The sequence below is a fragment of the Xenia sp. Carnegie-2017 genome, unplaced genomic scaffold (assembly GCF_021976095.1).
Source record: "Xenia sp. Carnegie-2017 unplaced genomic scaffold, XeniaSp_v1 HiC_scaffold_4, whole genome shotgun sequence".
Lineage (NCBI taxonomy): Eukaryota > Metazoa > Cnidaria > Anthozoa > Malacalcyonacea > Xeniidae > Xenia > Xenia sp. Carnegie-2017.
Genome location: NW_025813504.1, coordinates 2,196,155 through 2,261,241, shown reverse-complemented (window position 1 = coordinate 2,261,241; position 65,087 = coordinate 2,196,155). Strand labels below are relative to the sequence as shown.

The window sequence follows — 65,087 nt, the reverse complement described above, 5'->3', positions numbered from 1 at the left end:
ACTTCATTCATACAATCGATGTTCGAAGCAACTTAACATTTTACAGGCTCATTAAACTTTATGTTTTATCTTTTGGAGCCGGCAGTTTAATATTTCATAAGGCAGTTGTTGCAATGATCATATCATCCAGATCTCCCCAATTTTTTTTATAGATTAGCTCGACGAAATTAATGTCTTCACATCTTCAAACATGTGTATGCTGATTGATTGAAAATATGCAAATAATATCCCAAGCATAAAGGTAAGAAACATGATAATTCCAACAAACAAATCGAAGTACATTAATAAATTAAGAATAACACATAACTGTTCTACACCGCATACTTTCTCAGCTGTTTTTAGTTCTTTAGCGCTTATATTTGCTCATATCCTTCAAAGTCCAACTCGTGGAGAAATCATTGTCCCAAAGAGCCTTATTTTATTCCTTAATCTTTGTGTGCAAAGAATACAGCTGTCAAAGAAATCTGAAAATTTCAACATTTCCAATACAACTCCTTCCCAACCGGAAAATCATCTGGATATGCCTTGATAAAGTTTTGCACTTCTGTTGAAAACCTTCACTGTTTAAGGTCATTAAAAAACTTATTCTGTGCTCAAGTTAGTCATAAGCATTTATCCTGTTTGCAAGCTCTACATGGTGCTTATCAAGAACTGGAAGGAATCTTTGCAGTTCTTGACAATCTTGTGTTCGATAATTTTTTTTGGTTTCCTCGTATCTATTGTTTGATCCCTTTTTAAATTTAATGTTCCTTTATCAATGCAGTAGTTTCATATTTACTATATCAATAAGACTACTGTGTTCTTGTTCTCCCATAGAAAGATCATCAATCTTTTACAATGGTGCTCGTTCAGAAGATGTATTAAGAAAAGATATCAACAGCAGTTTAACGATCATTATCAGGACTGTCTAATTGGTTCTGTTGTGGAAGCGACGTTGCTGTAGTTTGGCACGTTGGAAGAGATATTACCTGTGATTTTACTCGCATTACCAGCACAATCATGAGTGGCCTTAAAATATGAGGTTATAGTTAACGTTTTTGCCATCGCAGCTACATTAGCATCTTGATCTTCTCCCCCTCACCTTTTTGTTTTAGATATCTACATATAATACATATAATACTTTAAGGAAATAACGAAGGAAAAATTTTAATTTGAGAGAAATTCAGCAAACAGATTAACAAAAGGGTTTTTAATGTAAAATTAATGGTTGTTTCAACTCTTTACATATCCCTATAACAAGCATGCCTATATTAAAATAAGATAGGCAGATCTTTATTTTTTGAGTTTAGAAGAACACACGGCAATATGGTTGCCTATTACACTCAGAGGAAGATATATATTGATAAACAGTCATAAAAGGCAATTGTGGCTCACACATTAGCGATTTACACTTTTGTGCACATAAAACGTTTTTTAATGTAAAATTAATGGTTGTTTCAACTCTTTACATATCCTATAACAAGCATGCCTATATTAAAATGAGATTGGCAGATCTTTCAGCTATCTTTATACTCCTATCGATATTTTTTCAGTTCAGAAGAACACATGGACATCTGGTTGCCTATTATACTCAGAGGAAGATATTGTATCTTGGTAAACAGTATTAAAAGGCAATTGTGGCTCACACATTAGCGGTTTACATTTTTGTGCACAGTTATCCTTATCCTTTTTCTTAATAATATATTTTCTGTTGATTTTCTTCTCAGTAAAAAACATACAACAGTTTGTTAATGGTCATGTGTATTGCCTGACTCTTCACTGATGTTTTATATTATCAAAAAATAAATTTACATATGTCGGTCACTATAAAGGAGGAGAAAGAGAAGCCTATTTGAGAAATCTAGCATGATATATGGTTAGAACGATAAAACGCGTAGTGTTCATTTTGCTAAATTAGTTGTCAGCTTAAAGTCATACCGAAATAAGAATTTTTTTCTAAGACTTAAATTACCTGCTGAAGAAACTTCTGTTTCTGGAACTAACGTTTACTTGTCCCGCGGAGAAATAAGCTGTTCGTGCTAATTTTCTTTGGCAATATTATCCTATATGTCGATGACATGGACAATTTAAGAGAGGACAATTTATCTTAAGAAACTGCAGTGTTTTTTACAACTTAATGCAAAATATAAATATCGTAGCTGGATAAAACGAATCAAAAATTATCGAGTTCGACTTTATTCCTTTTATACGATCAATTTTAACAGGTTTCCTCGGACATGTAAAAATTACTCAAAATATTGACTTTAAAGCAATAGACCCAATTGTATATCTACAGTGTATTGTAAATTTTCTTCATAACTCAACAGAACAAAACTGCATGCATGTATGTAAATTTGCGGTGTTGCTTTTGGCCGATTGCCTGATTTATAAGACCCATGTTCTTTATTAACAATAATAGCTTAACATAATAAAGCAGATGCAAGCGAGAGACACTGGAGAAATTTTTCTGTTTTACCATCAAAGACAAAAGCTTTTTATACGATATGTCAACCAGAAACGTCTTTAACACACACAGAAGTATAGCATGTCAATATTTCTTTTATTTCTCGTTTACGGTGAATACATAATAACTAATAAGCTATTTAGCAAATATTTTTTTAATTAAGTGCGTTCTTTACTCTTGCACGAATAGCATTTAGAAAATTTACATTTAACACATCCTCGCTTTGTGTTTGTACGATGTTTTCCGACTTCCTCTTTTTCGTCGTTATTAGATTCAATTGCTTTTTCCATGAATTCATCATTCACCAAGAGCCACTTTGGTTTTGCCCAACATGACGACAACACACACATCATAAAGATGCAAAAAACGACTTTTGAAAATATTTTCATTGTTTCCACCAAAACAGTATCTCTTATTGTTATCTTTGATAAATGAATTTGTCTTGCAATACAGGTCTACTTATGGCAAAAAAGGAATAAATTATCAATTACTCGAGAATAAGTGGCATAATGTGGGCCAATGACACAGCGTTACGCAGTCCTTGTTTTGATAAGACTTGTCATGAACAAACTTCAATAATGAAGGAGGCAGTGGCAGCTTGCGAAGCAGAAGATTTTTATGTTGAACATGCACATATTGGTACTCTAGAGGACTAAAGGGAATTTTCGATAGCTAGAGAAGTTCTAATCGTTTTTAGCAAACATATAAGTAAAAATGTGACTCTAAATAAACCAGACAAGCGATCTGGTAGAGTAATTCCTCATAACACTGTGATTGATAACTGTAAGTTTAAGGGAACATAAAAAACGTTTCTTGATAAGAAGCATTGAGAAAAATAAACAAACAAGCAAGCAAACGAACGATCAGCAAACACGTCTTCGTGAATTTAGCCTTAATTAAAACTGAGCTATTCAAAAATTCAGCTAGAAAGTTCACTGATCCAATTGTTGTCAATTGGTGTCGAGCTATCTTTTATTAGCTTAAGATAAATATAACTAAACTAAAAATTATTATTAGTCAATCAACTACCACTCCAAACTCTAAGCTTACAACTGCAAGCTTATGATTAAGAAATCAATTGTAAAAAATTAAAAGGCAGAAATAACTAGACAGCAACTGTTTCAAATCACCATATGATACACGATAACCACTAAATAGCGTTATACTCACAATAAACACAAATTACAGGATTTCTCAATTCTGTATCCTTTTACAAAAAGAGGCAATTCAAAAACGAGGCAATTCAGTTTGCCAAGCTTTATATAGAGTTTCTAGACTCCTTCTCAAGATGCTTACGGAACTTTGAACATGCCATTTATCTTATCTTGTTTGAATGGCAGAGAAGAACGGAAGGAGAAAATGTAATAATTTTTGAGTTTGTCAAAGTATTAGCTATCGATTAAGGATAAAAGCCTCATGAATGTCGAAATGCATACATGCCCGGTTAATGAAATCTATTACACGATAAGCAAGTGCTGTGTGAGACACACATATTAATTGGCCAACAGTAGCGTAGACAGCTTGCAAATTTGGTCCTGAGATGCTAATTTTTTGTGTTCACTCACAGTAAAAACAATAGGCTTCTAAAAAAATAAATAATGATGATGTAAAATTTACATAGCAGAAGCAACTTGCGGGATGGCTACGCCACTGGTGGTAAGAGTTTTTAGTATCATACGTAGCTATAGGCTATCTGGAAGGCTGCATATTCAGTAGGGCCCGATTAGTTTCTTTAGAAAGCCAAATCACATTTAATAGGAGTCTGTCTGGCAAAACGGAATAAACACCCCCACCCCAAAAATTGACGTTCTAGTTGCAGCCGTAAGATTATTGATACTAAGGACGTCGATTTTGAACAAGCACTGTGTGGGAAAAACGTGACTAAGCAAATTGTTATCCTATTATTAGAGTTTTGCATGATTAAAAGTGACACCTGTGTCACATTATACGCAGTAGCATAGTCAACCTGCACCTTTCCACTCACGCGCGTGAAAAATTATCATTATTCATTTCTTATGAAATCTACTGTTGCACAGTAACTGAACACAAAAATGAAATTAAATTTGAAATAGGCTATGTGTGTTCACTTATTAAATACAAACCATGAACACATAAGTTTTTAGCTACGTAAAACCGAAAACTGTCTTATAGCGATGGTTGTTTTGATACTGCGCATAGACAGCAGAGTTGATCGATAGCAAAGCCTAAGTAAAACTTAAATCAAACAAAAGAAAGAATTTCTCCTTTATCAATTAAATATAAGGCTAAGAATTTACTTGACTAGTCCTGTGAATAAAATATTTACTATCATTTTCCATCATTTTTTCGTGCTATTTCATTTCAGAGCTGAGAAAGACATGATAAGGAATGCAATATACTGGAAATATAAGATAAAACATCAAAAGATGGCTTGTAGAAGAAACATGAAAACTGAACTTGATAAATTAACTTTAAATTTTAAGTAGTAATATATTTTTTTCATAAGCTGGACCTGTTGTATCAAAGTCATTTAAGTCAAAATATAAGTCTGTTTTACTTTTCTTTATAGATATTTTTCAGTGCACAAATCCAAATATTATAACTAACACATCTTATTTTGAAAAAAATTTAAAAATTTTTGGCTTTAATTAAGAAAATTGCTTCAAAAAAAAGAAACATACATAGGAAAAGCAGTTCTTATATTAAGAAAAAAGATCTTAATGTTTCTTAAGAAAAGTTTTCTTATAATTAGTCAATTTTTTGCTATGTAACAAAGTGATTATATAAGGTCGCTATACGATGTAATGTATAAGATATTTTTTAAACATACAAACGTAATTTTTAATGTTAATAATTGTTGATAAAATTTTTCTGGAGAGAATAAGCAACTACAAAGCAGCAATTGCTGATATACTAAGATAGAAACACATAATATTCAGTAATTTAAAACAATGTTTAGAAAAAAAAATAGAAATGAAAATAAAAGAAATCGAAAGAACTTTAATGTTCTGCCATTTAGGTACAGGTGAACATGCCTCGTAGAGGAATAACAAGCACAAGAATTTCTTCAACATAAAATTACTGAGTTTGTACATATTATTTGTATTTTATTTTAGTAAGTTGACAAACAGAAATTGTGTCATTTGAAAATTACTTCTCAAATTACACAATTTCATAGTTTTAAATACTTAGTTTGACTAACGAAAATTTTTTTGATTTTTATTTGTCTTTTAAATACCTTTTATGACCTATTCTTGTTTTGGAAATTTTTGGCTTGATCATCTTAAATTCATATAGTCATCATTCACCGAAATCAAAAGTGATTTGGCTCATCAAAACGAAAATACACAAAAGAGAAAGAGAAGTAAGGATAAGTTTTGTAAACATGCTTCCAGTTCAGTAAACAGCATAATATGAAAGGTTTTTACGGCAAGCTTTAAGGATAACATTACACTTGCACTGTGCATTTACAATAGTCGACGGTTTTTTTTTTGAAAATTGATATGTTTCGACATCTCATGATGCCATCGTCAGTATGAATGAATAAATATATAAATGGTGCAGAGCTTATAAAAGTGATATGATACAGGAACAGAAGGATAAATATATAAATATAGGTAAATTATTACAATAATCAAGAAATGAAATAAATTAATAGGGAGCGTTTTACAAACTAAATATTGTGTCAAATCTAAAAACTTGAACATTGAGGTCAGGCCCGAGTTAGTTTTGTTAATGTGCAGTGTTTCCTGGATTTTAAGTGAGAATGAGGTGTCTGCGGTTCAGGGGCGGATCCAGCAATTTTCGTGACTGATGCACCACTGCGAGCGCCAAAGGCGCTAGCTCTGTAGGGGGTCTGGGAGGATGCCCACCGGAAAATATGGTATTTTAGACAATCTGAAATGCGATTTACTGCTTTACTTAGTTTGTAAACTTTTCGCAAATTTCAATGATATAAAATCTAAAATTTTTTGAAATTTGAATGTAAGCATGGTAATGCCAGTGCTATACTTTCCCACCAAATTCATGAGACCAGCTTTCAAGAGGAGTATAAGTACGTACCTAACAGCTAATACTATGTGCCCTCCTAGCTTTAATCAAAGTGCAATGGTGAGGACTCCTATACATAAAGATCAGGATGCACATATGCACATATGCAAAAATAAAATATGGTGATGTAATATACAATGTAATATGTAAAAGTATTACAATATAGAACTGTTGCTTTAAAATCTTTATGTATAGTGGATAATTTTGAGATCATAATAATAATGTAAAGACCATACAGTAACATCATATCTATGTAAATGAAATGCTTTGCTGTGTACCCACCCTTTTGTGATCATAATGTTTTAGGGTAAATTTTATTTAGAAATTTGGCACACTGTGCATGATTGAGCACACACTCAAAAAAACATCATCTTGTAAACTCAAGATTCCAGTTATAACAGCAACAGAGAAGATTCAAAGCAATATTTCAACTTCATATGAAAGTCATTATCAAGCTAGGTGTGGAAGAAATAATAAGGAATTGTTGTGGCTGAAATAATATGTAATTACAGTTTGCTTTGCTAAATTTCAGGGAATTGACAATATTAGGCATGCAATATGAAAATGAAAAACTCTAATGAATAACATGGTTGGTCCAGCATAGCTCTTACATTCAACACATTGCATAGCTCAGAAAGTTAGTATTTATAAACAACCAAAAAATGTATGAAAAATGTGCCCTCTCTGTCACATTGAGCACATATTACAACATATTACATGGAATATTTATATATCTATGAAATATCCTGAAGTTATGCAATATAAATTATTAGCTCTTATATTTTTATGTATATTAAGTAACTTTGAAATCACAATATCCATGTGAACACAATTAGAGTGGAGATTTCTCCAGGAAGTATGTAGAGACTTCTACCAGTGACTTTAATCCGAAGAAATCTTCACTACAAATATGCAGGATTACCCAAATTCAAACATATAGTTGTGAATAAAATGTTTTGTGATCTTATGTTATATGACACTTTATAAACTTGGCACAGCAACATGCATAATTATGTGCACACTAGTTATGGCATAAATCCAAAGCATTGCATTATACTACTGGCTAAATTTCATTGAGCCAACAATATTGGACATGGAGTTTGAAAATTGACATTGTAAAATAGAATACAGTAAATTTCGATTTAATAGGTTAATGCAGGTCAGGATGCTTTGAAATTTAAATAAATTCAACAGGGAATAAACACCCCATGTGCCCCTTCCCATCATATTCCTAACAATATAAAGAGTAAGCCATAAGCATTACATAAATACAAGTATAGACCTATAGCTATGCATTACAATGACAAGCATAGTAAGCAGTAAGCACTTCAAGCTACTTAGTTTAAAGGCCGCCAATTATCTCCCATATGCTTAGGGATAAGCAACTCTGCGTTAAGATCTCTTGCCAGCTTTCCTTTTCGAAACAGGTCTGTTTTAGTCGGAAATGGCAGCAGAGACTTTTGCTTCATAATCCTTTCTTACAGAAGAAATCTCGCTGGTTTTACTGTCTTGAATCAATGAGCCAAGATCGTATATATGCCTACTTTCAGCCATGATGACTTCAAGATATAAATAAGCCAAATGCCATAGTCATGTAATTATAATTTTGAAGGTTTGAAGATTTATAACGCTGGCTCAAGTGCACCAGTCAGAATGAAATTGTGGTGTTCGTGGGCTTAAGTGCAACAGTCAGCAGCGATTTCCCACCGTGACGTAGCCTAAAAAACAATGAAATTCGTGACGTTTAGGTGGTTCACTCGGCCAAAGAGACTAGGGACTGTTGCACCAACTGGTGCACTTTTTCCCCACCGTGACGTAGTGATTCACTATCTAGCCACCGTGACGTAGTAATACAAATTCAGCTCAGTGTAGCTGGATGATGAAACAAATTTTCGCTAAAAATTTCGACACATAAAAACGCCATATTTAGCGACGCATTTTTTAATAATGCGGCTGTTATCAAAATGATACTCACTTGTAAACAATCTACGAAGGCTTTTAACAATATTTCTCAATCATTAATGTACATCTGTTGTCAATATATTGTCAGTGTTAAGGTATTTAAAGCATTTAGAAACTATAAACGTTCCAATCTGATATATTTCTTGCATTTTGCTCGTATTGATTGTAAGTTATAATGTTGTGAAACATTAACTATTCAATTTTATGACTGATGCACTTGCATCAGTTGCACCAGCCTGGATCCGCCCCTGCTGCGGCTTCGATGATTTTGAAGCATTAGGGTGAATATTTGGTTTTACAGAAATGAGATTTAAGAAATCGATAGATAGGAGAGTTTTTGTATGTTGTGGTATTTTCCCTGATTCTGGTGGATAAATGGAACGACGTTTCGCCAATGTATCGGGAATTACATCCCACTCAATTGAATTTATATACCACCATGGATTTCATTAAGTCTTTCAGTTCAGCAATGAATCATTAAGTAGTTTAAAGCAGATGGGCAAAGTTTAGTATCTATTAACGCAATACAGGTTTTGTTTCGAACGACTTCTGTTGTGAAAGACGTTTACAAAGTAATTTAAAAACTGTGCATCATGTACTTAATTTTCAGTTAAAATAATTCCCTGTGTGGAAGGACAACTCTTAATAAAAACTTTGAAGTACTCGTTTCTATTAATACGAAATTCAAAGAGGTTATTTGTTATGGGTTTAATTTAAATATAGCTTGGGAATTTCTAAAAAATGAGCTGTTAACTTATTACTTGTAAACACATGTACACTTACCTTATGCATGATATTTTCATAATTTTGTAGCAGCACGATTAAAAGCGTTTACTTTTTGCATGTATTTAGAACTTTCTGATAAAGTCCATGCATGAGTTTACAAAGAATCTTTTATTGAATGAGAGCTTGTTACAATCAAGTAAGTAACTATCTATAATTGCTTTATCAAACCAATGCAAAAAGATATACCTGGTGATAGGTAAATTTGATAAGGAATTTCGCCGAGTAGTTCTTCATAAGAAAAAATTAATGAGAATTGTTAAAAAATTTTTTTCGATATTTCTATCAGCATTGATCAAGAAAGCAAAATGCATTTAGGCGATTGAAAACAGATAACAAACATAGCTTGTGTTTCAAGAATCAAGGACAGTTTGAGCACGTAAAGGATTGTATCGAAAAGATTACAAAGCACATAGATTAATAAACTCCAACTCAATCAATGACAATTTTTGCCTCAAGACACAGTTTTGTTTAAGAACTGATGATGACAAGTAAAAAAAGATTTCGACGAATGTTCTCAAAGAATTCTTATTTACTGCCACCGGAATACCTGGATTTGAACTTTGAATGTTTGATGATCAGTTTCATGAAAATAATGTTTTAAGGAGATTTTCTTCAGAGCATTTTAACTATGATTTTGAGTTTCAAATAAGTGCATGTATGACAAGAATAGCAACAACATTATTTTTCAGATACTTACAGGACATAGTCATTGCAGACAAGATAATATAGCTGCACTGTACGCACAAACAGTTATTTTATTTTTTTCTATTTACTAGTTTTCTACTTACATGAATGATCACTCTCAAATAGGATGTATAACTATTTACAGTGTTCTTCGTTATTGCAAAAATAAACGAATGAGTATGGACAATAAGTGCACTTTTTCGTTTTTGACTCTTCTTCACCAACTTGCTTCATCTTATCTATTTTTCTTTCCATTGCTTCATTCATAACAGCATCATTCAGCAAGAGCCACTTTCGTTTGGCCAAGCAAGAATAAAATGCACAAATCAGCAAGACAAAAATTACAGCTTTTGAAGAACGTCTCATGCTTTCCACCAGCAAAAGATAATAAGTACACCAAAATTCTTCTCAGTCGACTAGCTTCAATGATGGAATTTATCTGGTACTTTAGGTCTATTTATACAAGCTGAAGAAATAAATTATTAAATATTTTAAAACAGATGGTTCATCAAATACTATCCACGCAGCGGTACCACATGAGGGCAATTTGGAAAGACGCTATATTTAAATAACGCTAATAGTCAAATAAACAGCTTTTATATGTCATACCTTATTCGAAAGCCATCATCAGAGAATACATATAATATATTAATCCTAACACGGTTTTTTTAATATGCACATGAAAAACATGTGACTTGGACGAGATTTGAATTCGCACCTTCGGGATACTAGTCCGCCGCTCTACCTGTTGAGCTACCAAGCCCACAGTCAAATCTGTTAAAACTGCGTATGGGCGAGAGAAATACGTCGTTTATACGTCGTTCGTACGTCTCTCGTTCATACGCAGTTTTAAGAGATTTGACTCGTCTCCAATCCCTGTGGGCGTGGTAGCTCAACAGGTAAACGCGAATATCCCGAAGGTGATTCCCTCTCGTCAAGTCTGATCATAAAAAACCGTGTTAGGATTTATATATTATATGTATTCTCTGATGATGACCATTGGCGTAGCTAGCGGTCATCATAAGAGATATACATTATTTCACGAACAATTTGTAATATTATGTTTTATTCGTTCAAATTTACGCTTTTATTAGGTGGTTCGTAATCGTAATACAGCAAAATCTCAAGATTTGTTATGTAACCTAGGAACCGCCTTTTCTCGCACATTGCATACTCGCGCGATTCTCCACGTATTCCGCCCATCTTCGGAGTGTGGAACAATGGTATATAAGAAGTTTTGAATTCTGGTTGGCTAAGGGACTTGACGCATGCTCAAATCTGCTGTTTTTATAGTCGAACTCCCGCTATTTTAAATTGGCGGAGGTTGTAATTATTCGACCTTTTAATACGAGTACAGCGATTAGTGATTATCAAATTACGTGTCATTGTCGGTATTAATTTTCCTTTGTGTTTACTCTCAAATTGCTATAATTCTATATAAGAAGTTTTGAATTCTGGTTGGCTAAGGGACTTGACGCATGCTCAAATCTGCTGTTTTTATAGTCGAACTCCCGCTATTTTAAATTGGCGGAGGTTGTAATTATTCGACCTTTTAATACATACAGCGATTAGTGATTATCAAATTACGTGTCATTGTCGGTATTAATTTTCCATTGTGTTTACTCTCAAATTGCTATTTTGTATTTGTGTATGACACAATGGCTTCAAGTGCGACTGCGATTTGCTCAACTGATGTTGATTTAGTAAATAGCTTATTAGCTAAACCGTTCAATTTTGAAAGTGACTTGGGTTTCAAAAGAATTCAGTTAAGCGCAACCGATTGTTTGAATATATACCGTTCCACCAATTGATAATCTATTTACGCCTTTGATTATGTTTTGAAAAAGTAAACAGCCACTTTATCAAAAGGTATTAGGAGAGAATGTTTCATTTACAGATGTTAAAGTCCCAAATTATTTCACACTTTTTCAAGACATTTTGTGTGATTACCTGCTTCAAATGAGCAAGATGTAAAATTCAACATCTTCCCAGAAAATTATCGACTCTGTTAAAAAACAGACAGAGTCTTTTAGAACTTTGAACATGACTCAAGTCGTCGCTTCTACATTATAATAGGTAGTGGTCGATAAACTTAATTTGAACTAATTTAGAAGTTAGAACTGGTTATTACATATATCATAAAAAATCTGTAAACGTAAAAATAAGTAAAGATGCACATACAATCATTGAGTAACTATACGAACGTGCATCATTAAGGCATTACAAATATAATGAAGTGAACTTGTTTACATCTCAATACTTTTTTCCAAAAACTATAAAATATAAAAACTTCTTTGTTGGATTATAATAAAAGTTTCTGATTTATTTGATGTTACTTAAGAAAATAAAAATTCTGAAGCCTTTGAACAATACATTAAAGAAAATGAGGAAACAGTCATGTTTCAAGTACTTCTATGCATTTTAGCATTGTGATGGTCGCACATCAAACAATAAATATGTGGAAATAAATATAAATTAGTTTGATGACCTTTAAAATGGTGTTTTATGACATATAACGCAAGGAGTATAAGCGTCCTTAGCATACTAATAAAAATATGCTTAGTTAATGCTACTCGAAATGTTTGTCTTTAACAGGTACTGTGCTGAACAAATAAAGTATTATTCGTTAGTATTTAAAAACATGTGCGTAAGATTGACGAATTTTATGGTATTTACATTAAACAATTAAATATACATGGTATACATGGTTAAGAGAGGAAAGTGTTTTTAATATATACATTAAAATGTTTAAGTTGTGTTGATGTCAATTAACTCCAAGTTTTCTTTCCTTTTTATATTCATCGCACAAATTTTTGAATTGGGAATTTAAACTTTGTAAGCTTTGACTTAAATCTCCTTTTATCATTTTTTTTCTCTCAAAGGTTAGAAGTGTTATGCTTTTTGGTAGCTCCCACATCTGTAGTTACAGCACAGCTATTTTGCAATCAAAATGACATTTTGTAATAATTATAAGAATGTAAGTAAATTTCATGAACAAAATTTAGGTCTTTGAAATAAGTCATGTGAATGACTGAATGTTAACTCTAAGCAGTGACGCTATTTAGGAAGTTTGGCTATTTTATTCCTAAATATATTTATTGTTACTGAATAATGATCTGCACAAGCTGTTGTTGGCTTTGTGTTGTTGAATCTGTCTTTTAATTTGAATAAAAAACGCTCTTGAAACGTGTTATTACTGTTCATTCATCATTATACTCTGCGTCTAATTCAAAGTACCTATTTTCCAGGTTTTTTAATACTTCGTATTTCTCACTTTTTCTTTTCTTAGTTTTTCTTAAGTAACAGTTTGATTTGCTCCCTTTGATACGCTATTCATTTCTTTTTCTGCTTTTACATCTGCAGTTGATTAGCATGAACTCTATTAGATGGTCAAGTGAACCGCACAATTTTAAGATTTCGATCATGCATTATATTGGAAGATTGTTTCTTCTTTAGCTAGTTTCTTTAGGTATATTTTCCTATACGTTACTTCAGTGATTCTCATTATCCAGGCATGCCCCCCATTATGTGCAAAGCAAAATGGGTTAGACAAAACCATGGCCACCACGTCTTGAACAAAAAGAAAATTTTTTACATCTTTTTGCAATTTTCATGTTAAAATGTTTTTATTTGCCATGAAACGAATGTATATTCACATGTTAAAGAGCAGTCTTTCGGTGACACTCTCCACTATCCTTGGATGTCTGGATTTTAAATTGACACTAGATTTCCAAAATGAAATAAAGGATATTTCTTTGAGGCTTTTAGAAATATAACATTTTGAATAATTCCAATATGATATTCTAGCGTATACAACTTCCCTATTTTCAACTAATTTTTCTTTTAGTCAAAAAACAAAAAATTGATTGTAATGAATAATGCTTTAGTTGACATTTTTAATGCAAAAAAACAAATATAATTTTCTTGATTGATTTAATCTCATCCTACTGCGTTCTCCGGATTGTTTTGTCGTGCTCTGAATCCGCCACTGTGTAGTGCATATCTCAAACAACTTTTTGGGCCTTCAAGTTTAGCCACTGTACTCCCACATTCATATATTCAGCTCTTTCATGCTGACTTCTTCTGTTTGCGATTTTAATTTCAAAAGAAATCATCAGGGCAGAGCTGAATATATGAATATTTACCCCCTCTCCCCTAATTAGCGTTCTGGTTTCACTCTGGATTTGTCGTGTAACAATAAAAATGAATACAACTGTTTAGTAGCTATGTTTAAAAGCAACTGATCATATCTTGTTTAGTTTTAAATCACAAAATATTTAATGTTAAAATAAAGTTGCATTACGTCAAAATTTTGGAAAATCTTTTATTGACAAGACAGAAAAATTTTGTTATGATGCTCACATTGAGTTTCGCTGCAATCGTGACGCTTTCACAGCTGTCGGTGTAGTTCAAGGTGGTCGAAAACAGCCAGTCTTTTCAAAGGATTTTGGGTGATTACTTTGTCTTGGTTACAATGTCTAACATATGTTCGCGTGAAACTATAAAAAATGATATTAGTTCAAATGATTATCTTTTGTGTATATTAGTTAGTAAAATATCAAATATTACAATGAACTTCTAGAGAAGAACAATGGAATAAAAATGATATGTTTTAAAAGAAATAGTTAAGCATCCAGATAAAATTTTGTATGGTACGATCTGTTTGCATTTTTATAGAGGCCAGTTCTTACATGGAAAGTTCGTGCTACTATAGTACGTACTCTAGTTAAATGAAAGGAATTTTCAATAGCTAGAGAATTTTTAATCGTTTTGGCAAATATATAAGTAAAGATATGACTCTACATAAGCCAGATAAGCGATCAGGTAAAGTAATTTCACATAACACTGTGATCGATAACTGTATGTTTAAGGGAACATAGAAAACATTTCTTCATAAGAAACACTGGGAAAAATAAGCGAACAAACAAATAAACGAACGACTGCAAAATTAACACATCTGCGTGATTTTAGCCTTAAATCTTAGCTATTCAAAAATTCAGCGAGAAAGTTTATTGATCCAATTGGTTCGGAGCTAGCTTCTATCAGTGTAAGATAAATACCTATCACTAAACTTCAAGATATCATTAGTCAATTGACTACCAATCTAAAATTTTAATATTTAGGTTTTCACAAATAAATCTATAAAACAGCGTTATTGAAATCATAGAGCTTATTTAACATTGTGAGATGCGTTACTGAAATCATTCTTCACGGCAAGCAAATTTATTATTTAGTAATTACGAATCTTTTCATCTAAGTATTTTGAAATAGAAAAATGAATTGTAAGCTTATGATAAAAAAATCAATTAGACAATAACTGATTCAATTCGCCTTATGATACATGGTAGTCAATAAACAGTGTTATAGCTAGCTGCAATAAACACAAATTACGGAATTTCTCAATAAAGTATGCTTATAAAAAGAGCAGTGGATTGTGTGCAATGAGGCATATCAGTTTCATTATATAGAGTTTCTAGACTCCTGCTCAAGATGCTTAGAGCAACATTGAACATGCCTTTTATCTTTTCTTGTTTGAATGGCGGAAAAAAACGGGTAGAAAAATGTAATAATTTTTGATGTGGTCAAAGTATTAGCTATTGATTATGGATAAAAGCCTCATGAATGTCGAAATGCATACATGCCTTGTTAATGAAATCTATTAGACATTAAGCAAGTGTTATGTTAGACACACATATTAATTAGCCAACAGTAGCGTAGACAGCTCGCAAATTTGGTCCTGCTATGCTAATTTTTTCTGTGTTCACTAACAGTAAAATCAAAAGATTTCTACAGAAATAAATAATGCTAATGATCTAAAATTTACATAGCTGGACCATAACTTGCTTGCTGGCTACGCCACTGGTGGTAAGAGTCTTTAGTATCATACTACAGATTTATAGCCATAGCTAGAAGGCTAAATGGGGGGGTTGTATATTCAGTCGTGCCTGATTAGTTTCTTAAGAAAGCTAAATCACATTCAAAAAAGTCTGTCGGGCAAAACTGAATTTATAACTAATCACCCTACTCCCACCACAAAAATTGACATTCTAGGTACGGTCGTGAGATTGTTGATACTAAGGACGTCGATTTTGAACAAGCCCTGTGTGGGAAAAACATGAGTTAGCAAATTGTTTTCCTGTTATTAGAGTTTTTGCATGATGAAGAGTGATACCTATGTCACATTACACGCAGTAGCATACTCAACCTGCAGCTTTCCTTCCGCGCGAGTGTATTTTATAAAATTATCATTATTAATTTCTTTAGAAATCTACTGTTGTCACAGTAACTGAAGACAAAAACGAAATAAAATTTGAAAAAGGTTATGTGTGTTTACTCTTCAATTACATCCCGTTTTTAGCAACTTAAAAAAGAAAACTGTCGGACAGTGTTGGTTGTTTCGATACTGCGGAAGACAGCAAAAGTTGCTCGATTGCAAAGCCTAAGTAAAACTTGAATCAAACAAAAGAAAGCTTTTTCTCTAAATTAAACAAACATGGGACTTTGAATTTCTTTGTCTAGTCCTTTGCATAAAATCTTTACTATCATTTTACATCATTTTTTTATATTAAGTGTTTTATTTTAGATAAAGGTACCTACCCAGCATATCTGGTTACGAAAACTTCTGCTTCAAAACCACAGCAAAAATATTTTTGATTTCTATACATGCCAGTATTTGAACAACAAAAGCATTGATGTAGCTTCTTGGTCTAATATTCTACTTTTTTATAAATAACAGCCATCGAAGAGAAAGTCTTATCTTGTTATCTTAATACAGGGTGTCCCAAGAACAATGGGACCCGTATTAAAAAAGTATGCTTTGAAATTTTTATGCATAACAATTTAATTAGCATACACAGCATCGTACTTTACAGTTCCGTGTCTCTGGAATTTGATAGAGTTAGGATTTGTACCGTATTAGTAAAAGCAAAGCAAGTTAAAAGTAACATCATCATAAACTAGTTTTTGTCTCATATACATCGTGGAAGACCATTGTAAAATCCAAGCGACATGATATAGTTATATTAACCTTAAAACTTGGTTGTAAAGCATGTTTTTCACTTGCCATGTATCGTAACGTATCGTAGCAAAACGTGAAATGGCGCATGCGTGCTTATGAATTTAATGGTCAATTGGCACAAGCAGGCATGCGTCATGTTACATTTTGCTACGATACGAGACGTGGCTAGTAGAAAACAGGCTTAACAAACGTGGATAAATTAGCCTGTTGCTAAATTAACCAGGCGGAACAAATAGCTAATGCAGACGAAATTACCTTATGAAGATTTCATTTTATGCATACATAATTATTTGTTTGAATCTAACAAAGTGGATCGTAACTAAAATACCACACGAGTACATACGAGTACATACGAGTACATACGAGTACATACTAGTACATATGACTGACATACGAGTACATACGACTGACATACGAGTACATACGACTGACATACGAGTACATACGACTGACATACGACTATATAGGGTTAGGGTTAGGGTTAGGGTTTGGGTTATATATATATATATATATATATACTTGTGACCAGTATGTAGTCGTATGTCACTCGTATCTACTCGTATGTCATTCGTAGTACTCATGTCAATCGTATATACATATATCTCGTATGTACTCGTATGTACTCGTGTGTCACGATCAACAAAGTAACGGTAACAAACGGCAAGAGCCGTCAAAGCATTGTTAAGACAAATCTTTTTGTCCAATTTCTGGTTATTTCGAAATCTCGTGATATTAATCTAAAGGAGTTTTTAGCTTACAGTGTAAGTGATTTCCATTTTTAATCGCTTTTCCGACAGGGGGACTTGTGAAGACAACGAAAGCCAAGATGTTGCACATCTTAGAGGAAGCAGCCAACATTCCAACTGTAGATATAGCAAACATTGTTGATAATAATGCACTAATGGTTGATGCAATGGCAGTATTGCAGGCTGCATAACGAAAATAGAGAACATTTGGTGAATTTGCAGATGAAATATTTGATTATTTGGTAAAGCTTGCAGAGCAATGCAAGGCTACAAGACTAGACTTTGTTGCTGACAGATATCCAGCAATAAGTATCGAGAATTCAAAAATGTTCTAAAAGAAATAGTGGAAACAAAACTACAGTTGTATAGTGTTGTCTGTTTCTACGTATGTAAACATGCAATTGATTTATCGGTTGAGTGAACAAAGTATCATACTCAATAGACAATATGCTGGGGTATAAACATCTTATCAAAAAATTGTTTTAATTCGAAATTTTAATGAATTTATCTTTAAAATTATTTTGAAATATGAAATGAAATAAGATTTAAAGCACGGAAGATATTTTGCCGGAAATCAACCTTTGGCTTTCATAACGCGTGCCTTTGTTTGCACTTACTCCATATAAAGTCAGCAGTGCATTGCGTGTGGCACGTTGATTAAGACCCGTTCACACGATCCGATTTTGTTGGGTCCTGTCAATACATGTACTGGATGACACAAATGACTGTTCAAACGATTATAAGTATCAAAATGAATATAAAAATCAACAAAATTATTGGACCGTCTGACCAAGCAATCAAAAGACGGAACAAAAACAATTGGATCCGACAAATCGGAACGTGTGAACTGGCCTTAAAATAGAAAGAAACCTCTAAACATGGCGAAATATATCTATCAAACGCAATGTTAAAAGTTAAAAAGGCCCACATGTAGAATTTCTTTTTCTATCATTAAAATCACCTAATCATAACGTACGTATGAAAGCACCTAGATTGCTGTATACGAAGAAGTGGTTCTAAGGGGTGCGACTGTACCGTGCAAATTTTTGCCGACAAGGGGGGCTGGGCAGCAATTCCCCTTGCGATAGTAACTTCTAGTTCATAAATCTATATTCAAAGACAAGAATTTTCCTTTAAAATGTTGTAATTAATATATAACTTTTGCTTAGATATTTGAAAATTTTGTCATAGGGGATGTTATGTGATAAAGGATGTCAGGCGGCAACATACACATCAATAGCAGTGTCCGTGATTGGCGTTCTTAGCAACAGTTTTCTTATCGTTATTATTGTTTTTGATCCTCTGCTTATTATAAAACTTGTACCATGGATAACTATTTTTAATTTAGCCACAGCCGATTTTATTGCTTCTCTTTCAAAGTTCTTAATTCTTGGTTAGGGATTTGCCTTTAAAATCACAGTGCCAAATGAAATAATGTTTTCCTGTTTTTACTTGTGGATGCTTGTAGCGGCAGGATTATTTTTCACTTGACATCACTTACATGGCAAACATACACCACTGCCAAACATCTTATGCACATTCGACAGATATTACCATATTGTGCGTTACAATATGGTTTGTGGCATGTAGCCTGGCTTTAGGAGAAATTTCACATGAAATTTCTGATATTTCGTTCGAGCAGGTGATAAATATTTATATAACCGAATATGCCGTCTTAGAATATGCTGTTTTCCTCCGAGTTATCATGAAGTGTTTTATCATCAAGGAAGTAATGCTAAGTCGACGAAATGCAAATATGAATGGGCAAGAGCAGAACAGTAAACACATCGAAATTGCAAAGACAATCGTCATTCTGAATATAGTTTTATTTGTAACTGCCTTTCCATATTTCGTCGCCAAACAAGTGGAAATCAACGAGAGATTAGGGAAAATACAGAGCAGCTATGCTAAACACTTTGCAGAGCACTATGAACCAGTTGCTTTTTTTAAATTTTGCTCTCATTCCAATCTTATACGAACTTAGGCTTACGAATTATCGTAACAGTCTTAAATCATTGTTTAAATGCTTTCCAATTTCTAAAGGTGATATGCACACAGGTATTTCTTGTAAGACGACAATGTTGTAAATAAAATGAATAATTCAATTTGATTTGTTGAGAATTGAAACACAAAATCTCGATCATAATATACGGACTAAAATGAGGAATTTAATCGTAACTAGTAGAAATATAAGTGAAAGTTATCTTAAAATCTGTTCTGATAAGATGTACAAGAGTATCTTAAAACGTAATTATGACTTTTTGATAAATGTATTATAAGTTCTTAATAACCGAGCGTGAGGTCTTTACGAGAACGTTCTCAATCCGTGACAATAACAGAGGCCCGAGATTTTTAATTAAAGACTCGGAAAAAGAGACGCGAATAAATTTAATTTTATTCGCGGCATAACTTAATTTGAAACAAGGCTTTCTTTCCTTTTCATACTCGCTTTTTTATATAGGGATTGTTTTCGCTTCTTTAGTTTTCGTCAATAAAAAATACATCGTCATAATTTTTGTTGTCTGAATAATTTAAAACACTTTCCTAGCGTTTTCCTTCGTCTCACATTCGTATTGTTGACTTGCAACCATTCTCTTGAGATTTATCAAACAGTTTTGCTCTCAACGTCAGCTGGTGCCGACAATAGCGCTGATAAAATATTCTTTTGTATCATACCACAAACATGGCTGAATTTCAAGTCAAGAATATGGTTCTTTGTTTTTTTTTTCATTTTGCTTCACGAGTTTGTTTACGCTGTTACTGCAAATGATTTGAACGTCCATCAATTAGCTACGGGGAAATGTTTGCCGCCAAAAATGTTAATGAGATAATCAAAGCGCACCATTTTGCTGAAAGTGACTCTTGGCACTTGCCATATAATAATCCAGTTTAAAAAGTCCACGAGAATACTACGAGCTCAATGTTTTGCTGAATTTTGCTTGCCATTCAATTGTAAAGCGCTTAGGTTTACCAGTTATCGTTGTTTGAGACAACATGTTTTATTCGAACTGATAACTTCAAAAATTGGCGTTTCTTTTCAAACATTCCCTTAATTTTTCGAAAACTCTACTCAATAGTGTATGAATGGCGGATTTGGAAGTTTTTAAAATCAGAAAAAGGATGTTAGAACGTTAACTTGGGGATGTTTATCTTCACTTTCATACGAAATCAGTCGAGCACCACTAAATTCAACGGGATGGGATCTTACAACGAGATGTCTTTGTCTTCGTACTTTGTTGTTGTTCAGAAGTATATAGATCAGAGTTCGTGAACAATCGTGTGACCCACGCAGGAAACACATGTTTGTCTTCTCAACAAACAGCATTGTGTTTATTGTTGTAAATGAACTTTTTTCAGCCGCGCGTGGAAAGACTACGAATAGTTTGATTGCTGGCAGCAAATTTTGGCAGAGAGTAGCCTTTAGGTTAAATTATATGACATATATTACATGTATACAAGTTATGTTTGTCATATAGTTGTAGTATTTTAAAGTTTGTTTGCATTTATCATTGCTTCGAAATTGGCTTCATACATAGAGTTTTGCACGTCATAGAACTCATATTTTCGAAAAATGCCAACTTACAACCAAAAATGAGGTAAAGTCAGAATAAGGAAAAGTATTATTGAAAATAAATATTTTACGAAATGAAAAGACTTGGTAATCAAATTGCGCCCTGCGTGGTTACTTTTCCACTTTATAAATACAACAAATCCGCAGTAGCTACTGGTTCTCATCGGTTCTGTTTTCTTCTTCTACAAATTCATCATCAACCCTCGACAATTTTGGTTTTGCCCAGCAAGACGAAACACACACAGAAAAGAATTAAAGAATCAGAAAAGAGTCTGAGATGGTTTAAGAAAATATTTTCATGCATTACATTTCACCGCCCCACCATTTCCATCACAAAACATATAAACAAGTTCTTTGTGCTCAACGGCATCAATGTATTGCAATTATCAAGCTTTGAACGAACAACGATAAACGAAAACTTGAAAATACATATATAGTCTAGACTGTAAATAAGTGTTTCATTTTAAAATAGATGTAAAAGGCAAAAGTTGGAAAGTAATACTGCTCGAACTGCTTCAGACAAACGCTATTGTATACATAAAACGACATATACAATGTACGGGAACTCCTTCAACACACAAATATAGTTTGTCAATACTTCGATCTTATTATTTTATTTTAATGAGTTTTCATACAGAAATTAGATCATTTAAGAATTATTTTGGTCATAGTTTAACTTGAGGAAGTTTCAGCGCTTGCTTTGACGAGAGTCTGAATAGATACATCGTGTTGGCTGCAGAAGATCGTTAGTGTCTTGCTTTTTCTTTTCCATTTCGGACATGTTTTTTTCTTCAACAAATTCATCATCCATCCACAACCACTTTGGTTTTCCAGAGCAAGACGAAAATACACAAAACAAAAGCAAAAGAGTGACAGTTTTTGAAATAACTTTCATATTTTCAACCAAAAGAAGAGAAACGTGTTCTTCGTGTTTCCAGTCGCCAATGTAGCTACTTCTATGTCGAGCGTTGACAATTACGTTTATTTTGCAGCTCGGGTCTATTTATACGATCAACAACGATAAAGCATCGATACTTAAAAACAAGATGTGTGTGTGCTAAGAACTCAGCGTCACCATATCGGAAGAGTAGTTTTTTCTTTTCAAGGACTTGAGCAAATAAAAGCGCTAAGGAACTAAAGACAGCTGAGAAAATATGCGGTGTAGAACAGTTATTTGTTATTATTACCGAAACGTTTTAAATTATTGTTAAAACTATATATACTTGAATAAATTCATTACACTGGTCAACAGCAAATTTGGTGTCTCAGTTTTGTAAACTGATTTTGGATAATTTTGATGTGCTGAGTCCAAAAATAACACTATTTTTGCTGGGTCAGGTCGAGATTTTAAACTATCGTTAATTTTCTATTTTTTAACTTTTAAATACCCGAGAAAGGTACAACAGAAGCACTAACCATTTACCTTTTAAAGTTCTATTATCTGAACAAATTTAAATTTTTTAGCACTAGCAATACAAAGAAGAAAGCATTTGAATAAGCAATTTTTGATTGAATTTCAATTAGGGAGTTTAGGTTTTGCGATTATTATGGGATATTTAAAGATAAAATAAGGCTTTATTTAGCCCATACTGAAATTCAATGGTAAAACTTGTTAAAACACACCAACATATTAATGTACGTAAAATAATAAAAGTAGAAATAAGAAAAATAAGCCAGATGTTTTTTGCTATGTTTGTGGTGAATACACACTTGCACCAAATCGCAATACTGTCACCACCTTTATCAAGCGCGTTTACTATGCATATTTTGGCATGAAGCTCGGCGATCAAGACAAAAGTTGGGCACCTCACATGGTTTGCAAAAGATGGCGCAAAGTCCATGAACTTTGGCATCCCCATGATTTGGCGAGCCTTAAATCATGCAACCGATTACTACTTTTGTGCTATCAATGTCATGGGAATTAACAGAAAAATCCTTACAACACTGGAGTATCCCAATCTACCGTCAGCTATGCGCCCTACTCCTTATAGTGAAGAAATTCCCGTACTTGTATTTGAAGATACAAGTATTGAAGAAAGCAGTAGTAGCCAGGATGAAACTCAAAGCATTGCCACTACCGTTGATGCATCCTTTCCACATGACTAAATTGTTTTCCCGATGGCAAAATTGTTTCCCAAAACGAACTAAACGATCTTGTTCGCGATTTAAATTTGCCAAAAGACTCTGCCGAACTTCTTGCATCTCGTTTAAAGGACAAGAACATGCTAAATGGTAAAGTTAAGGTAAGTTTCTTCCGTACCAGGCACCAGGAATTTTTAAGATATTTTGCTCAAGAAAAAGAATTAGTCTATTGCAATGACATAGTAGAGCTACTGAAACATCTCGGCGTACCTGAATACAAATCAGAGGACTGGCGACTTTTTATCGACAGCAGCAAAGGTCCTTGATGTGTGTTGTTACACAATGGAAATCAATTTGCATCTGTGCCATTGGCACATTCGACAACATTAAAAGAACAGCATGAAGCAATTAAGTACGTCCTAGAAAAAATTTCTTATGACCAACATAAATGGCTGATTTGCGTTGACTTTAAAATGGTCAACTTCTTGCTTGGTCAACAGTCTGGATTTGCCAAATACCCATACTTTTTATGCCTCTGGGATAGTAGGGATCGTACTCATCATTACGTGAAAAAAGAATGGCCAGTACGTGAAGAGCTTGCAAGTTGTAGAGCAAAAAATGTGATAAACAAGCCTCTAGTTGACAGGGGACGTATTTTATTTCCTCCACTGCACATAAAGTTCGGTTTGATAAGGCAATTCACTAAAACTTTGGATAAAGATGGACGGTGTTTTCAGTTTCGTTGTAAAACCTTCCCCAATTTGTCAACTGAAAAATTAAAGCTGGTATTGATCCCGAAATCTTGGCTCTTTAAGCGATGAGCAAGGAGAACGCTTTCACCATGACTTAAGAAAGGTGGGACATGGTGATGATGGCGAACTACTGTTGGAATTTAAAAAGAGATGTGCAAGCACCAAAACATTCGCGACAATCAAAAAAACGAAAATTTAGACCGTAATAATGCAAACATTAAGTTTTCATTTTTAGTTACATGTACTGTACATGAAGTGTACATGATTCTTTCTTGGAATACTGCAATTTTATCATAAAAACTGACATTTTGTTTTGAAACATCTTGAAAACATGTACATCTTGAAAACATTGTTTTAAAAAAATATAACTAAAGTCGCATAATTTTAAATTCAAATTTGCAAAAAAATTTGACCTCCGAGAGCAAAATGAATGTTATTTCTAGATTTAGCATAGCAAAAATATAGTAAATCTGTCAAAAAATATCAGACACCTTTTAAAAAGTTTCTTTTTGTTGACCAGTGTTATGCATTTTTGTATGATTTGTAAAATTTCACATTTTTCATTTCACATGAAATCTAAAGGAAATGTGATCTCTATTATTATTGTTTACCTCAAATCCTTTTCAGTTTCAACATTGCCTTATTAAAATACTGTAGCTATATTTTTACTATCATCGTTTGTCTCTGTCGACAATAATGCGAAAATTTTAATTGAAGATTAGGGATTTTAAAGTTTAGGGATTTGAAAGTTAGAGCAAACAATTATTTTTGTCAAATTTTAGAAACGAGACACTTTTTAGCTCAGTGTTTTTCTGCTTTTAATTAATGTCTTTTAATATATTCTGTTTGAGTGAGTGTTATGCAATTTTTGTTTTGTTTGAGTTCAAAGAAATAAAAAATGCTTTTGTAAAAAGACACCATTTTGGAAGATTCTTAATGTTTTCCTTTAAAAAATTATATTTATCTGCTTGCAATTAAGTATATATGAAGCTTGACGTGTGTACTTGATATATATCTTATATTTTTGAGATTTAAGAATGAGAAGAAAAATGTGATACATATCTTATGCCTATACGTTTGGTTAAAGCTTTCGTTTAAGTTAAAAATGTCAAAATATGAGCATGAACAACCGACACAGCTGTGCCTAAATATACGAAGTAATGTAGCCAATGAGCGTGACAGATAGTTTAACAACAATTATAATATGCCATATTAGTGCCGTGTAATGTAAGTGCAAATTGCTTATAAATATGGTCCAGTAAGAAAACGTTGAATTTGTATCGGTATGTTCTTCTTCCAGGCAAAGAAATCGTTTATCGTACATTTTTATTAAAACAAAATTGAAACATGGCTTGGATTTCTTTTAAATTTGTATCACAAATATTAACTTTTACTTAACTTTGTTGTTGTTAAAATTTAACTTAATTTCTATCCGTTGGAAAAAAGACAAACGTTATAAGAAACTTTACCATATTTAGAAAGATAGGCAAACTTTATGACTTTTACGTAATCTTTTGTGTTCAACGAAGTTTTGTTTAATAACACTATACTCAGGAAAATGTTTCCAATTTGTATGATGCTGTTTTTGAGATTTTCAAAGCATTTCTGCTTGCTAGCAAAATTGAGACCTTTGTTAGCTAAAATATGAGGTTTTATTGACACATTCAATGTTTTGAAGCAAGTTCACGCGTCATATATGCTCATTGCATCTTTTAAAAGGAAGTGGTTGCAATGCTCATTTCACCTTTATTTTAAAAACACTTGTGTTTTTAAATATGATAGTTTATCTGTTCTCACATAGAATCAATTTGAATGTGGATGTGACAAAATTTTTAAAAATTTTAGACATGGGTCTTTTTTACCGCTGGCCATTTTCTCTTTGTCACTTCGTGTTGTCCTAAATTTTTCTTTGAGTAAGAGTTATTCAATTTTTTGTTTTGTTCAAGCTGAGGAATTATGCATGCTTGAGTAGAAGGGCACCGCAGTATTTATAAATTTTTATATTCTGTCCAATTTCTTTGCTTAGTACACAGAATTAACTTGATATTTTTTAAACTTTATGGACGTAAAAGAAACACATCCAATTTATGCGTAATTTAGGGTAAAACTGTCATTTAAGTCTATAAAGTAACTTAAGTACCAACAGCTGGCAGGCTAAAGGCTAAGTATACGAAGCAATGTGGCTAATAAGCATACAATATATAATATAAGACGGCAATAATAATACTGTACCGTTGTAGTTGTATAATTTAGTGATACAACTTTGAATTTTTATGTACGTTTTTCCTCCTGACCAAGAAATAATCTTCCGCAAATTTCCTTTTAGACTAAAATTAAAATTGAAGTGGCTTTGTCTTAAATTTTTATCACAAACATTTACTTTTACTTAACTTTGCCTTTGTTATCACTGAATGTAATTATGTGCGTTTGTAAAATAGCAGACGTTTTAAGCATTATGCACTAATTAAAAACATACGTTAAGTTAATGAGTTTAGGTAATACTTTGTCTTCAACAAAGTATAATTTGGATGCAAATAACTGAAGAAAGCGTTTTGTAATGTATATGCTGTTATTTTATAAATTGATATAGTGAATTTTAATTTGAAATAACTTATTGCCAAAAAACAAACATTGTTGTTAGCAGAAATATAAAACTTCATTCATACACTCGATGTTTGAAACAAGTTAACATTTTACAGGCTCATTAAACTTTATGTTTTATCTTTTGGAGCAGGCAATTTGATATTTCATAAGGCAGTTGTTGCAAAGATTGTATCACCCAGATCTCCCCAATTTTTTTGATAGATTAGCTCGACGAAATGAATGTCTTCACATCTTCAAACATGTGTATGCTGATTGATTGAAAATATGCTAATAATATGCCAAACATAAAGGTAAGAAACATGATAATGCCAACAAACAAATGGAAGAAAATTAATAAGTTAAGATAACACATAACTGTTCTACACCGCATAATTTCTCAGCTGTTTTTAGTTCTTTAGCGCTTATATTTGCTCAAATCCTTCAAAGTCCAACTCGTGCAGAAATCATTGTCCCAAAGAGCTTTATTTTATTCCTTAATCTTTGTGTGAAAAGAATACAGATGTCAAAGAAATCTGAAAATTTCAACATTTCCAATACAACTCCTCGCCAACCGGAAAATCATCTGGATATGCCTCGATAAAGTTTTGCACTTCTGTTAAAAACCTTCACTGTTTAAGGTCATTAAAAAACTTACTCTGTGCTCAAGTTGGTCATAAGCATTTATCCTGTCTACAAGCTCTACATGGTGCTTGTCAAGAACTGGAAGGAATCTTTGCAGTTCTTGACAATCTTGTGCTCGATAATTTTTTTTGGTTTCCTCGTATCTATTGTTTGATCCCTTTTTAATTTTAATGTTCCTTTATCAATGCAGTAGTTTCATATTTACTATATCAATAAGACTACTGTATTCTTCTTCTCCCATAGAAGGATCATCAATCTTTTACAATGGTGCTCGTTCAGAAGAGGTATTAAGAAAAGATATCAACAGCAGTTTAACGATCATTATCAGGACTGTCTAATCGGTTCTATTGTGGAAGCGACGTTGCTGTAGTTTGGCACGTTGGAAGAGATATTACCTGTGATTTTACTCGCATTACCAGCACAATCATAAGTGGCCTTAAAATATAAGGTTATAGCTAACGTTTTTGCCGTCGTAGCTACATTGGCATCTTGATCTTCTCCCCTCCTCATGTTTTTGTTTTAGACATCTACATATAATACTTTAAGGAAATAACAAAAGAAAAATTTTAATTTGAGAGAAATTTAGCAAACAGATTAACAAAACGGTTTTTAATGTAAAATTAATGGTTGTTTCAACTCTTTACATATCCTATAACAAGCATGCCTTTTTAAAATGAGATAGGAAGATCTTTCAGCTATCTTTATAGTCCTATCAATATTTTTTCAGTTCAGAAGAACACATGGCCATCTGGTTGCCTAGTATACTCAGAGGAAGATATTGTATCTTGGTAAACAGTATTAAGAGGCAATTGTGGCTCACACATTACCGATTTACACTTTTGTGCACAGTTATCCTTGTCCTTTTTCTGAATAATATATTTTCCGTTAATTTTCTTCTGAGTAAAAAACATACAACAGTTTGGTAATGGTCATGTGTATTGTCTGACTCTTCACTGAAGTTTTATATTATCGAAAAATAAATTTACATATGTCGGTCACTATAAAGGAGGAGAAAGATAAGCCTAATTGAGAAATTTAGCATGATACATGGTTAGAACGCTAAAACGAGTAGTGTTCATTATTCTGAATTAGTTGTCAGCTTAAAGTCATACCGAAATAAGAATTTTTTTCTAAGACTTAGATTACCTGTTGAGGGAACTTCTGATTCTGGAACTAACGTTTACTTGTTCCGCGGAGAAATAAGCTGTTCGTGCTAATTTTCTTTGGCAATATTATTCTATATGTCGATGACATGGACGATTTAAGAGAGGACAATTTATCTTAGGAAACTGCAGTGTTTTTTACAACTTAATACAAAATATAAATATCTGTAGCTGGTTAAAACGAGTCAAAAATTATCGAGTTCGATTTTATTCCTTTTAAACGATCAATTTTAACAGGTTGCCTCGGACATGTAAAAATTACTCAAAATATTGACTTTAAAGCAATAGACCCAAGTGTATATCTACAGTGTATTGTAAATTTTTTTCATAACTCAACAGATCAAAACTGCATGCATGTATGTAGATTTGCGGTGTTGCTTTTGGCCAATTGCCTGATTTATAAGACCCAAGTTCTTGATTAACAATAATAGCTTAACATTATAAAGCAGATGCAAGTGAGAGACACTGGAGAAATTTTTCTGTTTTACCATCAAAGACAAAAGCTTTTTATACGAAATGTCAACCAGAAACGTCTTTAACACACACAGAAGTATAACATGTCAATATTTCTTTTATTTCTAGTTTACGGTGAATACATAATAACTAATAAGCTATTTAGCAAATATTTTTTGTCATTAAGTGCTTTTATTCAGGCACAAAGTGCAGTCTGGATAGATACAGACTGGACGGCATCCTCGCTTTGTGTTTACACGATGTTTTCCGACTTCCCCTTTTTCGTCGTCTTTAGATGCAATTGCTTTTTCTATGAATTCATCATTCACCAAGAGCCACTTTGGTTTTGCCCAACATGACGACAACACACACATCATAAAGATGAAAAAAACGACTTTTGAAAATACTTTCATTGTTTCCACTAAAACAGTATCTCTTATTGTAATCTTTGATAATTGAATTTGTCTTGCGATACAAGTCTACTTATAGCAAAAAAGGAATAAATTATCAATTACTCGAGAATAAGTGGCATAATGTGGGCCAATGACACAGCGTTACGCAGTCCTTATTTTGATAAGACTTGTCATGAACAAATTTCAATAATAATAGAGGCAGTGGCAGCTTGCAAAGCTGAAGTTTTTGATGTTGAACATGCACACATTTGTACTCTAGTTAAATGAAAGGAGTTTTCAATAGCTAGAGAATCTTTAATCGTTTTGGCAAACATATAAGTAAAAATTTGTCTCTAAATAAACCAGATAAGCGATCTGGTAGAGTAATTCCACATAACACTGTGATCGATAACTGTAAGTTTAAGGGAACATAAAAAACATTTCTTGAAAAGAAGCATTGAGAAAAATGAACAAACAAGCAAGCAAACGAACGATCAGCAAACACGTCTGCGTGAATTTAGCCTTAATTAAAACTGAGCTATTCAAAAATTCAGCAAGAAAGTTCACTGATCCAATTGTTGTCAATTAGTGTCGAGCTATCTTCTATTAGCTTAAGATAAATATAACTAAACTATAAGATATTATTAGTCAATCAACTACCACTCCAAAATTTTGAATTTTTAGATTTTCCACGACTAAATCAATCAAACAGCGTTAATGGAATCTACTCATTTAACATTTTGAGGCATGCTTTACTGAAATCCTCCTCAACAATTTTGGTATTTGGTAATTACAAATTTTTTCATCTAAGTATTTTGAAAAAGAAAACTGAACTGTAAGCTTATGATTAAGAAATCAATTGTAAAAATTTCAAAAGCAGAAATAACTAGACAGTAACTGTTTCAAATCACCATATGATACATGATAGCCACTAAATAGCGTTATACTCACAATAAACACAAATTACAGGATTTCTCAATTCTGTATCCTTTTACAAAAAGAGGCAATTCAAAAACGAGGCAATTCACTTTGCCAAGCTTTATATAGAGTTTCTACACTCCTTCTCAAGATGCTTACGGAACTTTGAACATGCCATTTATCTTATCTTGTTTGAATGGCAGAGAAGAACGGAAGGAGAAAATGTAATAGTTTTTGAGTTGGTCAAAGTATTAGCTATCGATTAAGGATAAAAGCCTCATGAATGTCGAAATGCATACAAGCCCGGTTAATGAAATCAATTACACGTTAAGCAAGTGCTGTGTGAGACACACATATTACTTGGCTAACAGTAGCGTAGACAGCTTGCAAATTTGGTCCTGCGATGCAAATTTTTTGTGTTTACTCACAGTAAAAACAATAGGCTTCTAAAAAAATAAATAATGATGATGTAAAATTTACATAGCAGAAGCTAACTTGCGGGCTGGCTACGCCACTGGTGGTAAGAGTTTTGAGTATCATACGCAGCTAGAGGGCTTTCAGGGAGGCTGTACATTCTGTAGGGCCTGATTAGTTTCTTTAGAAAGCCAAATCACATTCAAAAGAAGTCTGTCGAGCAAAACGGAATAAACACCCCACCCCCACCACAAAAATTGACGTTCTAGCTACGGCCGTGAGATTGTTGATATTAAGGACGTCGATTTTGTACAAGCACTGTGCGGGAAAAACGTGACTTAGCAAATTGTTATCCTATTATTAGAGTTTTGCATGATGAAGAGTGACACTTATGACTTATCATACGTAGTAGCATAATCAACCTGCAGCTATCCATCCACGCTCTTTAAAAATTATCATTATTAATTCCTTTAGAAATCTATTGTTACACAGTAACTGAACCCAAAAACGAAATAAAATTTGAAAAAGGTTATGTGTGTTTACTCTTCAAATACAAACCATCAGGACATACGTTTTTAGCTACGTAAAACAAAAAACTGTCTTATAGCGTTGGTTGTTTTGATACTGCACATAAACAGCAAAAGTTGCTCGATAGCAAAACCTAAGTAAAACTTAAATCAAACAAAAGAAAGAATTTCTCCTTGATCAAATAAACATGGTGCTTTGAATTTACTTGACTAGTCCTGTGAAATTTATATTTACTATCATTTTCCATCATTCTTTTATATTATTTCATTTCAGAGCTGTGAAAGACATAATAAGGAATGAAATATACTGGAAATATAAGATAAAACATCAAAAGATGGCTTGTAGAAGAAACATGAAAACTGAATTTGATAAGTTGACTTTAAATTTTAAGTAGTAATATATTTTTTTTGATAAGCTGGACCTGTTGTGTTAAAGCCATTTAAGTCAAAATTTAAGTCTGTTTTTCATTCCTTTATGGATATTTTTCAGTGCATCAATCCAAATATTATAACTAACACATCTTATTTTGAAAAAAATTAAAAAATTTTTGGCTTTAATTAAGAAAATTGCTTCAAAATAAGAAACATACATAGGAAAAGCTGTTCTTATATTAAGAAAAAAGATCTTAATGTTTCTTAAGAAACGTTTTCTTATAATTAGTCCATTTTTTCTTAAAATAAAAAAATTTTTTGCTATGTAACAAAGTGATTATATAAGATCGCTATACGATGTAATATATAAGAGATTTTTTAAACATACAAACGTAATTTTTATTGTTAATAATCGTTGATAAAATTTTTCTGGAGAGAATAAGCAACTACAAAGCAGCATCTGCTGATATACTAAGAAAGAAATACATAATATTCAGTAATTTAAAACAATGTTTAGATGTAAAAAATAGAAATGAAAATAAAAGAAATCGAAAGAACTTTAATGTTCTGCCATTTAGCTATAGGTGAACGTGCCTCGTAGAGCAATAACATGCACAAGAATTTCTTCAACATAAAATTACTAAGTTTGTCCATATTGTTTGTATTTTATTTTAGTGAGTTGACAAACAGAAATTGTGTCATTTGAAAATTACTTGTCAAATGACACAATTTCATAGTTTTAAATACTTAGTTTGACTAACGAAAAATTTTTTGATTTTTATTTGTCTTTTAAATACCTTTTATGACCTATTCTTGTTTTTGGAAATTTTTGTCTTGATCATCTTAAATCCATATAGTCATCATTCACCGAAATCAAAAGTGATTTGGCTCATCAAAACGAAAATACACAAAAGAGAAAGAGAAGTAAGGGCAAGTTTTGTAAACATGCTTCCAGTTCAATGCATAATATCAAGGCTTTTTATGGCAAGCTTTAAGGATAACATTACACTTGGACTATGCATTTACAATAGTCGACGATTTTATTTTTTTTTGAAAATAGACATGTTTCGACATCTTATGATGCCATCGTCAGTATGAATGAATAAATACATAATTGATAAAGAGTTTATAAAAGTGATATGATACAGTAACAGAAGGATAAATTTATAAATATAGATAAATTATAACAATAATCAGGAAATGAAATAAATTAATAGGGAGCGTGTTACAAAACTAAATGTTATGTTAAATCTAAAAACTTGAACATTGAGGTCAGGCCCGAGTTAGTTTTGTTAATGTGCAGTGTTTCCTGGATTTTAAGAGAGAATGATGTGTCTGCGGTGTCGATGATTATGAAGCAAAAATTTGAATAGTTGGTTTTACAGAAATGAGATTTAAGGAATCGGTAGATATGAGAGTTTTTGTATGTTGTGGTATTTTCCCTGATTCTGGTGGATAAATGGAACGACGTTTCGCCAATGTATCGGGAATTACATCCCACTCAATTGAATTTATATACCACCATGGATTTCATTAAGTTTTGCAGTTCAGCAACGAATTATTAATTACTTTAAAGCAGATGGCTACGTTTAGTATCTATTAACGTAATACAGGTATTGTTTCGAACGACTTCTGCTGTGAAAGACGTTTACAAAGTAATTTTAAAACTGTGCATCATGGACTTAATTTTCACTTAAAATAATTCCCTGTGTGAAAGGACTACTCTAAATAAAACTTTGAATTACTAACTTCTACTAATACAAAATTCAAAGAGGGTATTTCTTATGGGTTTAATTTAAATATAGCTTGGGAAGTTCTGAAAATGAGCTGTTAACTTATTACTTGTTAACACATGTACACTTAGCTTATGCATGATATTTCCATAATTTTGTAGCAGCACGAATAAATTTGCATGTATTTAGAACTTTCTGATAAAGTCCATGCATGAGTTTACAAAGAATCTTTTATTGAATGAGAGCTTGTTACAAACATGTAAGTAATTATCTATAATTGCTTTAACAAACCAATGCAAAAAGATATACCTAGTGATATGTAAATTTGACAAGGAATTTTGCCGAGTAGTTCTTCATAAGAAAAAATTAATGAGAGTTGTTAAAAAATTTTCTTCGATATTTCTATCAGCATTGATCAAGAAAGCAAAATGCATTTAGGCGATTGAAAAGAGATAACAAACATAGCTGGTGTTTCAAGAATAAAGAACAGGGAGAGTACGTAAAGGATTGTATCGAAAAGATTGTAAAGCACATAGATTAATAAATTCCAACTCAATCAATGACAATTTTTGCCTCAAGACACAGTTTTGTTTAAGAACTGATGATGACAAGTAAAAAAAGATTTCGACGAATGTTCTTAAAGAATTCTTTTCGCTGCCACCGGAATAACTGGATTTGAACTTTGAATGTTTGATAATCAGTTTCATGAATATAATGTTTTAAGGAGATTTTCTTCAGAGCATTTTAACTACGACTCTGAGTTTCAAATAAGTGCATGTATGACAAGATTAGCAACAACGTTATTTTTCAGATACTTACAGGACATAGTCATTGCAGACAAGATAATATAGCTGCACTATACGCCCAAACAGTTATTTTATTTTTTTCTATTTACTAGTTTTCTACTTATATGAATGATCACACTCAAATAGGATGTATAACTATTTACATTATTTTTCATTTATGAAAAATAAACGAATGAGTATGGACAATAAGTGCACTTTTTCGTTTTTGACTCTTCTTCACCAACTTGCTCCATCTTATCTATTTTTCTTTCCATTGCTTCATTCATAACAGCATCATTCAGCAATAGCCACTTTCGTTTGGCCAAGCAAGAATAAAATGCGCAAATCAGCAAGACAAAAATTACAGCTTTTGAAGAAGGTCTCATGCTTTCCACCAGCAAAAAATAATCAGTACACCAAAAATTTTCTCAGTCGACAAGCTTTAATAATCGAATCTATCTTGCAGTTTAGGTCTATTTATACAAGCTGAAGAAATAAATTATTAAATACTTTAAAACAGATGGTTCATTAAATACTATCCACGCAGCGGTACCACATGAGGACACTTTGGAAAGACGCTATATTTAAATAACGCTAATAGTCAAATAAACAGCTTTTATATGTCATACATTATTCGAAAGCCATCATCAGAGAATACATAAAATATATTATTCCTAACAAGGTTTTTTTAATATGCACATGAAAAACATTGGACGAGATTTGAATTCGCACGTTCGGGATACTAGTCCGCCGCTCTACCTGTTGAGCTACCATACCCACAGTCAAATCTGTTAAAACTGCGTATGGACGAGAGAAATACGTCGTTCATACGTCGTTCGTACGTCTCTCGTTCATACGCAGTTTTAAGAGATTTGACTCGTCTCCAATCCCTGTGGGCTTGGTAGCTCAACAGGTAGAGCGGCGGACTAGTATCCCGAAGGTGCGAGTTCAAATCTCGTCCAAGTCACATGTTTTGATGTGCATAAGAAAAAACCGTGTTAGGATTTAAATATTATATGTATTCTCTGATGATGGCTTTGGAATAAAGTCGAAGCATTGTGCCATCCATTAAACTTCTATAGTGGCTAGAATCTCTCGTAGGATTTTATAAAAAAACTCAGCATATGCTGTTTTTAAAAGTACTTGGACTACAAATTGTTGCAGTTTTTTAATGGATAATCTCATTCTTGTGAAACAATTTAATTGAGAAGGCTTCGAAAAAGAAATTTCTGATGTCGCACAATATAAAGTGGTACTCTAATTGATTGTTCGGAAGTTTTGAATCCTATAGCAAACGTAAGAAAAATATGTACTAGCAGCAAATATATATAAAGCAGATAATAAATCTAGCAAAGTAATTATTCAATTATTCAAAGTGACTTGGGTTTCAAAAGAATTCAGTTGAGCGCAACCGATTGTTTGAATATACACCGTTCCACCAAATGATAATCTATTTACGCCTTTGATTATGTCTTGAAAAACTAAACAGCCACTTTATCAAAAGGTATTAGGAGAGAATTTTACAGATGTTAAAGTCCCAAATTATTTCACACTTTTTCAAGACATTTTGTGTGATTACCTGCTTCAAATGAGCAAGATTTAAAATTCAACTATAAACATCTTCCCAGAAAATTATCGACTCTGTTAAACAACAGACAGAGTCTTTTAGAACTTTGAACATGACTCAAGATCGTCGCTTGTACATTATAATAGGTAGTGGTCGATAAACTTAATTTGAACTAATTTAGAAGTTAGAACTGGTTATTACATATATCATAAAAAATCTGTAAACGTAAAAATAAGTAAAGATGCAAGTACAAACATTGAGTAACTATACGAACGTGCATCATTAAGGCATTAAAAATAAAATGAAGTGAACTTGTTTACATCTCAATACATTTTCCAAAAACTATAAAATATAAAAACTTCTTTGTTGGATTATAATAAAAGTTTCTTATTTATTAGATGTTACTTAAGAAAATAAAAATTCTCAAGCATTTGAACAATACATTAAAGAAAATGAGGAAACAGTCTTGTTTCAAGTACTTCTATGCATTTTAGCATTGTGATGGTCGCACATCAAACAATAAATATGTGGAAATAAATATAAATTAGGTTGATGACCTTTAAAATGGTGTTTTATGACATAAAACGCAAGGAGTATAGGCGTCCTTAGCATACTAATAAAAAGATGCTTAGTTAATGCTACTCGAGATGTTTGTCTTTAACAGGTACTGTGCTCAACAAATAAAGTATTATTCGTTAGTATGTAAAAACATGTACGTAAGATTGACGAGTTTTATGGTATTTACATTAAACAATTAAATATACATGGTTGAGAGAGGAAAGTGTTTTTAATATATACATTAAAATGTTTAAGTTGTGTTGATGTCAATTAATTCCAAGTTTTCTTTCCTTCTTTTTATATTCATCGCACAAATTTTTGAACTGGGCATTTAAACTTTGTAAGCTTTGACTTAAATCTCCTTTTCTCATTTTTTTTTCTCTCAAAGGTTAGATGTGTTATGTTTTTTGGTAGCTCCCACATCTGTTGTTACATGCACAGCTATTTTGCAACCAAAATAACATTTTGTAATAATTATAAGAATGTAAGTAAATTTCATGAACAAAATTTAGGTCGTTGAAATAAACAATAAATATGAAGACTATTGATCAATTGATTCATGTGAATGACTGAATGTTAACTCTAAGCAGCGACGCTATTTAGGAAGTTTTGCTATTTTCTTCGTATATTTATTTATTGTTACTGAATAATGATAAGCACAAACTGTTGTTGGCTTTATGTTGTTGAACCTGTCTTTTAATTTGAATAAAAACGCTCTTAAAACGTGTTATTAATGTTCATTCATAATTATGCTCTGCGTCTAATTCAGCGTACCTAATTTCCAGGTTTTTTAATACTTCGTATTTCTCACTTTTTCTTTTCTTAGTTTTTCTTAAGTAACAGTTTGCTTTGCTCCCTTTATTACTCTATTCATATCTTTTTCTGCTTTTACATTTGCAGTTCATTAGCATGAACTCCATTAGTTGGTCAAGTGAACCGAACAATTTTGAAGATTTCGATCTTGCATTATATTGGAAGATTTTTTCTTCTTTAATAAGTTTCTTCAAGTACATTTTCCTCTATACGTTACCTCAGTGACTCTCATTATCCCTGCATGCCCCATTATGTGCAAAGCAAAATGGGTTGGACAAAACCATGGACACCACGTCTTGAACAAAAAGAAAATTTTTTACATCTCAATCGCTAACAACAAGATTACAATTTCTTATTTATTTTTTATGCTAAAATGTTTTTATTCGCCAAGAAACGAATGTGTATTCACATGTTAAAAAACAGTCTTTCGGTGACATTCTCCACTATGCTTGGAGGTCTGGATTTTAAATTGACACTAGATTTCGAAAATGAAATAAAGTATATTTCTTTGAGGCTTGTAGAAAAATAACATTTTGAATAATTCCAATATGATATTCTACCGTATACAACTTCCCTATTTTCAACTAATGGTTTCTTTTGGTCAAAAAACACGCATTGATTGTATTGAATAATGCTTTAGCTGACATTTTTAATGCAAAAAAACAAATATAATTTTCTTGATTGATTTGATCTTTTCCAACAGCGTTCTCTGGATGGTTTTGTCGTACACTGAATCCGCCACTTTGTAGTGCATATCTCAAACAACTTTTTGGGCCTTCAAGTTTAGCCACTCTACTCCCACATTCATATATTCAGCTCTTCCATGCTGACTTCTTCGGTTTTCGATATTAATTTCAAAAGAAATCATCAGGGCAGAGCTGAGTATTTGAATATTTACCCATACCCTCCTAATTAGCGTTCTGGTTTCACTCTGGATTTGTCGTGCAACAATAAAAATGAATACAACTGTTTAGTAGCTATGTTTAAAAGCAACTGATCAAATCTTGTTTAGTTTTAAATCACAAAATCTTTAATGTTAAAATAAAGTTGCATTACGTCACAATTTTGGAAATCTTTTATTGACAAGACAGTAAAATTTTGTTGTGATGCTCACATTGAGTTTCGCTGCAATCGTGACGCTTTTACAGCTGTCGGTGTAGTTCAAGGTTGTCGAAAACGGCTAGTCTTTTCATAGCATTTTGGGTGATTACTTGGTCTTGGTGACAATGTCTAACATATGTTCGCGTGAAACTATAAAAAATGATATTAGTTCAAATGATTATCTTTTGTGTATATTAGTTAGTAAAATATCAAATATTACAATGAACTTCTAGAGAAGAACAATGGAATAAAAATGATATGTTTTAAAAGAAATAGTTAAGCATCCAGATAAAATTTTGTATGGTACGATCTGTTTACATTTTTATAGAGGCCAGTTCTTACATGGAAAGTTCGTACAACTATGGTACGTACTCTAGTTGACTGAAATGAATTTTCAATAGCTAGGGAATCTCTAATCGCTTTAGCAAACATATAAGTAAAAATGTGACTCTACATAAGCCAGATAAGCAATCTGGTAGAGTAATTGCACATAACACTGTGATCGATAACTGTATGTTTAAGGGAACATAGAAAACATTTCTTCATAAGAAACACTGGAAAAAATGAGCGAACAAACAAATAAACGAACGACTGCAAAATTAACACATCTGCGTGATTTTAGCCCTAAATCTGAGCTATTCGAAAATTCAGCGAGAAAATTTATTGATTTCAATTGGTTCGGAGCTAGCTTCTATCAGTTTAAGATAAATACCTATCACTAAACTGCAAGATATCATTAGTCAATTGACTACCACTCTAAAATTTTGATTTTTAGGTTTTCACAAAAAATCTATAAAAACAGCGTTATTGGAATCAAAGAGCTTATTCAACAATGTGAGGCATGCGTTACTGAAATCATTCTTCATAGCAAGCATATTTAGTATTTAGTAATTACGAGTTTCTAGACTCCTGCTCAAGATGCTTAGAGCAGCATTGAACATGCCTTTTATCTTTTCTTGTTTGAATGGCGGAAAAAAAACGGGTAGAAAAATGTAATAATTTTTGAGTTGGTCAAAGTATTAGCTATTCATTAAGGATAAAAGTCTCATCAGTGTCTAAATGCATACATGCCCTGTTAATAAAATCTATTACACATTAAGCAAGTGTTATGTGAGACAAACATATTAATTGGCCAACAGTAGCGTAGACAGCTTGCAAATTTGGTCCTGCTATGCTAATTTTTTCTGTGTTCACTCACAGTAAACTCAAAAGATTTCTACAGAAATAAATAATTCTAATGATCTAAAATTTACATAGCTGGACCATAACTTGCCTGCTGGATACGCCACTGGTGGTAAGAGTCTTTAGTATCATACTCCAGATTCATAGCAATAGCTAGAAGGCTATTTGGGGGGTCGTATATTCAGTCATGCCTGATTAGTTTCTTTAGAAAGCCAAAGCACATTCAAAAAAGCCTGTCGGGCAAAAGTGAATTTATAACTAATCACCCCACCCCCACCACAAAAATTGACGTTCTAGGTACGATCGTGAGATTGTTGATACTAAGGACGTCGATTTTGAACAAGCCCTGTGTGGGAAAAAACGTGACTTAGCAAATTGTTATCCTGTTACTAGTGTTTTTTCATGATGAAGAGTGATACCTATGTTACATTACACGCAGTAGCATACTCAACCTGCAGCTTTCCTTCCGCGCGAGTGTATTCTATAAAATTATCATTATTAATTTCTTTAGAAATCTACTGTTGTCACAGTAACTGAACACAAAAACGAAATAAAATTTGAAAAAGGTTATGTGTGTTTACTTTTCAATTACAACCCGTTTTAGCAACGTAAAACAGAAAACTGTCGTATAATGTTGGTTGTTTTGATACTTCGGAAGACAGCAAAAGTTGCTCGATAGCAAAACCTAAGTAAAACTTGAATCAAACAAAAGAAAGCTTTTTATTTCATTAAATAAACATGGGACTTTGAATTTCTTTGTCTTGTCGTGTGCATAAAATCTTTACTATCATTTTACATCATTTTTTTATATTAAGTGTTTCATTTTAGATAAAGGTACCTACCCAGCAATCTGGTTAAGAAAACCTCTGCATCAAAACCACAGCAAATTTATTTTTAATTTCTATACATGCCAGTATTTGAACAACAAAAGCATTGATGTAGCTTCTTGGTATAATATATTACTTTTTTATAAGTAACAGCCATTGAAAAGAAAGTCTTATCATGTTATCTTAATACAGGGTGTCCCAAGAACAATGGGACCCGTATTAAAAAAAGTATGCTTTTGAAATTTTTATGCATAACAATTTAATTAGCATACACAGCATTGTACTTTATAGCAGGGGCGGATCCAGGATTTTTAATTCCTTAGTCGGAAGGGCGTGGTCGAACAAAATTTTAATAAATGGGCGTGGTCGCATTAGCTAAAAATTGTGCTAACGCAACATTGTTAATATGATGAATTATAAGGACTGTTTCACCCTATATCAGAGCTCATCAGCATGCCTAGGAAATGGCACCCTCACCAAGTGAAAATGCAATTCCGACATGGACAGCCTCAACGTAATGAAGCCTTAAACAAAAGAGAGCAGTCTGGTTTTAAGGCGCCAGATACTCGCCTTTCACACCTTTGCAACAAAGCAACAGGAGTTTGATTAGAAAAGCGACAATGTGGGACATTTCAAAGATGTAAAATTGCTCAGTTTTCTACATCATCCCTGTCATTCTAATCCTTTAACCTCGCCCCAAGAATATGCACACACATAATCTGAATCTAATGGTTATTTTGCCGAGCTAAACAGAAAAGTAACACAAACCACCGCTAAAGAAAACGTCGAAACGCTGACCTAAACATTCAATTTCCATAAATTTTGACGATACTCCAAGCTCAAACTGATTTCTTTTATAAAAAGGTATTGTTTAGGAAAAGATATGCTATTGACCTGTGACACAGTTAACTTATTAATTCCTTTGAGAGCATGACTCCAAATGTCAGTAACCCTGTTAATGATGAAGTTAAATATTTGGTCTTTCATAAGGTCAATTGTTCCTTCACAAGTATCACAATTAGACAAAGTTGTTGTTATTCCCAGATCAAAACGCATATGCATTAATTAAGACCTTACAAAGGTGAATATTTCTTGTATGTTAGGTAACTTCATCAAAACGCGCATCATATATATTTTAAGATGTAGATCGCCAGGGTTAGTATAGTCCTTAGAAGGACTGTTGGTGTTGATGTTGACTGACGTTTCGACAACCTTAGTGGTGGTCATTTTAAAAGTCTAGTGACAGAAGATGTTGTATATTTGTACCATTTTCACAGAGATACAAAAGCAATTGTGCTGTGTATGACACACATAAATTGACGTTTTCAATGTTCTTTTAAAAAGTGCTACGAGAAAGAGATGAAATACTACATCCAATATTCCTAATTCAAACTTGAATAGACATATTAAAATGATGCAACACATCATACAAATAATTTCAAAATGGTTTCACGCAGGCTCAGAGGATTACCCATAGTGAAATTATTTAATATACAAAATTAAGGCAAAGTGACACGTTTGTCACTAAGATTTATGAGATATCATGACTATACAAAAAATTAGAAGCTCTTTCTTTCCTTCTCGTCAAAACTATAATGACCAAGCCTAAAGAGTCAAATTTTACAATTTCAGTTCTAATCGCCGGTTTCCATACGCAAATTTATTGATCACCTCATCAACAGTAGGCTCTATTTCCTGATGTATTCGCATTAGTGCAAGTCCATTTAAGCGTTCTTCAACCATCGTACTTCTGTTGTAAGTTTTAAGCATGCGAAGTGCTGAAATAGAGCGTTCGCACTCACAAGAAGTAACTGGAAGAGTGGCTAGTAACCGTAGACATGCCTTAATATTCTCAAAACCTTCAAACCCTAAAGCTTTAAGTGTGGAAGCTGCACTGTCCGGTAATGATCCCTCATATGTTGTCCAAAACTTTTCCCATAATTCCAATTCAGCATCTAATCCTAAGGGATTAGGAAGATCATCTTTGTAAAAATCTGAAAACAAACGAAAATTCTCTTTCCAATTCTTTTTGTTTGGTGGAAGACTGTTAATTAGCGAAATCATTTTGATGGAACAACGCTAAAGCCGTTATAAACGTTGATTTGACTAAAATCAAATCTTGCCTGAAGATCAGAGTTTAAGTGGTCTAGAAAAGGAATAGTGAGAGCCTTTTGTAATAATCTGAAGCGCTAGAAGATGGGTGATTCTCATTGTGAACTTGTCTGCCAGCTGTTCTGGGCATTTTTCATCGACATCTACGTTTTAGCTAAAGAAACTGCTTCACTATACCATTTACCATGATATAAATCAACATCATTCCTCAATAAAATTCCCAAGTTTTTTAATGACTCAATTAAATGCATTCCATCCATAACATCACAGGTTTTAGCTTGTAATAACTGAGTAACAGGAAGTGTTAAATCTAAAATATTTCTACTAATGACAAGGCTAACAATAAATCTGAAGGTGGAAATCAATGCTAGGAAAGAAGAAGCTTTAGAAGATGTTTCTGGATTACACACATGACCAGCATTATGGCTCATTTCAGTTAAAGTATGAAAAATTGGAAGGAATAATTCTTGAAATATATCTAGACCATCTATTCGCTCAATCCATCGAGTTCGACAAACATCCTTTAACTTTGATTTACCTGAATGTGGGCAATAGTCTTCAACTGCTTTTGAAAGTAACATTTGCCGTCCATCAGAGAGATTGAAAAAGTAAGAAAGTTCTTTAATTTGACTAAAACATTTCTGACAAAGGGACAGAACATGAATTACATATTGCAAGATTTAACCTATGGCTGTAACAGTGGGTGTAGATTGCTTTAGAATTCAAACGAAGAATGCGTGCAGAAAGACCATTGATATGCCCTGCAACAGCCCCAGCTCCATCATATCCCTGACCTCTGCAATCCTCAATGCTTAATTTTAGTTCTGTTAATGCACTGTGAATTAATTTCTCAAGACTTTCCCTGATAAACCCCATTTGCAGTGCAAAACCTCACAAAATCTTCTCTAACATTCCTATTGCTATCTACAAAACGAATCACAGAGAAAGCTGCTCTTTGTTTGCAGAATCTGCTGCTTCATCAGCAATTATACTAAAAAATTTATTTATTTTTATTTCACTAGTTATTTTTTCAGTGATAACCTGTCCACAAGCAGCAATTAGATCATTTTGAGTAGTCTTTGAAATATAAGAAGCATTCTTTGGACAGTTTTTCAAATGATCAGCTAAAACTGTGTCACCAGCCCGAACACGAAAATTTAACAATTCAACATAGTTACCAACACCACCTTTTGAGTAAGAACCAACCTCCGGATGATATGAAGAATCATCACGGTGCCCTCTTAATGCTAACCCAAGTCTACCACAAAGTTTAATAGTATCAATTATTGATACAAGTTTTCCCTATTTTGCCTGATGACTTGCTGTTTGTGCTCATCAATCAACACCTCAATCTGCAGTCCTTCTCCTGATGCCTGACCAACTAATGACAAATATTTATTATGTGTGCTTTCGTGCAAACCTGCTCTGGTGAGAGCCTTAGAACTCAAACCAATATGGCGTTTGAAGCAAGCTTTAGCATCAGGCCAATATGTCATTGGTTCACTAAAAAGTTTTTTAATTTTTGTATTTTTATTCGGAAACTGATCACCAAACAAAACACAAGGCAGACAAAAAGCACCATCCAAAGAAGGGAGTAACACAACCAAGAATAATCTTCCAGCCACGAATAAAGAAAAGATCGACCATCAGCTGATTTAGGAAATGGGTAGGATCTATTCGGTTTAAAAACATTGTGAATGAGCTAGAGCTTTTGAGAATCATTCATATTTCTAGCTTTTCTCTAAAATATCTCACATCATTTGGATATTGCTGTGAAAAATCTAATGAAAATGATTGCAAAAGTTCTTGTTTTGGGTTATGTATTAAACCAAGACTAGTGATGGCAGGCACCTTTTGTGTTGATTGTGTTTGTGTAGTACTAAATAATTTGGGCAAAATAAATTGTTTAGCCTTATTACTTGCTGGGGTTGAAACTGGTTGAAAAAATTAGAAATGTTAACAGTAGAAGACTCTCCTTTCACATGAGGAATTTTCTTGTTAGCTTTTTCTAACAAAGCAGAAGCCTTTCTTTTAGTTTTACTGATAGGTTTGAAAATAAGAGGTGCAAAGTGATTTGGCTTAAAGACTTTACTAGAAGTCAATAGAGTTGTAGAACAAAACAAGAGGTATAAATAGTTATACTGAGTAGGTGGTGTTGGTAAAGGAAGAGGAGGTGAAATAATTTGGTTGAACAACAACTTAAAAGAAACTTCTCCACAATCAGGATACATCAAAGAAATGATTCTATTAGTAACTGAGGAGAGAGCAAGTATACACAAAAAACAAATTTTATCTCTACAGTTGCAAAGAGCTTCCATTTTAACAAGATCAAGCCCTGATAAACCTGAATCCACACTTTCAAAACAACAGGACATAGCCAAAACATTTTTTGCACTAACAGAGACCTTGTCACCATGCTTCTCTAAGGTGGAAGTGAATATTGGATGATAACAATAATAATTTGCATATATAAAAAGCTCTATAGATACCATAGCTCTCAAAGTGTGAATGAGAGCATTGCTTCCAACCAAGGCCAGAGAAGCAGAGCTGTATAGGCGGCTAGATTATAGAATACCCGTCCACTTACTACAAATCCAATTTTTAATGGATACGCGGATGCGCGGTCAGCAGTTAACAGTGCGGGCTGCGGTTTGTAGTCCATACACGGTTATGCGGTCAGTGATAATTAAATACAAGAAAATTCAACGTCACTGCGAAGTCAATTTATAGTGGATATGCGGATATGCAGTCATCAAAATCTTATATTTAATTTTTAACATAGGCAGAGCCATATATACAGGGCAAGAATATAAATGGCTATTCAACAGGCTTTACATACAACACGCCATCTGGAAACTTATATATATATTTTCTTTAAATTGACTTGATGTTGCTGAATTTCTAATCGCTTCAACTTTAACGTATATTTACATCTTACAATCTTATTCTTTTATTCTTTCATTCAAAGTTCCCATATATCTTCTTAGCATCTTCCAAAAAAACTTCGAATAAGTCTTTGCCTTTATTTTCGTATCTCCACAGAAACTCTGCCAGATACGACGAGAATATATATTTTCGTATGCCAGATACAACTTTACCTTGGCCTGGCGCCAATGTCCTTCAATTTTATTTGTGTGATCTCCATTTTTGTTCACGAATTCCACTGAATGGTTCACTTGCAAGTGCTTGTAACCGTGTTTCTCTACATTTAAATAAGCCTTCCAACAGTCCGATATTATTGTCGTGCCTTTTTCTATAACTGTTTCAATTATCGGCAACAACGTTCTCTCACTCCTGTCTTCTACTGCAAACATAAAACTCTTTCTACTGCCCTCTTCTATACCCCCAAATACCCATTGTCCTTCTACCCTATGTCCTCTATGATATTTTCGTTTCCCAAATTTGCTCTCATCAATTTGCACCCTTACACCTGGACCACCAATTTTTTCTCTGCATTCAAAATAGTTCAACTCGCAAATTTCCCTACAAAAACGGTCCCAATCAACTACTGTATTTCCACTAACATCTACCTCAAATCTCATTGTTTCCTGTTTAACATCTCTACACCACCAATATGTCAACTTGAAACTTCTTCCAACGTTAAATTACTGCCCTCAAACCAACTACCTTTCCGAACAGATAACTCAATCTTATGTCGCTTACCTCCTATTTGCTTTCTACATTCCCATTTACAACCGTCCGACCTATCATCACACTCGACCAATTTCATAACGCTATCACAACGAGGGCATAGCCGATTACTAGCGATCAACTTCCTTTCCATTAGCCAACTTATCACACAATTTCTACTGGTAAGTACGCCGTCTTTAAGCTTGTCGTATGTCCAATAAACATTTCCTTGGTTTGCTTTTCGTTGATAACTTCCTATCCATTCGCCGCATTGCGTTGCAACACTTTCGCATTGTAGCAATGATAAATCTGTTTGAATTTCTTTTGCTTTTCCCTTCCTTGCCGCTACTTGAATCCCAACATTTTTCTTTTCCTCAGCGCCATACATTTTGCGTATTTCATGGTATTAATCTGCTTATTGCTGGCTATTTCCTTTGCTAGCATTTGTAGGCAACAATCATATTACAAATTATATGACGCTCCTATTACATAACTTCCTTAAATGAGTCATTATTCAACTACCTGTTAAAGTTATTCAAAACATCGCCTCACACATTGCAAAATTCCTATGATACACTAACTATCCAATGGTATCGAAAAACAACAAAATTCTTTGATGAAATTTTAAATTTGGAGAGTTTTTGAAAGCGCATTTATTATTACATTGCCTATCGCTATTCTTGTTGTACAGAAGAATGGAGTGGGGTGATATTCCCTTCACACGTTTCGAAAATTATACTATCCACAGTTCATACCACCAAATTGTTGAAAAAAGACTCCAGCTTTCAAGATTAATTGACGGGAATGCTTTCTACAATATTCCTTCATAACCGAAAGAAATGCCTCGTTCTTTAATGCCTCGTTCTGTAATGCGAAAGAAATGCCTCGTTCTTATGCCTCGTTCTTTAAACTCGTCACTGCGTATCCACGTATCCACTAAAAAACATAGCTTCAACTATCTTTCTTTATATAGGTAATAGTCCTCTTATCTTATGCCTCGTTCTTTAAACTCGTCACTGCGTATCCACGTATCCGCGTATCCACTAATAAACATAGCTTCAACTAACTTTCTTTATATAGGTACTAGTCCTCTTATCTTATGCATCGTTCTTTAAACTCGTCACTGCGTATCCACGTATCCGCGTATCCACTAAAAAACATAGCTTCAACTAACTTTGTTTATATAGGTACTAGTCCTCTTATCTTATGCCTCGTTCTTTAAATCACTGCGTATCCACGTATCCGCGTATCCACTAAAAAACATAGCTTCAACTAACTTTCTTTATATAGGTACTAGTCCTCTTATCTTATGCCTCGTTCTTTAAACTCGTCACTGCGTATCCACGTATCCGCGTATCCACTAAAAAACATAGCTTCAACTAACTTTCTTTATATAGGTACTAGTCCTCTTATCTTATGCATCGTTCTTTAAACTCGTCACTGCGTATCCACGTATCCGCGTATCCACTAAAAACATAGCTTCAACTAACTTTCTTTATATAGGTACTAGCCTCTTATCTTATGCCTCGTTCTTTAAACTCGTCACTGCGTATCCACGTATCCGCGTATCCACTAAAAAACATAGCTTCAACTAACTTTCTTTATATAGGTACTAGTCCTCTTATCTTATGCCTCGTTCTTTAAACTCGTCACTGCGTATCCACGTATCCGCGTATCCACTAATAAACATAGCTTCAACTATCTTTCTTTATATAGGTACTAGTCCTCTTATCTTATGCCTCGTTCTTTAAACTCGTCACTGCGTATCCACGTATCCGCGTATCCACTAAAACATAGCTTCAACTAACTTTCTTTATATAGGTACTAGTCCTCTTATCTTATGCCTCGTTCTTTAAATCACTGCGTATCCACGTATCCGCGTATCCACTAAAAAACATAGCGTCAACTATCTTTCTTTATATAGGTACTAGTCCTCTTATCTTATGCCTCGTTCTTTAAACTCGTCACTGCGTATCCACGTATCCGCGTATCCACTAAAAAACATAGCTTCAACTAACTTTCTTTATATAGGTACTAGTCCTCTTATCTTATGCCTCGTTCTTTAAACTCGTCACTGCGTATCCACGTATCCGCGTATCCACTAAAACATAGCTTCAACTAACTTTCTTTATATAGGTACTAGTCCTCTTATCTTATGCCTCGTTCTTTAAACTCGTCACTGCGTATCCACGTATCCGCGTATCCACTGAAAAACATAGCTTCAACTAACTTTGTTTATATAGGTACTAGTCCTCTTATCTTATGCCTCGTTCTTTAAATCACTGCGTATCCACGTATCCGCGTATCCACTAAAAAACATAAATTCAACTAACTTTCTTTATATAGGTACTAGTCTTCTTATCTTATGCCTCGTTCTTTAAACTCGTCACTGCGTATCCGCGTATCCACTAAAAAACATAGCTTCAACTATCTTTCTTTATATAGGTAATAGTCCTCTTATCTTATGCCTCGTTCTTTAAACTCGTCCTCTTATCTTATGCCTCGTTCTTTAAACTCGTCACTGCGTATCCACGTATCCGCAGAATTAAAAGGGTGCCTTTAGAAATTGGACGGGTATTCTATAATTGCTCCGTATAGGCAATTTCCAGATGGTTCAGATCTAATAAAACAGCAGTCGAAAGATTTCTTGATTATTATAAGACTGCAACAATTTATGCAATGTCAACAAAGCGAGTTAAAAGCGATCATTTCAACAACAATGAAATGACAACAAATCGGCAGTTTTGGTCTTAACGTGTCATAACAACTACGCAATTAGGCTTATATTCATTTCTACTTATTTTAATTTAACTAATTTTACCTTAGAGCAACCGATGGCTTCGTATTGTCGGCCTTCACATGATGAGGCAAATAGACTGTCTCAGCATTTACATCACGATACAAAGATCGTCCAATTAAAGGAAAATGCTCTTCAGGCATTAAGAAACGAGAAAATTATATATACCACATAATTCCTCAAAGGTCTTAAGCAAAGCAACATCATCACTTTTTTAAGTCAGAAGAACCCGATCTAAAATACTGCTAGAGTTAGCCATGACGATCGATAAATATTCAAGCGCAATGAAGCAGACAAATATATTCCGACTAAGTTCGCTACAACAACCAATCAAATCCGAAGATTCGGCAACATCATATACCAAAAATAGATATATCCTGCAAAAAACTAACAAAGTTGACCAATCACAAGCTTTAAATTGGTATAGATCCTGCAAGAAATCTCCACCAATTACAGCTATATAGCTGGTTCGTCTGGGCAAATCAGAATCACAGAATGAACATAGATCCTGCAGATCCTGCACGATACGCTAACCAATGAATGCTCGCAAATTGATCAATTTAAACCAATCAAAATCGGTATATGGACCCAAATCCTGCGGAAATTTTAAAGCACTCAAGTGTTATAATTTAAGGAATACCCAAGGAATTTTTTGAAAGTGACACGTTAATACGTTAGTCGCCCGACTTAGTTGACTAAGTTTAAATCCGCCTCTGTATAGCTCCGTGTCTCTGGAATTTGATAGAATTAGGATTTATACGGTATTAGTAAAAGCAAAGCAAGTTAAAAATAACATCATCATAAACTAGTTTTTGTCTCATATACATCGTGCAAGACCATTGTAAAATCAAAGCGACATGATAGAGTTATATTAACCTTAAAACTTGATTGTAAAGCCTGTTTTTTACTTGCCATGTATCGTAACGTAAAATGGCGCATGCGTGCTTATGATTTAATGGTCAATTGGCACAAGCACGCATGCGTCATGTTACGTTTTGCTACGATACGATACTTGGCTAGTAGAAAACAGGCTTAACAAACGTGGACAAACTAGCCTGTTGTTAAATTAACCAGGCCGAACAAATAGCTAATGCAGACGAAATTACCTTATGAAGATTTCATTTTATGCATACATAATTTTTTGTTTGAGTCTAACAAAGTGGATAGTAACTAAAGCACCATACGAGTTCATACGAGTACATACGAGTAAATGCGAGTACATACTAGTACAACGACTGACATATGAGTACATACCACTGACATGCGAGTACATACGACTGACGTACGAATTTATATGGTAGGTTAGGGTTAGGTTTAGGGTTATATATATATATGTATATATACAAAGTGTATAACAATGTGCCCTCCCGGCTATCACCATAGTAAAATGGTGACTCCTGCACTTGGGACACAGGACGTACGGTTACACATTGTATGGATTGTATATTGTAGAGTCACCAGAGCGCTCAAACCTATATAGGTGAGCAATGCATAGAGCGAATGCGGTGAACGTCTCTTTATGAGACTCTCTACGCAATCCGAGAGCGCTCAAACTGCGCAAGCGCAGTGAGCGTAATATACAAAGTGTATAACAATGTGCCCTCCCGGCTATCACCATAGTAAAATGCTGACTCCTGCACTTGGGACACAGGACGTACGGTTACTCATTGTATGGATTGTAGTGTAGAGTCACCAGAGCGCTCAAACCTATATAGGTGAGCAATGCATAGAGCGAATGCGGTGAACGTCTCTTTATGAGACTCTCTACGCAATCCGAGAGCGCTCAAACTGCGCAAGCGCAGTGAGCGTAATGTATATATATATATATATATATATATATATATATATATATATATATATATATATATACTTGCGCAAGCGCAGTGAGCGTATATGTATATATATATATATATATATAGGAAGTTTATAATTTATGATTTTCCGTATAAAACAGTGCTCGATGCCTGAGAGCAGGCGTAAATATTGATAAGAAGAAGAAAATACAAAAACTACAATTTCATCCCTGTAGGATGGAATTGTAGTTTTAGTGTATTTTCTTCTTCTTATCAATATATATATATATATATATATATACTTGTGCCCAGTATGTAGTCGTATGTCACTCGTATGTACTCGTATGTCACTCGTATGTACTTGTATGTACTCCTATGTACTTGTATGTACTCGTGTGGTGATTTAGTCACGATCAACAAAGTGACGGTAACGAAACGGCATGAGCCGTCAAAGCATTGTTAAGATAAATAGGAATCTTTTTGTCCAATTTCTGGTGATTTCGAAATGTCGTGAGATTAATCTAAAGGAGTTTTTATGTTACAGTCTAAGTGACTTCCATTTTTAATCGCTTATCTGACAGGGGGACTTGTGAAGACAACGAAAGCCAAGATGTTGCACATCTTAGAGGAAGCAGGCAACATTCCAACTGTAGATATTGCAAACATTGGTGATAATAATGCACTAATGGTTGATGCAATGGCAGTATTGAAAGCTGCATAACGAAATTAGAGAACATTTGGTGAATTTGCAGATCAAATATTTGATTATTTGGTAAAGCTTGCAGAGCAATGCAAGGCTACTAGACTAGACTTTGTTTTTGACAAATATCCAGCAATAAGTATCAAGAATTAAAAAATGTTGTAAAAGAAATAGTGGAAACAAACCTACAGTTGTATAATGTTGTCTGTTTCTACGCATGTAAACATGCAATTGATTTATTGGTTGAGTGAACAAAGTATCATACTCAATAGACAATATGCTGGAGATAAAAACATCTTATCAAAAAATTGTTTTAATTCGAATTTTTAATGAATTTACCTTTAAAATTATTTTGAAATATGAAATGAAATAAGATTTAAAGCACGGAAGATATTTTGCCGGAAATCAACCTTTGGCTTTCATAACGCGTGCCTTTGTTTGCACTTACTCCATATAAAGTCAGCAGTGCATTGCGTGTGGCACGTTGATTAAGGCCCATTCACAGGATCCGATTTTGTTGCGTCCTAAAACGGCTTGTGTGAACATATATAAAGTTAGTCTCCGACTGTTGAATCCATCAATCTAAATAATCGTATGGAAATAAAACTTGCTCTGTTTCATTCGACAACATCAAAGGAAGCCAACCAGTCACATTACATAGATCTACAAAAGACTTTTAAACAAGAACGAAAATACGAAAAATATGTCAATAAATGTACTGGATGGCACAAATGGCTGTTCAAATTACTATGAGTATCTAAATGAATAAAAAGATACATTGTCATAAATTGTGTTGTCTGAATAATTTAAAACACTTTCCGAATGTTTTCCTTCGTCTCACAATCGTCTTTTTGACTTGCAACCATTCTCTTGAGATTTATCAAAAAGTTTTCATCGCACACGACGGCTGGTGCCGACAATAGCGCTGACAAAATATTCTTTTGTATCATACCACAAACATGGCTAAATTTCAAGTCAAGAATATGGTTCTTTGTTTTTTTTCATTTTTCTTCACGAGTTTGATTACGCTGTTACTGCAAATGATTGGAACGCCCATCAATTAGCTACGGGGAAATGTTTGTCGCCAAAAATGTTTATGAGTTAATCAAAGCGCACCATTTTGCTGAAAGTGACGCTTGGCACTTTCCATATAATAAGCCAGTTTAAAGAATCCACAAGAATACTACGAGCTCAAAGTTTTGCTGAATTTTGCTTGCCATTGAGCTCTAAAGCGCTTAGGCTTACCATTTATTGTTGTTTGAGACAACATGTTTTAGTCGAACTGATAACTGAAAAAATTGGCTTTTCTTTTCAAACATTCCCTTAATTTTTTAAAAACTCTACTCAATAGTGAATGGCGGTTTGGTAGTTCATAAAATGAGAAAAAAGATGTTAGAAGTTAATTTGAGGAAGTTTATCTTCACTTTCATATGAAATCAGTCGAGCACAACTAAATAACCACCTTATTCCCAATTTCCGTTGTAGTGCGGATCTTACGAGATGCGTCTGTTTTCTTCGTACTTTGTTGTTGTTCAGAAGTATATAGTTCAGAGTTCGTGAAGAATCGTGTGACCCACGCAGGAAACACATGTATGTCTTGTTAACAAACATCATTGTGCTCATTGTCGTAAATGAACTTTTTTAGCTGCGCGTGGAAAGACTAGGACTAGTTTGATTGCTGGCAGCAAATTTTGGCAGAGAGTAGCCTTCCAGTTAAATAACATGACACATATTACATGTATACAAGTTATATTTGTCATATAATTGCAGTATCTTAAAGTTTGTTTACATTCGTTATTGCGTCAAAAATAGCTTCACGCATAGAGTTTTCAAGTAATACAAATCATATTTTCGAAAAATGCCAACTTACAACCAAAAATAAGGTAAAGTCAGAATAGTCTAAAGTATTATTGAAAATATATTTCCTACGAAATGAAAAGAATCCACCGACTTTACTTGTGTTTAACTTTTAAGACTCGGCAATCGAATTGCGCCCTGCGTGGTTACTTATCCACTTCATAAATACAACCAATCCGCAGTAGCTACTGGTTCTCATCGGTTCTGTTTTTTTCTTCTACAAATTCATCATCGACCCTCGACAATTTTGGTTTTGCCCATCAAGACGAAAACACACAGAAAAGAATTAGAGAATCAGAAGAGAGTCTGAGATGGTTTGAGAAAATATTTTCATCCATTCCATTTCATAGTTCCACCATTTCAGCCACAAGACATATAAACAAATTCTTTGTGCTCAACGGCATTAATGTACTGCATTTATGAAGCTTTGATCGAACAACTATGAACGAAAACTTGAAAACACGCATATAATCTAGACTGTAAATAAGTGTCTCATTTTAAAATAGATGCAAAAGGCAAGAGTACGTTGGAAAGTAATACTGCTGGAACTGTTTCAGGCAAACGCTATTATAAACATAAAACGACATATAATATGTACGGGAACTCCATCAACACACAAATACAGTTTGTCAATACTTCGATCTTATTATATTATTTTAATGAGTTTTCCTACAGAAATTAGATAATTTAAGAATTATTTTGGTCGTAGTTTTACTTGAGTAAGTTTCAGTACTTGCATGCACGAGAGTCTGAATAGATACATCCTTTTGCCTGAAGAAGATCTTTAGTGTCTTGCTCTTTCTTTTCCATTTCGGACATGTTTTTTTCTTCCACAAATTCATCATCCATCCATAACCACTTTGGTTTGCCACAGCAAGACGAAAATACACAAAATAAAAGCAAAAGAGTGACAGTTTTTGAAATTACTTTCATATTTTCAACCAAAAGAAGAGAAACGTGTTCTTCGTGTTTCCAGGCGCCAATGTAGCTACTTATATGTCGAGCGTTGATAATTGCGTTTATTGTGCAGCTCGGGTCTATTTATACGACAGTGATAAATCATCGATACTTTAGTTTAAAATGACGTAGGGTGTGCTAACAACTCAGCGTCACCATATGGGAAGAGTAGTTTTTCTTTTCAAGGACTTGAGCAAATAAAAGCGCTAATGAATAAAGACAGCTGAAAAAATATGCGGTGTAGAACAGTTATGTGTTATTCTTACCGAAACGTTTTAAATTATTGTTAAGACTATATTTACTTGAATAAATTCATTATGCATTAATGTATGACTTGTAAAATTTCATATTTATTATTTCACATGAAATCCAAAGGAAATGTCATCTCTATTATGATTGTTTACCTTAAATCCTTTTCAGTTTCGCCATTGCCTTATTAAAATACTGTAGTTATATTTTTACTATCATTGCTTTTCTATGTTGACAATAATGTGTAAATTCTAATTGAAGATTAAAAATATTTCAAAAGATTATACATGTTTATATACATTTTTCACAAAAATTTTTATTTTCAAATCAATACTTTGTCTGATCTTCTTTATGAAGCTTGTATTTTTAAAATATGATATTGTGCTTACCAAGAAGCGATTTGACGGTCTGTGCAACCAATTATTTTCAGCAAATTTTAGAAACGAGACACTTTATAGCTCAGCGTTTATCTGCTTTTTAAATGTCTTTTAATATATTGTATTTGAGTGAGTGTTATGCAATTTTTGTTTTGTTTGAATTCAAAGAAATAAGGAATGCTTTGGTAAAAAGACACCATTTTGTAAGATTCTTAATGTTTTCCCTTAAAAAATTATATTTATCTGCTTGCAATTAAGTATATATGAAGCTTGACGTGTGTAGTTGATGTATATTTTTATATTTTTGAGCTTTAAGAATGAGAAGAAAAATGTGTTACATATGTTATGCCTATACGTTTGGTTAAAGCTTTCATTTAAGTTAAAAATGTCAAAATATGAGCGGGAACAGCCGACACAGCTGGGCTAACTATACGAAGTAATGTAGCCAATGAGAGTGACCGATAGTTTAACAATAATTATAATATGCCATATTAGTGCAGTGTAATGTAAGCGCAAGTTGCCTATAAACATGGTTCAGTGATAAAACGTCAAATTTGTATATTTATGTTTGTGTTCCATTTAAAAAAATCGTTTATCGTACATTTTTATTAAAACAAAATTGAAACATGGCTTGGATTTCTTTTAAATTTGTATCACAATATTTACTTTTATTAACTTTGTTGTTGTTTAAATTTAACTTAATTTATATCCGTTAGAAAAAAAACAAACGTTATAAGAGTCATTACCATATTTAGAAGCATAGGTAGTATATATAACTTTTACGTAATATTTTGTGTTTAACAAAGTATTGTTTAATAACACTACACTCAGGAAAATGTTTCCAATGTGTATGATGCTGTTTTTGAGATTTTGAAAGCATTTTGTTTTGCTAGCAAAATTGAAACCTTTGTTGGCAAAAATATGAGATTTTATTAACACATTCAATGTTTTGAAGCATTTGAATGTTGGTGTAAAAATATTTTTACAAATTTCAGACAATGTTCTTTTTTACCCCTGGCCATTTTATCTTTGTCACTTTGTGTTGTTCTAAATTCTTCTTTAAGTGAGAGTTATTCAATTTTTTGTTTTCTTCAAGCTGAAGAATTATGCATACTTGAGTAAAAGGGCACCGCAGTATTTATAGATTTTAACATTCTGTCCAATTTCTTTGCTTAGTACTCTGAAGTAACGTGATATTTTTTAAACATGATGGACGAAAAAGAAACACATTCAATTTATGCGTAAGTTAGGGTAAAACTGTCATTTAAGTCTATAAAGCAAAGTATCAACAGCTGGCAAACTACAGGCTAATTATATGAAGCATTGTAGCTAATAAACATATATATATATAGTATAAGACGGCAATAATAATACTTTACCGTTGTAGTTGTTTAGTTTAGTGATACAACTTTGAATTTTTATGTAAGTTTTACCTCCTGACGAAGAAATCATTTTCCGAAAATTTCCTTTAAGACTGAAAATAAAAATGGCGTGGCTTTGTCTTAAATGTTTATCACTAAAATATACTTTTAATCAACTTTGCCTTTGTTATCACTAAATGTAATTATGTCCGTTTGTAAAATGGCAGACGTTTTAAGAGTTATGCACTAATTAAAAACATACGTTAAGTTAATGACTTTAGGTAATATTTTTTCTACAACAAAGTATAATTTGGACGCAAGTAACTGAAGAAAACGTTTTCTAATGTGTATGCTGTTGTTTTACAAATTGATATAGGGAATTTCAAATTGAAATGATATATTGCAAAAAAACAAACATTGTTGTTAGCAGAAATATAAAACTTTATTCATACAATCGATGTTTGAAGCAAGTTCACATTTTACAGGCTCATTAAAATTTATGTTTTATCTTTTGGAGCCGGCAGTTTTGACATTTCATAAGGCAGTTGTTGCAAAGATTGTATCATCCAAAACTCCCAAACATTTTTGATAGATTAGCTTGATAAAAAAGAATGTCTTCACATCTTCAAACATGTGTATGCTGATTGATTGAAAATATGCAAATAATATTGCAAGCATAAAGGTAAGAAACATGATAATTCCAACAAACAAATCGAAGTAAATTAATAAATTAAGAATAACACATAACTGTTCTACACCGCATACTTTCTCAGCTGTTTTTAGTTCTTTAGCGCTTATATTTGCTCAAATCCTTCAAAGTCCAACTCGTGCAGAAATCATTGTCCAAAAGAGCCTTATTTTAATCCTTAATCTTTATGCTGAAATTCTCTCAAAGAATACAGCTGTCAAAGAAATCTGAAAATTTCAACATTTCCAATACCACTCTTCCCCAACCGGAAAATCATCTGGATATGCTTCGATAAAGTTTTGCACTTCTGTTGAAAACCTTCACTGTTTAAGGTCATTACAAAACTTATTCTGTGGTCAAGTTGGTCATAAGCATTTATCTTGTCTGCAAGATCTACATGGTGCTTGTGAAGAACTGGAAGGAATCTTTGCAGTTCTTCACAATCTTGTGTTCGATAATTTTTTTTTTGGTTTCCTCGTATCTATTGTTTGATCCCTTTTTAAATTTAATGTTCCTTTATCAATGCAGTAGTTTCATATTTACTATATCAATAAGACTACTGTGTTCTTGTTCTCCCATAGAAGGATCATCAATCCGTTACAATGGTGCTCGTTCAGAAGATGTATTAGGAAAAGATATCAACAGCAGCTTAAAGATCATTATCAGGACTGTCTAATTGGTTCTATTGTGGAAGCGACGTTGCTGTAGTTTGGCACGTTGGAAGAGATATTACCTGTGGTTTTACTTGCATTACCAGCACAATCATGAATGGCCTTAAAATATGAGGTTATAGTTAACGTTTTTGCCATCGCAGCTACATTAGCATCTTGATCTTCTCCCCCTCACCTTTTTGTTTTAGATATCTACATATAATACTTTAAGGAAATAACAAAAAAAATATTTTAATTTGAGAGAATTTCAGAAAACAGATTAACAAAATGGTTTTTAATGTAAAATTAATGGTTGTTTCAACTCTTAACATATCCCTATAACAAGCATGCCTATATTAAAATGAAATAGGCAAGTCTTTCAGCTATCTTTATAGTCCTATAATATAATTTGACTTCAGAAGAACACACGGCAATATGGTTGACTATTATACTCAAAGGAAGATATTGTATCTTGACAAACAGTATTAAAAGGCAATTATGGCTCACACTTCAGCGATTTACACTTTTGTGCGCAGAAACCGTTTTTTTATGTAAAATTAATGGTTGTTTCAACTCTTTACATATCCGTATAACAATCATGCCTATAATAAAACGAGATAGGCAGATCTTTATTTTTTGAGTTCAGAAGAACACACGGCAATATGGTTGCTTATTATACTCAGAGGAAGATATATATTGATAAACAGTCATAAAAGGCAATTGTGGCTCACACATTAGCGATTTACACTTTTGTGCACATAAACCGTTTTTTAATGTAAAATTAATGGTTGTTTCAACTCTTTACATATCCCTATAACAAGCATGCCTATTTTAAATGAGATTGGCAGATCTTTCAGCTATCTTTATAGTCTTATCAATATTTTTTCAGTTCAGAAGAACACATGGCCATATGGTTGCCTATTATACTCAGAGGAAGATATTGTATCTTGGTAAACAGTATTAAAAGGCAATTGTGGCTCACACATTAGCGATTTCCACTTTTGTGCACAGTTATCCTTATCCTTTTTCTGATTAATATATTTTCTGTTAATTTTCTTCTGAGTAAAAAACATACAACAGTTTGGTAATGGTCATGTGTATTGCCTGACTCTTCACTGAAGTTTTATATTATCGAAAAATAAATTTACATATGTCGGTCACTATAAAGGAGGAGAAAGATAAGCCTAATTGAGAAATTTAGCATGATATATGGTTAGAACGATAAAACGAGTAGTGTTCATTATGCTAAATTAGTTGTCAGCTTAAAGTCATACCGAAATAAGAATTTTTTTCTAAGACTTAAATTAGCTGCTGAGGGAACTTCTGTTTCTGGAACTAACGTTTACTTGTACCGCAGAGAAATAAGCTGTTCGTGTTAATTTTCTTCGGCAATATTATCCTATATGTCGACGACATGGACGATTTAAGAGAGGACAATTTATCTTAGGAAACTGCAGTGTTTTTTACAATTTAATACAAAATATAAATATCTGTAGTTGGTTAAAACGAGTCAAAAATTATCGAGTTCGGTTTTATTCCTTTTAAACGATCAATTTTAACAGGTTTCCTTGGACATGTAAAAATTACTCAAAACATTGACTTTAAAGCAATAGACCCAAGTGTATATTTACAGTGTATTGTAAATTTTCTTCATAACTCAACAGAACAAAATTGCATGCATGTATGTAGATTTGCTGTGTTGCTTTTAGCTGATTGCCTGATTTATAAGACCCAAGTTCTTGATTAACAATAATAGCTTAACATTATAAAGCTGATGCAAGTGAGAGATACTGGAGGAATTTTTCTGTTTTACCATCAAGACAAAAGCATTTTATACGATATGTCAACCAGAAACGTCTTTAACACACCCAGAAGTGTAACATGTCAATATTTCTTTTATTTCTAGTTTACGGTGAATACATAATAACTAATAAGCTATTTAGCAAATATTTTTTGTCATTAAGTGCGTTCATTTACTTTAGCTGGCAGTGCAGTCTGAATACAGACAATTTTTAGGAAATCCTCGCTTTGTGTTTGCATGATGTTTTCCTACTTCCTCTTTTTCGTCGTTTTTAGATGCAATTGCTTTTTCTATGAATTCATCATTCACCAAGAGCCACTTTGGTTTTGCCCAACATGACGACAACACACACATCATAAAGATGAAAAAAACGACTTTTGAAAATACTTTCATTGCTACCACCAAAACAGTATCTCTTATTGTAATCTTTGATAAATGAATTTGTCTTGCGATACAAGTCTACTTATAGCAAAAAAGGAATAAATTATTAATCACTCGAGAATAAGTGGCATAATGTGGGCCAATGACACAGCGTTACGCAGTCCTTATTTTGATAAGACTTGTCATGAACAAATTTCAATAATGAAGGAGGCAGTGGCAGCTTGCAAAGCAGACGTTTTTTATGTTGAACATGCACACATTGGTTCTCTAGATGACTAAAGGGAATTTTTGATAGCTAGAGAAGTTCTAATCGTTTTTGAAAAACATATAAGTAAAAATGTGACTCTAAATAAACCAGATAACAGATCTGATCCACATAACACTGTGATCGATAACTGTAAGTTTAAGGGAACATAAAAAACATTTCTTGATAAGAAGCATTGAGAAAAATATATAAACAAGCAAGCAAACGAACCATCAGCAAACACGTCTGTGTGATTTTAGCCTTTATTAAAACTGAGCAATTCTAAAATTCAGCGAGAAAGTTCACTGATCCAATTGTTATCGAGCTATCTTCTATTAGCTTAAGATAAATATTACTAAACTAAAAGATATCATTATTCAAGTGATGGCGTTATACCCACAATAAACACAAATTACAGGATTTCTCATTTCTGTATCTTTTTACAAAAAGAGGCAATTTAAAACCGAGGCAATTTAGTTTTCCAAGCTTTATATAGAATTTCTAGAATGCTCCTCAAGATGCTTACGGAACTTTGAACATACTATTTATCTTATCTTGTTTGTATGGCAGAGAAAACGGAAGGGGAAAATGTAATAATTTTTGAGTAAGTCAAAGAATTAGCTGTCAATTAAGGATAAAAGCCTCATCAGTGTTAAAATGCATACATGCCATGCAGGTTTATGAGATCTATTATGCATTAAACAAGTGTTGTGTGAGAAACATATTAATTGTCAAGCAGTGGCGTATCCAACCCCCCAATTTGGTCCTGCGATGCTAACTTTTTGTGTTTACTCACAGTAAAAACTATAGGCTTCTAAAAAATAAATAATGATGATGTAAATTTACATAGCAGAAGCTAACTTGCGGGCTGGCTACGACACTGGTGGTAAGAGTTTTTAGTATCATACGTAGCTAGAGGGCTATCTGGGAGGCAGTACATTCAGTAGGGCCTGATTAGTTTCTATAGAAATCCAAATCTCATTCAAAGAAGTCTGTCGGGCAAAACGGAATAAACACTCAACCCCAAATTTGACGTTCTATCTAAGGCCGTAAGATTGTTGATACTAAGGACGTCGATTTTGAACAAGCACTGTGTGGGAAAAACGTGACTTAGCAAATTTTTATCCTAGTATTAGAGTTAAGCATGATGAAAAGTGACACTTTTGTCACATCATACGCAGTAGCATAGTCAACCTGCAGCTTTCCATCCACGCGAGTGAAAAATTATCATTATTCATTTCTTATGAAATCTATTGTTGCACAGTAACAGAATACAAAAACGAAATGAAACTTGAAATAGTTTATGTGTGTTCACTTATTAAATACAAATGAACACATGAACACATAAGTTTTAGCTACGTAAAACAGAAAACTGTCTTATAGCGTTGGTTGTTTTGATACTGCACATAAACAGCAAAAGTTGCTCGATAGCAAAACCTAAGTAAAACTTAAATCAAACAAAAGAAAAATTTTTCCTTGATCTAATAAACATGGGGCTTTTCAATTTACTTGACTAGTCCTGTGAATAAAATATTTACTATCGTTTTCCATCATTCTTTTATATTATTTTATTTTAGAGCTGTGAAAGACATAATAAGGAATGCAATATACTGGAAATAAAAAATAAAACATCAAATTATGGCTTGTAGAAGAAATATGAAAACTGAACTTGATAAGTTAACTTTAAATTTTAAGTAGTAATATCTTTTTTTTCATAAGCTGGACCTGTTGTATCAAAGCCATTTAAGTCAAAATTTCAATCTGTTTTTCTTTCCTTTAAAGATATTTTTCAGTGCACCAATCCAAATAATATAACTAACACATCTTATTTTGAAAAAATTTAAAATTTTGACTTTAATTAAGAAAATTGCCTCAAAATAAGAAACATACATAGGAAAATCAGTTCTTATTTTAAGAAAAAAGATCTTAATGTTTCTTAAGAAAAGTTTTCTTATAATTAGTCCATTTTTTCTTAAAATAAAAAAATTTTCTATGTAACAAAGTGATTATATAAGATCGGTATACGATGTAATGTATAAGAGAATTTTTAAACATACAAACGTAATTTTTATTGTTAATAATTGTTGATAGAATTTTTCTGGAGAGAATAAGCAAATACAAAGCAGCAACTGCTGATATACTAAGAAAGAAACACATAATATTCAGTAATTTAAAACAATGTTTAGAAGTAAAAATTAGAAATGAAAATAAAAGAAATCGAAAGAACTTTAATGTTCTGCCATTTAGGTACAGGGGAACGTGCCTCGTAAAGCAATAACATGCACAAGAATATCTTCAACATAAAATGACTAAGTTTGTCCATATTTATTTGTATTTTATTTTAGTGAGTTTACAAGAAGAAATTGTGTCATTTGAAAATTACTTCTCAAATGACACTATAGTTTTAAATAGTTTTTAATTCTTAATTTTGGCATACACGATACTTTTATGACCTATTCTTGTTCTGGCAATTTTTGGCTTGATCTTCATAAATCCATATAGTCATCATTCACCGAAATCAAAAGTGATTGGGCTCATCAAAACGAAAATACACAAAAGAGAAAGAGAAGTAAGGGCAAGATTTGTAAAACTTCTTCCAGTTCAATGAATATTATCAAGGCTTTTTATGGCAAGCTTTAAGGATAACATTACCATTCCACTATGTATTTACAATAGTGGACGATTTTTTTTTGAAAATAGACATGTTTCGACATCTTATGATGCCATCGTCAGTATGAATGAATAAATACATAATTGATGCAGAGCTTATAAAAGTGATATGATACAGTAACAGAAGGATAAATATGTAAATATAGATAAATTATAACAATAATCAGGAATTGAATTAAATTAATAGGGAGCGTGTTACAAACTAAATATTGTGTTGAATCTAAAAACTTGAACATTGAGATCAGGCCCGAGTAAGTTTTATGAATATGCAGTGTTTCCTAGATTTTAAGAAAGAATGATGTGTCTGCGGTGTCGATGATTTAGAAGCACGAGGGTGATTATCTGGTTTACAGAAATTAGAATTAAGAAATCGGTAGATATGACAGTTTTTGCATGTTGTGGTATTTTCCCAGATTCTGGTGGATAAATGGCGCGAAGTTTTGCCAATGTATCGGGAGTTACATCCCACTCAATTGAATTTATATAGCACCATGGATTTCATTAAGTCTAGCAGTTAAGCAATGAATTATTAGGTAGTTTAAAGCAGAATGGCAACGTTTAGTCTCTATTAACGTATTGCAGATTTTGTTTCGAACGACTTTTGTTGTGAAAGACGTTTACAAAGTAATTTAAAAACTGTGCATCATGGACTTAATTTTCAGTTAAAATAATTCCCTGTGTGAAAGGACTACTCTTAATAAAACTTTGAAGTACTCATTTCTACTAATACAAAATTCAAAGAGGGTATTTGTAATTGGTTTAGTTTAAATATAGCTTGGGAAGTTTTGAAATATTTCCATAATTTTGTAGCAGCACGATTAAATTTGCATGTATTTAAAACTTTCTGATAAAGCCTATGCACGAGTTTACAAAGAATCTTTTAATGAATGAGAGCTTGTTACAAACAAGTAAGTAATTATCTATAAATGCTTTATCAAACCAATGCAAAAAGATATACCTAGTGATAGGTAAATTTGATAAGGAATTTGGCCGAATAGTTCTTCATAAGAAAAAATTAATGAGAATTGTTAAAAAATTTTCTTCGATATTTCTATCAGCATTGAACAAGCAAGCAAATTGCATTTAGGCGATTGAAAAGAGATAACAAACATAGCTGGTGTTTCAAGAATGAAGGACAGGGAGAGCACGTAAAGGATTGTATCGAAACGATTGCAACGCACATAGATTAATAAATTCCAACTCAATCAATGACAATTTTTGCCTCAAGACACAGTTTTGTTTAAGAACTGATGATGAAAAGTAAGAAGAGATTTCGACGAATGTTCTTAAAGAATTCTTATTCGCTGCCACCGGAATAACTGGATTTGAACTCTGAATGTTTGGTGATCAGTTTCATGAATATAATGTTTTAAGGAGATTTTCTTCAGAGCATTTTAGCTATGATTCTGAGTTTCAAATAATTGCATGTTTGACAAGAATAGCAACAACATTATTTTTCAGATACTTACAGGACATAGTCATTGCAGACAAGATAATATAGCTGCACTATACGCACAAACAGTTATTTTATTTTTTTCTATTTACTAGTTTTCTACTTATATGAATGATCACTCTCAAATAGAATGTATTACTGTTTACAGTATTCTTCGTTATTGCAAAATTATACGAATGAATATGGACAATAAGTGCACTATTTCGTTTTTGACTTTTCTTCACCAACTTGCTCCATCTTATCCATTTTTCTCTTCATTGCTTTATTCATAACAGCATCATTCAGCAAGAGCCGCTTTCGTTTGGCCAAGCAAGAATAAAATACACAAATCAGCAAGACAAAAATTACAGCTTTTGAAGAAGGTCTCATGCTTTCCACCAGCAAAAGATAATCAGTACACCAAAATTCTTCTCAGTCGACAAGCTTTAATAATCGAATCTATCTTGCAGTTTAGGTCTATTTATACAAGCAGAAGAAATAAATTATTAAATATTTTAAAACAGATGGTTCATTAAATACTATCCATGCAGCGGTACCACATGAGGACACTTTGGAAAGATGCTATATTTAAATAACGCTAATAGTCAAATAAACAGCTTTTATATGTCATACATTATTCGAAAGCCATCATCAGAGAATACATATAATATATTAATCCTAACAAGTTTTTTTAATATGGACATGAAAAACATGTGACTTGGACGAGATTTGAATTCGCACCTTTGGGTTACTAGTACGCCGCTCTACCTGTTGAGCTACCAAACCCACAGTCAAATCTGTTAAAATTGCGTATGGACAAGAGAAATACGTCGTTCATACGTCGTTCGTACGTCTCTTGTCGATACGCAGTTTTAAGAGATTTGACTCGTCTCCAATCCCTGTGGGCTTGGTAGCTCAACAGGTAGAGCGGCGAACTAGCATCCCGAAGGTGCGAGTTCAAATCTCGTCCAAGTCACATGTTTTTGATGTGCATAAGAAAAAACCGTGTTAGGATTTATATATTATATGTATTCTCTGATGATGACTTTGGAATAAAGTCGAAACACGGTGCCATCGAGTAAACTACTATAGTGGCGAGAATCTCTCGTAGGATTTTATAAAAAAACTAAACATATGCTGTTTTCAAATGTACTTGGACTACAAATTGTTGCAGTTTTTTAATGGATAATCTCATTCTTTGTGAAATAATTTAATTGAGAAGGCTTCGAAAAAGAAAATTTCTAATGTCGCACTTTATAAAGTGGTACTCTAATTGATTGTTCGG

The 65,087-nt window shown here is 33.0% G+C and overlaps 2 long non-coding RNA genes and 1 other non-coding gene across 3 annotated transcripts; 1 reads left to right on the top strand and 2 right to left on the bottom strand.

The window, feature by feature from the left end:
• Window positions 1-8,141: 8,141 nt before the first annotated feature.
• On the bottom strand, window positions 8,142-26,699 carry LOC124455684. Its single transcript, XR_006951985.1, has 3 exons — window positions 26,685-26,699; window positions 24,411-24,412; window positions 8,142-8,190 (listed from the first exon to the last, which is right to left on the bottom strand). It is a non-coding gene; the product is annotated as an uncharacterized LOC124455684 (long non-coding RNA).
• Window positions 26,700-34,950: 8,251 nt separating this feature from the next.
• On the top strand, window positions 34,951-35,022 carry Trnat-agu. The gene has a single exon. It is a non-coding gene; the product is annotated as a tRNA-Thr (tRNA).
• Window positions 35,023-43,520: 8,498 nt separating this feature from the next.
• LOC124455737 lies at window positions 43,521-50,817 on the bottom strand. The gene is made up of 3 exons (XR_006952010.1): window positions 50,807-50,817; window positions 44,187-44,190; window positions 43,521-43,954 (listed from the first exon to the last, which is right to left on the bottom strand). It is a non-coding gene; the product is annotated as an uncharacterized LOC124455737 (long non-coding RNA).
• Window positions 50,818-65,087: the final 14,270 nt, after the last annotated feature.